Here is a 72,089-nt window from a genome sequence, read left to right as displayed (position 1 = left end):
CCAACTCCTTGATCACACAGCAACGACTCACAAGGAGGCTGAGAAACATCATGCTCTAGCCACACTGTTGACTCAATTAGATTTAGTGACCAAGAAGATTATGGAATTAGAAGCATCGGCTAAAAGAAAGGACCGATATGTTCCACTTCACGAGCATATGAAACCCAATGGAAGTGAGGACGGACAAATAGAGGAGATACTCTCACTCATGCTCAGTAAAGTCGAAGATCACGATAAAATGTTAAATGAGATCAAGGAGAATGTTATACTGCTAAATGAGATAACTGCCTCCCAATTCATTGGAGACTCAATTGGGTCATGTGATGTCTCATATGTTTCTCACAAATCAAAACTAAGCGAAGAAGTCGTGCCACGAATATAACTAAGGCGCTTCTTGGGAGGCAACCCAAGGTTCTAGTCGCTTTCAATTATTATGTAGAATAACGGTGTGTTGATTTTGTAGGTTAAAATGAGGGAAGTGTTAAAAAGTGCATATTGGCGAGCAACTGGTCCAATCAGCGAATCACCAAAAGGTTCGGCGACCCCGAACTAGACCATCGTTAAACTCAAGACCAATTTACATTGGAGTCTGTAAAACTTGGCGAAGCAAGTGGCTCCTTGGCGAAAGGCTAAGTGGTTCGGCGATCCTGAATAATTTCACCGAATGGGGGAAAACTCTTCGCAGGCAAAATGTTTAAAAGTTGAAGATCCACTCACTTTCCCCTCACTTTTTATCTGCCCAAACTCACACTTGCACTCTAGTTTGTATATATCTTGCATTTTTAGAGTATTATTAGTGTTGATTTGTGCTTGGGATTGGATAACATTGTTGCCTAGTGTTTCAATCTTCTCTTTGTCGACACCAAAGGTTGGTTTTCTATGCCCCGAGTTTATTTTATCAAAATCTATACTCATTTGCAATAGCATGATCTGGTTGAAGTGTTCTACTCCTTCCTGAGAGGATTAGATTGTTTACATGCATGATTTAATTTGATATCCTTGCTCGGGTAGCTGTGACTGTTTAATTCTCGTAATTGCATGCCTTAAACTAGATTAAAATTCGAGGGGTTGTGTTTGGGTGTTATGGGTCTTACCTTAATTGTACTAATGCATGTTTTGATTGTGTTTTTAGGAGTTGCTAGGTTGAATTCGATAAGTTGGGTTGAAAATAGGCACGTTGGGCCGTCTGGCGAACTGGGTTGAGCTCGCCAAACCGCTCGGTGGTTCGCCTAATATCCCCCTCTCGCTTTTGATTTCGTGCTATATTTGATGATTAATTTTACAACTTTCGGCGAGAAGCTTGATGTCACAGAAAGCATTTGACGACTCGCTGAAAGTCTTCTCTTTCGCCCTTTATCTGCACTCCTGAACCTTTATGCACTTAAACTTTCGGTGGTCCTGTCCTGGTTCGCCGAAAACTATCGGTGACCCGCCAAAGATGTTCCCCTTTCGCCTTCTTGCTAGAGTTTTAGAGTTAATTCCTTTGGCGAGTTTGATCTAGCTCGCCTAAGAAATTTGGCGATTCGCTATTTGGTTTGGCTAGTTTGTCTACATAAGTTCTGTTTTGCTTTTGTTTTAGTTTTTCTAACTTCTCTTCAAGACTTTGCAGACATGACTAAACCAAAAGTTGTGGAAAGAATAAAACCAGCCCAAGAGAAGTCAAAAGTGAGTGCGATAAATGAGGAGACAACTACGTCGAAAGGCAAAGCTACGAAACTGACCACAACTACTGGGAAAGGCAAGGGCAAAAGGCCCACTTCCGCCAAGAAGACCATTACCCTGGACCATAATATTCTATCATGGGCCAGGGGATTTTGAAGAGCGGTGCATATCTTTCTGGCAAACACACACTCAACAGACCGTGGTGAATTCGGTACCTTGTTCCCCCTGAGGTGACTTCGGGCACTGATGCCCATATTTAGAGTACTATATCGGGCACTGAGGCCCAGACAGATGGAGCGACTGCTTAGATAGGATCCCTTCTTTACCTCCCTCTTGGTCTTCCTTTAATTTACATTCTGGATATTTTCTTAATTGCATTTGAGGACAAATTTCTTTTATTTGTGGTAGGGTAAGGCCCACCTTTGTGTGTTATTTGATGTTTATATTTTGTTTATATTTGGGTTGTTCTGTTTAAAATTGTGTTAATTACTGTTTTTTTGTGGATGTTTGAGCTTATGCTCCTTTTATTTTAAATTGCAAAATGATTTGGACCGTTTTGAATTTTTTTTAATCTTTCACATATTTTCGCCACCCTCTATATGCTCTTGAATGTAGCTATTCTTTTGCAAAAATTTGAGTCTCGATTCCAATCAATACCGATGACTTGAATAGTGCTCTCAATCGAACGAACATAAATGTACGGCTACGATGAGGCCAAATGAAGTTGCATAGACAATATGTGAACTCTTTGCATCTCGTTGTGATTAGTTATTTATCAAATCGATTCTCTTGTGATAATCATTGCACACTAACGAAAGTGTGGAGTCTTGTTTGACTTATAGTATCAATGCTTAGTGTGATGAGCTTACATGTGAACCATGTATGATAGATCCTAGAATTTTTTCCGTTGGTCTGGTCAACCGAGTGATGCTATCTCTTGATATGATCTTAGACAACTTCTACGAGTGTGAGCCAATTTGACATATACCTCTTTTGTGACCTACCTTGTGAGCATATGATTCTCTCTTGAACACCCTTTGAGACTTACCCTTCTTTGGAAGAAACTTGATGAAAACTAGACATTTCTTAATTCATTACCTATTATCCTCTTGAATTGTGGTTAATTGAATAGCAAACTTAGGCCAAAAGCCTAAGTTAGGGGTGTGGTGAAAAAAAAAGGGAAAGTCAAGAAGTGCAAGGAAAGTCTCATTTAACCCATGGTGTTGAGAAAAATGAAACTCCTTCATATAAAAAAAAAGAAAGATAAAAAGAAAAGAAAAGAATGAAAAAGAAAGTTGTGGAATAAAGTACCAAAGAAATAGGATTTCGAACAATCCATGGGAAGCGAATAATATGATGACCTATGATGCACTAATGAAAATGATGAAGGAAAAAGAAAGGAAGAATTGAGAGCACCACATTTCATGAGGATAAAATTCACTGAACTTAAATGACCATACATTTGCACTCAGCCCCGTTACAAACCTTGTTAAGACCTTTGTGATCTTGACAAAGTCGAAACAAATGTTGATTGGAAAATACAGGCAAACCTATGGGTGAAAGCATGCAATGTGTTCATCTTTGTAAGTGTGAGTGTTGCATCTGATTCCTGAACTTTAAATTGATTATACCTTTGCGTGTGAAAATGGAATCATCATTTGTGTGAGGGCATTCGAAGGCTTTTGTTGAGCTTGAACTTGCATTTGAAGCAAATATTGCAAGCTTGAGAATCTTTGGTAATGGTGTGTCACAACTTGAATCTTTGAGTACACAATTGATCCTTGCATAAGTAAATTGAGTTTTGTTGTGTACATTCATAATTGAGTCTTGTGTAGCACTGTTTGAGACATCATATTTAAATGGCTAAACTTGAATTTGCTTGAGGACAAGCAAAAGTTTAAGTTGGGGGTATTGATGAGTCCACAAATTGGACTCATTTAGGGCTATATTTTAATAGAAATTGTGTCCTCAAATGCTTATTTTATCTCAATATCTGATGAAAACTCTTAAGTTTCAGGTATTTGAAGTTTAAAGGAAGGCATGGACACCACGTAGCAAAAAGGGACAAAAAGGTTGAAAAGAATGAAGAAATGAAGGGTTGAGGATCGCCGAGTCCACTTGGCGAATCGTCGAAGGGTCTCACTTCGCCTTTTGTTCCAGTGTGCTGAGCCCTGAAGGAAAAGATCAAGTCGGCGGAGATAGGGAGCAGTCGGCGCATCACCGAGAAGTTTCGCGAAGCAGTACCATGTCGCCCAATGACCCAGAGCACGACGATGTTAAAGGCTGGTGCAAGGCGGCGATGAATTACACCAAAAGGAGAATCGCCGAGTTGATCGGCGATTCCAACTAACGATGTCGAATGATCCGCTGCAGCACAAAAACTATAAATACTAGTTAGAGTTGTAATTTTAAGAGTCGAACAATTATTATAATTTTCATATAGAATAGTATTTTTTGATATTTTTACTCTGAGTTTGAGAGGGTTTTGAAAACTTGAAGAAAAAGAGAGTTTCATCTCCAAGGATTTGGATTGGGTCTTTTGGATTCTTCACTCTTGGCTTGTAACAAGACTTAAATCTTCATACTCATTTGAATGCAAGCTCATTTAGTTATAAATTTCTATCTCTTGATGTGTGGCTAAAACCCCCAATTCTTGGGGTGTGATTTAGCCAATATGGGTTAAGATAATTGATGGGTCTTGTTTGCTGATAGTTTAATCGTAGTTTAATTGTGATTTCGTTTAGTGGTTGTGGATAAATTTAATGAATTTGTAGTTGCAAATACAAGTTTATTTATGTGTTTTCGACTTGCTCGAGAGAGAGGTCGTAAAACTAAGATCACTAGATTGATGGCCAATGTGAGTGGGTCGACATGAAGTTCAACTCGAGAAAGTGAACCCTAGTCCCATATCCACACACTCAGCTCGAGAGAGTGAGTGAGTTAAGGCGTAAGATGGTCTTCATGCGGCAAGTGGGTGTCCGAGAGGAACGCATTTAAAATGGGGTAAGTTGCTTGAGAGAGAGCTTATCCCCTTTAAAGTCTAGCCTAGTCACAATTACTCTATGAATCTTCTATCAAAAGTATGTACCCAATAATCTAGCTTAACCCGTATTCCCGTCACATCCCAAGGATGCCCTCTCATTACTTAGAAACCCTTGTATATTTTGTTGTTTTTTACCTTACTTGTGACAAAACTCCCCATTGTTAATTGACACTCTTGTGTCCCCCTTTTAATTTACAATATTTTTAATTGTTAATGTCTTTAGCTACGACTAGTTAGAACTAAATTTTATTGTTCTATTAATTCTCAAAACTATTCCCTTGGGAACGATCCCAACCCTTGGTTGGGTTACTAAACTATTATACGATCATAGACACTTGCATCGGAAGTTGTGTCTTGATTACGCAAACATCAAGTCATACCCTTCAAAATGCATCTTTTTAAATTTGGGTAGTCATACCCTTCAAAATGACATCTTTTAAAAATTAATTTGTTATCTCAAATAAAATGATTCTTTTTCAAATTGGTTTGCCATGCCGTTCAATATGACACTTTTTATTTTATTATTATATTTCAAAATGACATTTTTTTATTCATGATGTTATTAAGTTTGAATTGTTGCATTGACTAATACCTTGTTAATATGTGGTCTTGTTTGCATAATTTATGTTGCATTTATGTTATATTTGTTGCTAACATGGTTATTGCAGATTTTGTGATACACCGTTCATATTAAGTTCAAGATTGGGTTGTCATCTCCCTTCAAATGGCACGTTAAGTTCAAGTTGGGCCGTGCGCCTTTCAAAGAGACACGTTGGGTTGTTACTTCGTTCAAAGTGACATGTTATATTTAAATTGGTCGTCCGCCTTTCAAAGAGACACGTTGGGTCGTCACATCACTTCAAATGACATATTAAGTTCAAGATTGGATTGTCACCTCGTTCAGAGTGACATGTTATATTCAAGTTAGGTCGTCCGCCTTTCAAGGAGACATGTTGGGTTGTCACCTTGTTCAAAGTGACATGTTATATTCAAGTTTGGTCGTCGCCTTTCAAAGAAATAGATTGGGTTGTCACCTCGTTTAAAGTGACATGTTATATTCAAGATTGGGTTGTCATCTCCCTCCAAATGGCACGTTAAGTTCAAGTTGGGTCGTCCATCTTTCAAAGAGACATGTTGGGTTGTCACCTCGTTCAAAGTGACAAGTTAAATTCAAATTGAGTCGTCTGCCTTTCAATAGATACGTTGGGTTGTTATCTCCCTTCAAATGGCATGTTAAGTTCAATTTTTTGTCGTCTACCTTTCAAGTGACATGTTGGGTCCTCATCTCCCTTCAAGTGGCACGTTAAGTTCAAGTTGGGTCGTCTTCCTTTCAAGAGACAGGTTGGGTCGTCATCTCCCTTCAAGTGGCACGTTAAGTTCAAGTTGGGTCGTCCGCCTTTCAAAGAGACACGTTGGGTTGTCACCTCGTTCAAAGTGACAAGTTATTCACATCCTCCTCCTTTCAAAGAGGTACACTACCTTCATTGTGCAATTTTGAAAGTAACATCGAAGGTATGTGAATGTTGTTCTGTTTACAATTAATCCTTGCCTTTTGTTTGTTATTTTCAGCCCATTGGCGGATGTAGAGTATTGCTCAAAAGCTCTACTAACGTCTCAATTTGTTTTGTTCAAAGTTTATCAAACCAAATTTGGGTTCGTCAACTTTGTTTGACCAAGATCTCTTTCATCGATCCTAATCAAACAAAGGGGCAAGTTGTTGACATCAAATTTTGGTCTGATATTTCTAAAGTTAATATACTTTTAAGTATTTTATTTTTTTAAATAGTTCAAAATACATGTTTTGTCATTTTAATGCAATTTGTTGATAATTATCCTTATTCTCAAAGTATTAGGATTTTTATCGGTTAATTCAATTTATATTATTTTGTCACAGCCGGTTGAATACGTTCAAATATTTGTTCATTTTTTATAAAATCATTATTTATGTTAAATTACAGTTTTACATGTCATTGGTTACATTCATTACATTTTTCATATTCATTTTCTCTGTTACATTTGTTAATATTTATTTTGATATTTTTGCACAGTCCAGAAATTCATTCTAATATAGATAATATTTCATACATAGATATTTTATTAACTGGTGGTTTTGGCCCATGGTTTTAAGATAGTGGTATTGTACTATTGGTAGTTTTCAATTCCCTATTTAAAGAATAGTTTGCGCATTAGGTTAAAGGGTGGTGAATAAGAATTTAGGGGTAATTTTTCAGATTTTTTAATCTATTTTTATTGTTCCTCATTTTTTTCGGCAAGTAACCGTAGTTCCACTGGAATCCGGCGAGTCCACCACCAAAACCCACTTTGTTTTCTTCCATTCTCTCCAGCAAAAAAAGCTCCATGAGATCTGACCAAACCCATCAGCCCAACACTGCCAGATCTCCACCGGTGACAACCAAAATCCACCTCAGTTTATCACCTTTTTTCCGGCCAAACAGCCCCCATAATTTCCTTCACTGTTTCAGCCACCAAATCAGTAGCAAACCAACGACCAAACCACCACCTTTCCCATCCCTTTTCACCATCGCCAGACCCAAAACAGCAGCACCAAACCACCCATTTTCCGACGAAAATCAACCAGAAAACTAGCCAAACGTAAAACAACAAAACCCCATCTCCATTCTCTATTTTTCCGACCAAACCACCCCGAAACCCCAGACAATCGCGAGCTCTAAGCCCCAAAATCAGCCAACCAAACAAATCCAAAACCCCAAACCCATTTGCTGCCCAGGTACAACCGCAAGCCACTAGAGCTCGCACTACTGCTTGACACCATCTCCGACGAACATAGAACTTCAACAACAACAACAGCTAAACAACACCAGACCCATTTCCCTTTCCCCCTTTTTGATTTTTTGTTTGTTTTGCAGGCCGCCAGAGAGCTCAAAGCTCACACCATCAGACACGCATCGTTGCAACGTCGATTCCAGCAATAACAACGCCAACTCCGACGAGTAGCAATGCCTTCTCTAGCAAAGCTCCACCAGTTGCGATGACCTCTCCTTCGTGGGTTTGTCATTTTATTTTCTTTGTTTTAAATGATTTTTGTTATTTTTCTGTTATACATATAGATTCATTTACTGTTTATTGATTTTGCTAGAAAAATTATGCTTATATTTATATTAGCTTTGTTTGGATTTATTGATTTATGTGATTGTTAAGCTCTTTTTTCTTCTTTACTCGTTCTTCTCTTTCTATTATGATTGTGAATTTATGTTTGTTTCTATTTTAAATGGATAGATTGTTGTTCCTTTTTGTTACTGTTTCTTTATGTTTTTCATGGATTTTGTGATTATTTTAGTTTATTATTTGTTTATTGTTATATTCTAACTTATTTAATTACGGTTAATGATGATTGTTTCCATTATCTTTTAGTTTATTATATTGTTAATATTTATGTGTTTGAGAAAAAATGTCTGTTAGTTTGAAATTTTTTGTTAAGAAATTAGTTTACATTATCTAGTAATACTTTTCATTGCAATTTGTTTGCCACTATATTGGAATGTTATTTATTTTATTCTTTTTGATTATATTATAAAACTTGTTTGAACATATATTTTAAATTGGCCGATGAAGAAATTATCGTCGATTTTCAAGGCTTCTCATGTTAATAAGGACATGAACCTCATCTGTGAGGTCCCAAGGCAGTCCAACAGGTATACCAAACCCTTTGATAGTGCCAACGATTTTATTCTCATTTTCAGGAACAACACTGGCATTGTCAATGTATGTTTTGAAAAAATAATTAGTAGTGGAATATCGATATTTAGAATGACTGTTACTTCGACTTCTTCCGCAAATAGTATAAAATGACATCCACATGCTACACAGATGCATAAACAAGTGTATTTATGTATCAATTTATTTGTATGTATTCATGTCTTAATCAAAAGATAAAATTGGGCATGGATTTACCTCATCAACCAACACTTATTGGGTTGAGACATTACATAGAACCAGTCCTTCTTCTTTGGAAATGCAACTACAAAATCAAGTTGTTTGAACTCAAGATTCGAGCAATTGGCTAAGTAGTGACCGTCCTTGTCTCTTCTGCAATTGTGTAATCATTATAAATAATTATTTAGTGGACAACAAGAAGAAATAGTAATAATAGTTGAACAACTTTACTTTTTTACATGATGCTTGTAAAAACCCTCGCTTATCCATTGCGAGAAGGATGACATTAGTTCAGTTGGACCCTCGCCGTCAATGTTAAAACATTCAAATGGATATTGTTGCTTTACATCACAACTGACGACTTTCTTCTCTTTCTCTTTCGCTTTTTTTTTCACTTTCTCCTCCTCCTTCTGCTTCTCCTTCTCCTTCTCCTCCTCCTCCTCCTTGCCTTTTGGGGTTGAGTGTGATACTGGAGCAGTAGTCATTGATTTTTTTCTTTTACTAATTATAGATAGTGATTGGATAATCGATTTTTTCAACCTCCTACACTTCAAAGGCTGTGAAATCTTCTTGGATGTATGTACATCAATATTATAAGTCATTTCATTAAAAATATTAGTGAGTTCTTTAACACGACTAATCAAATAATCATGTTGCTACTCACATTTTTTGTATAGACAAGAAGATCATTTGATGTTAGAAGAGGAAGCAACACCAACAAAAGATTGAGTTGTTGTCAGAGATGAAGCTTCTTGTATCAGTTGATCTACAAGGTAAATAAAAAAAGGTTGAGAGTTTACAATTGATTATAAAATAATAATAGGTAGCAATTTATACTATGGTGCCACAGATGGACATTATGTTGCCATAGATAAATCTTTGTTCCCACAGATGAATTTTCTATAGCCACAGATGAATCTTCTGTTACTACAGATGACCATTTTGTTGCCCTAACACATAGGTGATATGTTCCAACATATGACAACTCTGTTGGAATATGTACCAACATATCACTAAAATGTAGCAACATACGACACATCTTTCAACAAATGAAATATATGTTGGACAACTGAACAAGACTAATTTCTAAAATCATATGAACAAATTGGTCACAAAAAGAACAATAAAAAACGACTTTCCACTAAATGTTAACAATACATATACATTTCCTCAAAATTAGGGCTTTTTTGGATTTGTTGATTTTCTTTCAAAAACAATAAATAATAGGTGCCATTACACCATTGTTCAATTTTCACATCTATAGAACGATTTATTGTTCATTAACCCAAAAAAAAGACTTAGTATCAAGAATGTATGGTTCGAAAATTGTAAAATCTTTCAAAAAATGACTTACCCATTTTAAGTCGAACACGATCTTCAGTTCAGAAAGAGGAGAGAGTCACGATCGGAGATGAGGAGGAAGATAAGATAATGGGGAGAATATTTGTTTTAATAGTCGGATTTTCGGATTTTCTAAGGAAGAAGAAGAGAAGAGAGAACTTTGGGAGGAGAAGAGAAACTTCTATTTTCTTTTACTTTTTTTAAAAAAATGATTTAGATCGAATTATAAAAATTGAAAAATGAAGTGTTTTTTTTTGTATTTTATAAAAGATTAGAAATTTTTTAAAATATTACTTTGGTCCCAAATTTACTTAATTACATTTTAAAATGAATTTAACTATTTATTTGTCAAACTGTCACAAAAAACAAAACCCAAACTTAATTGACACATTTCATTTAATTTTCTCATTTCAGGGATAAAATTTTTTAGATGGTTTATTCACAAAAAAAAGAGGTTTTCATTGTTTATTATTTTTCCCGTGATCACCGGAGCTCCACCGGTCCACCACCAACAACCCCTTAATGTCTCCCTTACTTCCATTTCCCAGCAGTCAAACGATTCCCTTTTCCGGTGAAATCTAGCCAAAGACACAGACCCATTAGCCCAACACTGCCAGATCTCCACCGGTGACAACCAAAACTCCTTCTCCGGCGAATATCAACAAGAAAACCAGACCGCAACAACATCAGTTCCGTTCCACCCCCCCCCCCCCCCCCCCCAAAACCCTTTTCCCCTCCAGCAATCTAGACTCGCGACCCACCTGGAACCACCAGTAAACTCCTTCTTTTCCGACCAGTAACCAGAGCCACCATTGCTCCTCCCATCTTCTTCCTTCTCCACGCCACCAGACCTCCAAAACCCCACCGGAAAACAACCAACTCGACCCCACACAACCACCACCACCGGAATTCGACGAAACAGCAACCAAAACGAAGCTCCGACAGCGAGCAACCAACAAAACCCATTTCGAATTTGGCCGGAAAACTTATCTCCAGTGAGCCTCTTTTATTCTTTACATTTAATTAATATTTGTCTTGTACTTCGTTTGTTAAGTAATTTTATTCACTAAGTTTTGTTATTGATTCAAATGTTGAGTGGGTTGTTCTTGTTTTTTTTTTTTTTTGTTTAGAATATTAACTTTGATTGTTTTGTACGTCATTTTGGATGATTCACTGATTGATTTTACATAATTTCTTTCATAGTGTGGAGTAGTAATTGTTAATTGTTCATTTTTCATTATCTTAACTTGTGTTCATTTTGTGACTTGTTCATATTTTCATGAAGCTCTGTTTTTGTTTTTTTTTATGTTCATTTTGGTATCTTTCAGTTGATATCCATTTGTTTTATTTTTATTATATATTTTATTCGTTTTGCTTTATAGTGTATATTTGGCTGCTCCTAATTTACTGAAATGATTGTGTTTTAAGGATTTTTAGCAAGTTGGTGTGTTTCTGTTTTGGTTATTATATAGTTACTAGTAAAATTACCCGCGCTTCGCGTGAGAATTTAATATCACGGAATTTATAAAATAATACTTAAAACCTATCAGACATTAAAACTAAAACACTATATTATCTTACATACAAGATTACGTAGTAACAAACATTAATAATGAAAAGGAAAATGAAAATCATTACAGCTTATCATTTAGCCTTAATAACATAAGCATAAATTATAAATTAATGATTGTAAAAATACATACCAGGATCTGTAACATAAGCAATAGTGTCAGTGAGCCACTCAACATGAACAAAGTATACAAATATTTAATTGTGAAGAAGAAGAAGTAGAGGAGGAGGAGGTTCAGAATTTTCGTTGTGCTAAATGAGAGAAAATCCCTCTGTTTATAGACAACAAATGTTAGTGTAGACAAATGTTTATTGTGCCTTATTAGAAATGTTACAACTATTTGGAAAAGTTGCAACCCTTCGAAAATGTTACAACCTTTCATAAAAGTCATAACTTTTCATTAAAGTCGCAACTCTTCATTAAAGTCGCAACTCTTCATAAAAGTCGCAACTCTTCGTAAAAGTCGCAACTCTTCATTAAAGTCGTAACTCTTCATAAAAGTCGCAACTCTTCATGGAAAGGAAGGCTAATTTTGTAAATAAATAAATTAAAAGGAAATTCTGGTTTGTGGTGGCGCCACGTAGGCGGGCCTAATATGATTGATATTATGTTGTTATCCTACTTAGTTGTTTCAAGTTATTTTATTTTATCCTTTGTTAGTGTAATATTAATTTTATGTTTGGAAATATTATAAGTTTTAAATTGGTTAAATCTCTCCGTCGGTTTTTGAGGCCTCTCCATTTTAAAAGACGAAAATTTAGTTTGTGTTTTTATTCCTTATATGTTAAAATAGTCGATGAAGAAATTACCGTCGATTTCCAAGGCCTCTCATGTTAATAAGACGAGTTTTTATTTTTAAGTTATTATTTGATTTATTCATATTTATTCATTACTAACACTTTTACTGCAGTTATACTTTATATGTTAAAATGGTCGATGAAGAAATTACCGTTGATTTCCAAGGCCTCTCATGTTAATAAGACGATTTTTATTTTTAAGTTTTATTCTGAATGATAATTTTGTTCTAAGCATTTTTGCACCTTTTGACATAAAGCCGTGAATGAAGACTACTAAAGTATGATGGGACAAGTAATAAACTGCAGTTATACTTAATAAACCATACTCCAACATGTATAGTTTACTTTTTGCAATACTCATGTGCCTATAGCTCCCTCCCATTAGTTTCAAATTGCAAAACAAGGTCTTCTGCAGGTTCAATGGAGTTGTTGACTTATCATCTTGATCTGCTTTGTTTTTTTTTTTCTTGATGACCGTGGTGTCTGGGCCAGTTCTCACACACTTAGACTAATTCCACGGAATACCTATCACCTCCCACCAACAATAGGTACCAAGTAACTCTGTCCTCTAAGGCTAGGGTAGATGGGAAGAATCACCTAGTGTTTTTGTCTCTGTTGAGATTCAAACTTGAGACCTCATAGCTCTCAACGACTTCATCAACCACTAGGTCAAACTCTTGGATGCCTTGATATTCCTTGTTTTGATGGCTTAAGTTTAGCGTTTTGATAAGTTTTCATAACTGAAGATCGGGAATACTTTGGCCTGACTCAACTTTTATTTGGTTTGCTTATGTCATCTCATTTTTAGAATGGAAAGAAGACATCACGTTTTCTCTGTAGATCTTCTTGAAAGATATGCCACAAAAGGCCGTGGAGCCATTACATGCATGGCGACTGGCAATGATGTCATTGTTCTTGGAACCAACAAAGGCTGGGTGATCAGACACGACTTTGGAGTGGGTGATTCTTATGGTACGTTCGCATAAAAGACTCGATTCTAATGGAAATTTGTAACAAAGACACCATACTCTTACCTTGTATCTTAAAGATTCGTGATGTGCATATCTGTAATTGCTCTTTTAATTCCTTTTTGAGCTTAATAGTCTCATATCCCTGACACTTTTGTGTCTTTAGCATGATGTTTATTTCTTCCATTCTTTCTTTTTCTGGATAAAGGTTCAGCTAATGTTTCTTATGCTATACTTGATTAGCTGGAACAGTGTAGACTGGTAACATCCAATATTGTTGTCTCATTAAGGAGTTCAAGTAGCAGTCATAGAATAAAACCCAATGAAATACTAAAATGTGATGAACATGCTTGGAGTTGCACGCGCGCGCGAATGAATCTCACATAAATAATGCCTCCTCAGTAGATCACATTTAAACTTTGGTGCTCACATTTGGATGCTGATGGTGTCAAAGCTCATTTTCTACCACTTTCAGAATTTGATGTGATGGTCTTTTCATCTTTTTTCATACAATTTCATGACTCTCATTTTATGTCTTTTAGTTCAATTTTTTTCTTCTTTTTTACATTATGAAAGTGTTGAAACCTTTCTCGCAAACAAATTTAAAGTGTTGAAGATTTCAAGTCGAGCTTCATGACACAGATGATTGTCACAGAGTTTGATGTTGGCTGGGGTGATGGTCGATGGCTTCTGATGGTGTTCATTATGAACTATAATTTTACATAGGCAGGGGGAGTGAGATATAGAGAGCTGGTGTTCTTCACTTACTATAGTTCTATAGGCTAGAGAGACCTTCTGATTGCCCATTTAGCTCCTACCCTTTTTTCAAAACAACTAGTAGTTAGATTTTGTGACAAAAAAGATTGACCGTGTATGAAGGTCTTATAAACATGAAAGCCTTAAGTTTTTCTTAGAACACTTAGTGATAGTGAGTTCAAATAAAGAGTATACTAAGTACTTCCTTGCAGATGTGATGCTTATTCGTTTTTACGTTGCTTTTGGTAACACAAAACTTTTGCTATTTTCTTATACAACTTCATTCTCCTTCCTTTTGTGGAACATGTGCTTTGTGTTAGGTTGTTGGGTTCAAGGGAGAATTCACTATTTTAACTTATCAGGAAATAAAGGAGGAAGAATTCACTGTTTTTGCCTTTTGCATTTGGCAAGAGTTGATGCAAGAAAGTTCAGCAAGTAGCTTTGATGCACTTTTGTCTGGAATGGAGAGTGATTAGAATATAATTGCATCCTAACACAGAAGGAACATTTGAGACCTACTGATATGACCTAATGATCGAGAAAGTGGGATGAAAATCAAGAGAAACAAGGCCTTTCTCAAAAAAAATAAATTAAAAATCATGAGAAACAAGGGTTCAATTCCCTGTAGTGGTGGGGAAAACACTACATGATTTTCCCCCATCTAAGTGTTGATGGACATAGTCACCCGGTACTTGTGTTAGTGGATGGTAGCCAGTATACCTAGTAAAATAGTCAAGGGACGCACAATCTGGCCTATACACTACCTTTGTGCCCAAGAAAAAAAAGATGAAGAGAAAATAGGTAATAGTTCTTTGAAGTGTATATTCAAGGTTTTGGATGGCATGTTTTAAAGTTTTCTTATCATGCTTCCTTGTAATTTAAACATCTTGTGTGTTAATCTTTTATTCCTTGGCAAATATGATCTTTCTTATTTTTTTGAAATTTTCCTTGATCTAAGAAAGATCATTGGGATGCATTGCATACTGTGAACTTGGTTCTACTTTTCTTTGTGCGGAGAGAAATGGAACTTTCCTTTTCTTAAGGTTATTTGTTTATGAAGCAACTTTTTTTTTTTTTGATGAAGTAAGAAGAATGTCATTAACAAAGCATCAAGCAGATGCACAGATTACAAAAGAAAGAAATATCAGCTCCCAAAAAGGCAAAAAAAGCTATCTAAACAGCTAACAGCAGAGATCTATGGAGCTGATAAATTCTAGGAAAGAATCGACACCAAGTACAGGAGAGAGATTAACCCAACCAAAAAGAGTAATCAAACATCTTGCTTTAAAGGTAGAGATGGGAGTTGGGGTGCCATCAAAATTGTTTATGAAGCAACTTAAAAAGAGCTTCAATTGAAATTTATAAATGTTGTGCTATGTGACTTCTGAGTAATGCTTTCTTGAATCCAGTGTTGACTGTGATTAAGTTTTGGACCTCTACATAACGAAGCATATCTTGGTGGCACTTATTTTGCACTACTCGTGTCAGATTATTAGGGAAATAGGGTAATTGTATTGCATTATTTTTGCAGATATAGATCTCTCTGTTGGCAGGCCTGGGGAACAATCAATTCATAAGGTTTTTGTTGACCCTGGAGGGAGCCACTGTATTGCCACTGTTATTGGCAGCAGTGGTGCTGAGACATATTATACTCATGCTAAATGGACAAAGCCACGTATTTTGAGCAAACTAAAAGGTCTTGTTGTCAATGCTGTCGCCTGGAACAGACAACATATAACAGAAGGTAGGTCAGTGCTTTCTAATTTCTTGTGTTATAGTACAAGATTTTGACAATTTGGTGATTTACGGACACTCATAATAGTTATGCTTTCTTTCTCTTCATTTTAATTTTGGATAATGGTTTCAGCTTCAACTAGAGAAATCATTTTGGGTACGGACAATGGTCAACTTTACGAGATGGCTGTAGATGTAAAGGATAAAATGGAGAAGTACATTAAGTTACTATTTGAACTTAAAGAACTACCTGAGGCATTCACTGGTTTGCAGGTTGAGTGTTTTCTAGTTTCTTTCTTCCTTATTTTCCTTCTTTTAACTTCTTTCCCCAAAAAGGAGAAAGCATCCAAGTGGCTTACCTGTTTCCTTTTCACTCCCTTCTCAATTTAATCAAGTAGTTCATGTCATTTCATATCGAGATGATGTTAATGAAAGCCTTCCTTTCTTTCATCTTCTTGTAGATGGAAACAGCAAGTGTGCACAATGGTACCAGATTTTATGTGATGGCTGTTACACCTACTCGACTCTATTCTTTCACAGGGATTGGATCACTTGATGTAAGTTTTATTTAGAAGTAATCATTTCTGCAGTTTGACTGACTCCTTCCCCTCAACATCTTCATTCTTTTTCTTATGGATCATTAGGGTTTTTTGATTTCACTTTCATCTTCACTTTACTAGCACGTGGTGCTGCCAAATACTAAAAATAGCTTCTTTCTTAGTTAAGTTACAGGTTTTGTCTATGTTTCCTTTGTGCAATTTTCATTGTTATCATGTTGAACATCTTTATGTGTGATTGGAGTTTTGACTGATATGGGATCATCTTTGAAATCTATATCAAGATTGTTTTGCTTTCCATATTGATGAACTATGCTTCTTTAGTTTGGAAACTTGAAATTGTTGGGCACGTCTTGGTACACTTTGCTACTCCTGCTGCCTTGACTTCTTTTGACTTCGTTGAATTTCAACTTGGTACACTTACTTTCTTGTGGTCTTTCTTTTCCTCATTGACAGAGTACATAGAATCTTGTGTGTTGTTGAAGAGGTTTTGAACAGAGTGTAGGACCTAATTTTTATTTGTTCCCAACAGCTCAGCTGGATCAAGTTGTACAAAGCTGTTGATGTATTCCTTTGGCAGCTGTTCCTGTAGATTTTATGTGCTGTAATATCTTTGCTTGGCATCTTTCATTCTCTACTTAATTATCTCCATCAGAGCCTATATAGACCTGTCCATGAATTAAAAAATTGTTAATATTTCCCCTAACCCTTTGTGCCGTAACTCTTAATTGAGATTCTGTTTGTTGGACATCAATTCCTGTTATTATTGTAATAAAGTTCTGCTAGTTCATTGACATATTGTGATCTGATGATCAATACATTTCATTGAATTGATGCATTTTGGTTTGCGTAGGCGATTTTTGCAAGCTATGTGGACCGCACAGTTCATTTCATGGAGCTTCCTGGTGAAATACCTAACAGGCAAGATCCTTATTTATGTGATTGTCAAAAAAATTGGAAGGAAGTCGGTCTTTAAATTGAGTTTTTAGATGACCTAGAACCACATAATTCAACATTGCAGTAGATTATGTATTAGAAAAAAGATAATAAACACTTCCATGCGCTTGGGCTAAGTGACAAATCGGTCGCCACCAGAGGGGCCTGCTAAAGACATAATATAAATGAATAAATTTAGGGAGCACAAATTATCAGGCATTATTTTCATTAACTAGATGAAAAATGGATAACAATTTCAGACTCCCATGTGTCGCAAAGCTCCATCATCTCCTTACTGCAGGATGTGTTACTGTGGCAGAAACATTCATATGCTGTGTTCGATCCACTATCCTGAAAGTACAGCTAATGTAATTCATTTTTGGTGTAATGTCCTGCTCTGACAAATCCAAAATGTCTCTAACAATGATTTTGAAACTACAGCAAGTGTAACTCATATCCAGAGAATGTCGTGATAACCTCCACCACCTGAACAAATTAATATAGTTATGATATTGAAGGGAAACTAGCCTTTGGAAGAGAGAGAAAGATTTTCTTTTCTGTAGGTTATCTTCAAATGTAATAATCTCCTGCAAAAATTTGGGAAAGCTTGATAATGAACTTGATAAATAGATTGGTAGGAGATAAACTAAGAAGCTGACTTCCTGTTAGGCCTCCCACATGCTCATACTCACCTCCTCTTAGAAGGGAGATTTACGGGGGACTCAAGCGTGAACATACTTCCAGCAGCTTCCCAAGGAGGAACTTACTATTATAGGAGTTAACTTCTCCTGAATCTCCCCACCCATGTTTCTTCTCATTCTGGTCAACAGAACCATTGCAAACTAATCATTCGAATCTTCGTTCATTTGTGTCCTCCAGTGGGCTTTCCTGAATACTATAATAATCAAATATCAATTAAAATTACTAATTTGAACTTCAATATACAATAATGTCGGTACTAATATAACATGTCAAAGTTACAATAGAGCTTGTAACTCCCAAACTATTTTGTAGAAACAGAAAGTCTGCCTTGTCTTTGGCCTCTGAATATGGAGAATCTTTCTTCCCATCTCACTCATCCTCTCTTTTACTTGTTACCTGTTCACCTCTTTCCTTGTGATCTTTTCTGGATCATTCTTGATATTCTAGAAATTGCAAATATGGTGAGGAAGCTGCTTTTCATCATAGGTCACAAATCTTTCGAAGTCAGAATGATCCAAACTGAAAATAACTATTGGCTTGAATGAATTGAAAGAAAACAAAGATTTGTTAGTAGGATACACATGAGTGTAAAGAAAATGAAAATGCTCAAAGGCTAACTCAAGTATTAGAATATCTACAGTTTTGGGCACAAGATTTTGGAGCAGTTGGACAACTTTAGCATATCTACTGTCAGATTTTCCATCTCGGTGAATGGTTCTAACCATAAGACTGAATTACCTGGGATGCCTGTGCCCATATAAATCACGGAGCCACCATTAATGGTAATAGAACTCCCAAAGGGTGTTCTTCCTTCCAAATGTCAATTTAGACAAGGGGATCCCTGTCACGACCCAAATCCCCTTGGTTGTGATGGCACCTGCCTATCCCAAGCCGGGCGAACCACGGTATTCATCTATTCAAATTAAATAAGCGGAAGTAAATCACTTAGGTCTAACAGTCGATACTCGATAATGATTCTTTTCTAGTTCTCTTTCCCTCAACCATCAATCCCTGTGCTAGTGTTAGACCTGTTGTTACTAAGGTCTATAAACGCAGAAAGAAGGGTGAAAATAAGGCTTAAATATAGTTGTTTTATTTATTAATTATTATGTGAATGTAATTCTAGTAGTTATCTAGCAGTTAACTAGCAGTTTAGGTAGTTATTTGGGGATAAATAGTACTGGGAAAAGGAAAAAGACAGGATTTTGGTGGGTAAGGATTTCTCAGGCAGATTTGGAGGTAAAGGTTCCTCGAAATACCTTGAATGTTAGAAGTATTCTCTACTAACTATTTGTATAACATATTCTAATTATCTGTAGCAGTAAATATTAGTTGAAGTGTTGTTCCTACTTCTGTCTTGTGTTTGGAAGTTTACAGATTTATTATTAGAGAATTGTGGGTTCCTAACAATTTTGGTATCAGAGCCTTTATGGTTTCAACCAGAATGGAAGGGAGGATTGAAGGATTAGAGAAGACAATAGATGAAGTACAACATGAGATTGGTTCAATACGTGATTACATGGGGCAGTTACGAGACTGGATGCAAAAAAAAGATGAGCGTGACGCTGAAATTCTTCAACATATGAAAGGAAAATCAGTGATTCAGGAAGATCCAATTAAAGACACAGATGTAATGGCAGAGAACAGCCACAATCGCAGAGGTGACGGATTCCGGGAAGTTCAGCCACAATTTCGTGATGAAACACGTCCTAGAAGACTGGAACTACCCTTATTTTCTGGTGATAATCCTTATGGGTGGCTTAATAGAGCAGAGCGTTATTTTCATTTCAATGGCATTGATGACACGGATAAATTGGAGGCTGCTGATGTTTGCCTTGAAGGTAGAGCCCTGGATTGGTTCCAATGGTGGGAGACCAGAACGCCGGTTGTCACATGGGATGTGTTTCGAGTAGCCATACTCCAACGATTTACTCCATCACAGTTAGGGAACTTATATGAGGTTTTGATAGGATTGCAACAAACTGGAAGTGTGGCCCAATATAGAGAAGATTTTGGGTTACTTTCAGCACCATTGAAAGATGCTGATGATGAGGTTTTGGTAGGAATTTTTATAAATGGACTGAGAGGGGAAATCAAGGCAGAATTGCGTCTTAGCAAGTTGGGAACTCTAACCCAAATTATGGACCAAAGCCAACGTATTGAAGAAAAGAATTGGGCTCTCAGCCAAGCCCACTTGCAGAGATCTATGCCGATCACACTTCCTAAGGTGTCAACGCATTTTCCAGGGACTGATAATAGCCGGACAGGAAGTGCTACAAGTTCCCATGTGCGTGTAGCCACAACACCATATCATTCTGCCCGTACAACAGTTTCAGCAGTACCACGACATTTTCAAGAGCAAAAGCGAGGAGAGATCATGCAGCCAGGACTTGAAACTTCAGCAAGGCGTGGTGGAGCATACAAAAGGCTATCTGATGCAGAGTATCAGGATAAATTAAGAAGAGGACTTTGTTTTCGCTGCGATGAAAAATATGGCCCCAATCACCGGTGCAATTCAAGACAGTTAAATCTGCTTATTGTAGCATCAGAGGACAGCGAAGATGGAGACATAGAAGAGCATTCAAATGAAATAATAGATGCAAGGATGGATCAGTTAAATGTTCAAGAACAACCAGAGTCTCAAAAGTTAATGGAATTGTCTTTGTACTCTATTGCAGGATTTACCACAAAGAAGTCCTTGAAGGTAGGGGGAACAATATTGGGGAAAAAGGTTATTGTGTTGATTGATAGCGGAGCCTCAACAAATTTTATTTCTCGCAATGTGGCCGAAGAATTAGGGTTAAAGCAAACAGAAACTAAGTCAATTGTGGTGGAAGTAGGGAATGGACAACAAGTAAAGAGTAGGGGAAGTTGTAAAGCTGTGGAACTGTGGATTGATAAATTGTGCATAACACAAGATTATTTCCTCTTTAATTTGGGAAGTGCCGATGTTGTGTTGGGACTAGAGTGGCTGGAGACTTTGGGGGATATTCAAGCTAATTTCAAAACGTTGACGTTGAAATTTGAAATAGGAGGGCAAACACAAGTTGTTCGAGGAGACCCCTCATTGTCCAAATCAGTGGTTTCACTCAAAACTCTGTTTAAAGCCTTGCAAACAGATGGAGAAGGGTATTATCTTGACCTCAATGAGTTAACAGCAAGGGAAGAACAAGAGAATATGAATTTGCAGCAGTTACTAGAAGAATTTGGAACTTTATTTGAGGATCTGCAAGGGCTGCCACCAAATAGGAGTCATGATCATGCTATCCAACTTAAAGAGGGATCAAATCCACCTAACATTCGTCCATACCGTTACCCTCATTATCAAAAAATTGAGATTGAGCGAATCGTCCAGGAAATGCTTGTAGCTGGTATCATTCAACCAAGTACAAGTCCTTTCTCCAGTCCAGTGTTGCTAGTTCGAAAAAAAGATGGTAGTTGGAGATTTTGTGTGGATTATCGGGCCCTTAATAAGATCACTATTCCAGATAAATTTCCAATTCCAGCAATCGATGAATTACTGGATGAGCTTGGGGGTGCCACTGTTTTTTCAAAATTGGATCTAAGATCGGGGTGCCATCAAATTCGAGTTTGCAAGGAGGATGTAGCAAAGACAGCATTTCGCACACATGAAGGCCATTATGAGTTTTTGGTCATGCCATTTGGGTTGTCAAACGCTCCATCTACTTTTCAAGCCTTGATGAATGAGATATTTCGGCTTTACTTACGTAAGTTTGTATTGGTCTTTTTTGATGACATATTAGTTTATAGTGCAGATTTTTCTACCCACTTGGGTCATTTGCGGGAGGTGCTGCAAATTTTAAAACATCATAACCTGGTTGTCAATCGAAAAAAATGTCATTTTGGTCAACCACAACTAGAGTATTTGGGACATATTATTTCCGCAAGTGGAGTCTCAGCGGATCCTGCCAAAATAACAAGCATGGTTAATTGGCCAATCCCAAAGATGTTAAAGGTTTGCGGGGTTTTTTGGGACTTACTGGTTACTATAGGAAGTTTGTTCGTGACTATGGGAAAACAGCCCGGCCACTCACACAATTGCTCAAGAAAGATGCTTTTCATTGGAATAAAGAAGCTCAGTTAGCTTTTGAGTCTCTTAAGGAGGCTATGGTCACTTTGCCGGTTTTGGCACTACCAAATTTTAACAAAGTGTTTGTGGTTGAGACAGATGCTTCAGGATTAGGGATTGGAGCTGTCCTAATGCAAGAAGGACATCCCATCGCTTTTCTTAGTCAAGGATTTTCTATTCGTGCTCAATCCAAATCAGTATATGAGAGGGAGTTAATGGCCATTGTTTTTGCTGTACAAAAGTGGCGTCATTACCTGATGGGTAAGCATTTCATTATACGAACAGATCAACGAAGTCTCCAATTTCTCATGGGGCAACATGTTATGGCTGAGGAGCAACAAAAATGGGTTACTAAGTTGATGGGGTTTGATTTTGAGATTCAATATCGACCGGGTTGTGAAAATAAAGCAGCTGATGCCTTGTCTCACCAATTTCATTTCATGGCTTTTTCTGTTCTACACAGCAGTACATTAGATGATCTTTCCACAGAAATTCAACAGGATGATCAACTCCGTAAATTGACTCAAGAGTTGCTGCAAAATCTGGCTTCACGACCAAATTATGTTCTAAAGAATGGCTGCCTATTTTTCAAAAGTCGGCTGGTGATTCCCCGTTCGTCATTACACATTCCCACACTCCTTAGGGAATTTCACTCTTCACCTACTGGAGGACACTCAGGTTTTTTCCGTACATACAAACGCATTTCACAAGTGTTGTATTGGAATGGAATCAAAAGGGATGTACAAAACTATGTGGCTAGTTGTGAAGTTTGCAAGCAAAACAAGTATGAAGCCCTAAGTCCCGCTGGCTTGCTGCAACCATTACCTATTCCTACTCAAGTTTGGAATGATATTGCTATGGATTTCATCAGTGGGTTACCAAAAGCAATGGGACATGATACCATACTTGTGGTGGTGGACCGTTTCACTAAATATTGTCATTTCCTCCTCTTATGTCATCCCTATACAGCAAAGAGTGTTGCTGAGTTATTTGTTCGTGAGATTGTACGTTTGCATGGTTTTCCCAAAACAATTGTGTCTGATCGCGATCGGATTTTTGTCAGCCAATTTTGGCAAGAATTATTCAAGTTGTCCGGTACTAGCCTCAAATTAAGCTCAGGTTATCACCCTCAAACAGATGGTCAAGCTGAGGTTGTCAACCGTTCTTTGGAAACTTATTTGCGTTGCTTTTCAGGAGCACATCCAAAACAATGGCCAAGATGGATTCCTTGGTCTGAATTTTGGTTCAATACCACTTACCATGGTTCCGCCAAGATGACCCCTTTCAGAGCTTTATATGGGCGAGATCCTCCCTCTTTGTTGCGGTTTACTGATGAAATTTCTGCTGTTGAAGAGGTCAACCAGCAGCTTATGGCTCGCAACAATATTTTAGATGAACTCAAAGCTAATCTAATTCATGCTCAAGCTCAAATGAAAGTCTATGCTGATGCTAAGCGTCGTGAAGTTGTGTTTCAGCCTGGTGATTTGGTCTATCTTCGTGTGCAACCTTTCAAGCTTCGCTCACTTGCTAAAAAGGTTAATCAGAAGTTAAGTCCTCGTTACTATGGGCCATATACCATATTGAATAAAATTGGTGAAGTTGCTTATCGCCTTGATTTACCCCCTCATTCACGGGTGCACCCTGTATTTCATGTTTCTTGGTTAAAGCGCGCAGTTAAGGATTCTATTCTAGTTCAGCAGCTCCCTCCTTTCTTATCTGATGAGCTTGAACTACAAGTGCAACCTGAAGGTGTAGTGGACTGTCATACACTCTTGAATGGTTCCAAAGAGGTGTTGATTAAATGGGAGGGCTTACCAGACTTTGAAAACAATTGGGAATCCTATGAGATCATTGATGCACAGTTTCCTCATTTTCACCTTGAGGACAAGGTGAAACTCGTTGGGGCGGGTATTGTTAGACCTGTTGTTACTAAGGTCTATAAACGCAGAAAGAAGGGTGAAAATAAGGCTTAAATATAGTTGTTTTATTTATTAATTATTATGTGAATGTAATTCTAGTAGTTATCTAGCAGTTAACTAGCAGTTTAGGTAGTTATTTGGGGATAAATAGTACTGGGAAAAGGAAAAAGACAGGATTTTGGTGGGTAAGGATTTCTCAGGCAGATTTGGAGGTAAAGGTTCCTCGAAATACCTTGAATGTTAGAAGTATTCTCTACTAACTATTTGTATAACATATTCTAATTATCTGTAGCAGTAAATATTAGTTGAAGTGTTGTTCCTACTTCTGTCTTGTGTTTGGAAGTTTACAGATTTATTATTAGAGAATTGTGGGTTCCTAACAGCTAGTTACTGCACATAAGTTCGATCAGCCCTGGAATATGTTGTTAGAAAGAACTGCAATGGGTAGGATCTCGAAAAAGTCCTCCTATTACTCCAGCGCTGGAAATTAATGATTGAAAGTTCAGTGTAAAATCATGCTACTCCCTGATAACTTCTCCTCTTAATGTGCCACTGTGGTTGACTACAAAAATATAAATTCAACTATTATCATATAAAAGTTTTTAAGTGTTCTTTTAATCCTTATGTAAGTAGTAAGGTGCATTAAGAAAAAAGGCAGCCCAATGCACTTAAGCTCCCGCTATTCATGGGGTCCGGGGAAGGGCTGGACCACAAGGGTGTATTTTACACAACCTTACCCTGCCTTTCTACAAGAGTTTGTTTCTATCGCTCGAACCCATGACCTCCTGGTCACATGAAAACAACTTTACACGTTATGCCAAGGCTCCCTTTCAAAGTAGTAAGGTGCATGACTAACAAAAATTTCATTAAACAACACAATTGAATATATAGAAGCAAGTATGTTCTTAACATCTCCTGCGAACTCTGTGTGTTCTGTAATTTGCATGTCATGCATCTAAAAACACATCTTTGGAGGTAATAGTACTTATAACTGTATTTTTGTTTGACAAGGTTGGTAATTTGTTGAAATGATTGAGAAAACTCTGCATACAAGACATATACCCTTGTAGAGAATCTTACGGAATGACTTGGTTCTCCATAAACACTAACTCATCAGTATTAACCGAAATGTCAATGATGCTTTAAAATGTGCATAAAAAAAAATCAAACAGAAATATTTCTTCAATATGCTCACATAAATTTTCCATCCCTTGAAAAGCCCTCCTATTCGTGTGTCTATATTTTCCACATGATTGCCAGGAGAACAACTTGTCACTCTTTCCTTTATCCAATTTTCCTTCTAATTTTGCATCCCAGTATTTATAACTTATTCACCCAAACTTAAAATCAAATGTCATTTCTGATGCATAAAATTTGAGGTTTATTCTTGTGCTAATTTTCTTGTTAATCTTGTTGGAAATAGCTAATTGTTAGAAGTGATTTCCTGCATTGAAAGTATCTGGATGTTGTTTGGCAAAGCACACAGTTTAGGAAGAGACATTTGTGGCTTCTCAACATGTGCAAAGTGTTATATTTACCCAATCAGTTGAGCAAACTGTTGCAAAGTTTAGGAGGAAAATGAAAAACAGGCACCTTTCAGTCGGGGAATATAGAGCCTTTCAAAAACTTCATTTACTGTTCATACTAGGACAGGTTTCATATGTTTACCAAAACCACTTTGGTGAACAATCATGTTTTAATGAAATACTTTTCCTTTGCATTCAATTATGCCACTTCAAGGGAATGATAGACTGAACCTTGCAAGTGATTTATGAAGTTTGGATTTGGTTGATCAGACATTTGACAAGAGCTTGGTTCTTTATTGTGGCATGTGCAGTGACTGACAAAATACACCCTCCTGTTTTCCACCTACCCTTACTCCAGTTCACAGCAAGTGATGTTCCTTTTTCATCATTGAATATAGCTGTCACAACTTCCATTGTCTGTGAAGACACTTTTGAGCTTGCACCATAACAGATTGTCTATCATTTCATATAATTGTTAATTTTTTTTTGAGAACTGGTAATTGTATTCCTTTGCATTAAGGGTTATGCTGGCAACCTCCAAAAAGATATCAAAATGGTCAAAACTAAACAGCAGAAAAAAGAAGAAGCTAATTACAGAATCCTAAAAAATCTACCAACTGGACAACATCCTCTATGTTTTCTTCTTTGCACTAGAAATGGAGATTAGCAATGCAGTTCCCCTTAATTTTCTGTAGAGAGGTAAATCTATCCTCAAAACACCTTGCATTCTTTTCTTTCCACACTGTCCATCAAATACATGCAGGGATCCTCCCCACCATCTCTTCTGTGACTTGCTACCACCTCTCCTAATCCAACAACTAAGCAGGTCTGCAGTGTGTTTTGGCATAGTCCACTTGATACCACAAAGACTAAAAAAGTGACCACAAGTGGCTAGTCACCTTGCAGTGCATAAATAAGTGGCTATTTGTCTCTGCATACTCATTACGAAGAAAACACTGTGATGCTATTTGGAATCCTCTCTTCTGAAGGGCATCATGTGTTAGGTAAGCTTTTCTGACTACCAGCCAAGTGAAGAATTTGATTTTAGTAGGGACCAGACAATCCTACACCTTTGAGCATGGACCTATACTGCCTTCAGGTTGCCCCAAGATTTCCATCTTATACAATCTGTTCATAGTGAACAACCTGCTAGAATATGAATAGGAATAAGAATAGTAAATATAACCCTACTTAGAATAGGAATAGGAATATGAATATTATATAGAATCCCACTTGGAAAAGAATTATAATGTAGTGTCCTAGCTGGAAAAGGAGTCTAATGTAGTGTCTATAAATAGGGCCTCAATGTAATAAAATAGGTACACAATTAAATAATATTCTTCTCCTATATTTCTCACATGGTATCAAAGAAAAGTTAAAAACAGGTGTTCATCTTGGCGGGTTCATTTCTAACGGCAACCTATTTGACAGTGATGGATATTTTTGTTTGAGAAATTTTATCAAAGAAACTCTCTGTTTCGAAACATGGATCTGTTGGAGGAGATTTTGAAGATGGAGATGCAACCTATTGAAGATTATGTGAAAAAGGTGGAACAAATTTATTTTGTCAGAAATTCCGGCCAAGAGGAGATTTGTTGGGTGTTTCCCCTAAGCTTCTTACCATAATTGAGTTTTCTTTTAGGAAAAGGAAAACAGAGTCCCCATATAAGGCTAGTCTTTTCTCTTGTAGGAAAAAAATTATGACTCTATAATGGAGGCTCATTCCTTTTAACTTGGTAACATTCATAATGTAGTCCTAGGGGCTTCAGGAGTTTTGTGTATGGGAGAAATGGTGACAGACACGTGATATGTGGACCTCTTTTTATTTTGAGTGAATTTGTGAGGTTATTTCTCTCGATATTATGTACTCTCTTTTATATAATGGATTGCTTATCTCCTCTTGTGGATGTAGGTCAATTGATTGAACTACGTTAAAGAGCTTCTACAATCCTGGTAGAGAATCGAGAGTTCCCGCTGGCGGCTATAACCCATATATGCCGCTCGTCTGGCCAATGGTTATGTTAACAAAAGTAGGGCCAAGGATATATGCATGAACCCCATATCTAGGGAAAGAAAACTCGGTCAGACATGTGACCATGTCAATTTTCGGTGACTTTGAAGGACTATTTTGTGTAAACTCCGTATCCGTTAGTATTTGTGTAGCACCGTGCCATGCCATCTTTCCAGTGACTTCTTTCTCATATCTAATTTGTGTAGCACCGTGCCATTTCTCTGGAGATTACTTCTCATATCTAATTTGTGTAGCACTGTGCACCTTTTCAATGACTACTTTCTCATATTTGATTTGCATAGCACCGTGCATCTTTTCGGTGACTACTTTTTGTATATAATTTGTGTAGCACATGCCATTTTTTCGATGACTACTTTCTCATATTCAATTTGCGTAGCACCGTGCCATCTTTTCGGTGACTACTTTCTCCTATCTAATTTGTGTAGCATCGTGCCATCTCTCCGGTGACTACTTTCTCATATTCGATTTGCGTAGCACCATACATCTTTCGGAGACTACTTTGTACTATCTGATTTCTGTAGCACTGTGCATTATTCTGGTGATTACTTGCTCATATATAATTTGGTAGCACCGTGCATCATTTTGGAGACTACTTTCTCATAATTGATTTGTGTAGCACCGTGCATCTTTTTGGTGACTACTTGTAGCTATCTTCGTTTCGGTTGGTGTTGTGCGAAATCTAACACCAACGACCATGTCAATACCACACATCGGTGTGTGAGCTTGTTCGGCCAGTTTTCCAGTGACTTTCTTGTGCAATATCGACCAGTCTCTTGATTTTGAAACGATTCATATCTTTTATACCAGATTTTGAGCACTTTCCATTGACCATTGCATTATTTCTAGCAAATCTGAGTTCTCCAATAGTATTTTCTCTCTGTGTCGGATTTACTTTTGTCAAAATAAAGGGTATACGTAGATATTTGGACTTGACAATGATACTTCTATCCCCCTGGCTAAAATAACATCTATCCACCTTTTTCTATCTATAGTCTTCGTTCGCCATTGGCCTTTTAAACAGTTGGACATTAAAAAATATTTTTCTATGATCTCGAGAAAGAAGTCTATATGAAGCAATCACTTGATTTTGTTGTTGCTTATGGGGAGTTTAGTTGCCTTGTATGTTGATTGTGCAAGTCATTTTATTGTTTGAAATAGTCTTCTCAAGCTTGGTTTGTGAAGTCAACACAGTATTTCAAGAGTTTAGCACGACTCGTAGTTGACTTGATCACTCTGTGTTTTATCGACATTCTGCATCAAATCCAGTATGTTATGAGAAGACTAAGCACATTGAGATTGACTGTCAATTTTGTGAAGTCGAGTGATCAACTTGCAAATATCTTCATCAATCCCTTCAATGGTCCTTGTATTAATTACATCTATAACATACTAGGTACATATGACTTGTATGCACCAGCTTGAGGGGGAGTGTTAGAACATGAATAGGAACAAGAATAGTATATACAACCCTACTTAGAAAGGAATAGTATATAGAATCCTACTTGGAAAAAAATTATAATGTAGTGTCCTAGTTGGAAAAGGAGTCTAATGTAGTGTCTATAATAGGTTTTCAATTTAATAATGTAGATGCATAATTCAATAATATTCTTCTCCTATATTCTCACACACCCCATCAGTAGTATGTCTCCACCTAGTAGTATCGGGATCTGGAGAGGGGCCTTTGAATTTGTCGATTTCCTTCAACAAACTAACTTGTTAATTTCCAAGTACGTACAAAACATACTGTTTGTTCATTTGCCAATGATGTTAGGAGTTATTGGATTCTCTTCTTTCAGTGAACTGCACTTCTTTATCCAGCAAAGGAGGGCTGTACACTTCGCATGGCTTTCTGGAGCAGGAATCTACCATGGTGACCTAAAATTTGGAGCACAACATAGGTAGATTTACCACCTGTTGCTTATTTCCTTACTTCTTTGGCTTGTTTCAATCCCAAGTTTTTTCATATCATGGCCTTAATGCTCAAATTTTATTTAAACTTTAGAGTTCTATACATTTTTTTTTTCTTTTTTTTTGATATTTTCTACAATTGTTGAAAACCTCACTGTAGTTCACCAAATGGGGATGAAAACTTTGTGGAAAACAAAGCTCTTCTGGACTACTCTAAATTCTCTGAAGGAGTTGAAGGTGTCAAACCTAGCTCTCTGGCTATATCCGAGTTTCATTTCCTACTTCTCATTGGTAACAAGGTTAAGGTGTGTTAGTGGTACTTCCATGACTTTGTTTCCATGTCTTTTAACCTTTTAATGGATCAATTAGTTGTAGCAGTTTCTAAAGTTTGAATTATTGTTCATGCATGCCTATGTCTATATGCAATATATGGCTTGGGGTTTTGCTATGCTCAAACCAAAGACTGGAGTTGTATGAAATTTTTTGTTTGGTTGTATATTGTATAATTACGTACCCAAAAATGAACTTGTAGGTTAGATGACATGGAAGCAATAATTATGAGGTATAAATATATTCTTCCATTTTTGAGTTTTTATCACTTTGGCAATTCTTAAGTGTGTCTACCAAATACCAATCATATATGCATTAGCCATAATGTTCTGACGTAAATTTTAGCTGCTTTTTCACTAAGCTTCATGATTTCCTGATATTAAATAAATATTGGTTTGTTGCACATGAAGAAATTAGGATATAGTTTCCTTTTTCTTTCAACAGAAGGGCAGCTGATGATTCTTAGCTTTAAACATGATTGTGTGGAAGGTTTAGACCTAATAAGGCTAACGATGATATCCTTAAATTTCTCATCTGCACACCTCTATTTTGTCAGTGTTAATATTGATGACTAAGTTTGCTTCAACTTTTAGGTTCATGTAGTGTACAACACTTGGTATTTTCGATACCAGTATTTGTATTCTCAAAAAAAGAAAGAAAAAGAAGTGTACATCAATCCTAAGTTGACTTGAAAGACTCCATTTGCTTTTTTGTTTTTTTGATGAAGTGAGATAATATCATTGATAAGGCATCAGGAAGATTCCAAAATTACAAAAGACAAAAAGTCTGTTAGGTCCAAATCAGAAGACCAAAAACAATGTTTGCCCCAATATATGAGTGCCTATGCTAGAACCAGGGAATTAACAAAGTCCAAAATATTGTCAACACTACTAACAGGGATAAGAAAAATTCCAACTGAATGAACTAACTAGACATCTAGCCTTCAGTGAGTGTGTTGGAGTTGATATTCCATCAATACAGAAAAACTCCATTTGTCATAATATCTTCTTTTGTCTGCTATTATCCACTTGAATTTTATATATCTTAGGAGAAATACTTTTCATGGTTAATTTGTTCTGCAAGACCACTGAGTATATTGTTTTCTATTGGGTAGTAGGTAGTCTATAACAATATTGCTTTTCAGCATTAATCCAATCTCTTGCAATATTAATCTTGTTCTACATTGTTAAATATATGGATGCTAGAGGTCTTCCTTTACCACATGACAGATCACAGAAGACAGTTAGAAGAACAACAATTTAGGACAAGGGCAACCTGACCACCCAATTATTGAGCAAATCACTTGATTCTGAAGAATGGATATTTCACCTTTGAATACCTTGTATAGTTATGCTTTAGTTGATGTCTTGTAGGTGGTGAACAGGATAAGTGAACAGATAGTAGAAGAACTTTATTTTGATCAGACATCTGATGCAGTTTCAAGAGGTATTATTGGCTTATGTAGTGATGCCTCAGCTGGGTTGTTTTATGCATACGACCAAAATTCTATCTTCCAGGTGCGGTAATAGTCATGTCCTAAAGCTTATGTGATGTGGTAATACCATTATATTTCTGCTTCAGTTTCTGAATCGACAATCTGAATTTAGGTGTCCGTAAATGATGAAGGTCGTGATATGTGGAAAGTGTACTTGGACTTAAAAGAATATGCTGCAGCTTTGGCTAGTTGTCGTGATGCCCTGCAGAGAGACCAAGTTTATCTGGTTCAGGTCGTGGCTGATTGAACTTCTATTCTGCTGGGATATATGATACTTTTTTTGAATATTTTGCCTCATTTATAACTGTCCCTAATCATAAACAGAAGAAACTCTTATTGCTTGTGAGGCTAAATATTTTCTTTTGGTTTTTCATCATAGACCTCATGTTATGCAGGCTGAAGCTGCTTTTGTTGCCAAGGAGTTCCTCAGAGCTGCATCATTCTATGCAAAAGTATTTAATCTACTTATTTATTTATTTACTTCCATTTTGTGGTTTCCATTTAGTTGTTGTTTCTTTGTACCTTCGTAAACTTGATCCTTGTCAACCAGCCACATGCCCTTAAGAAAATCTGATCCTTGTTTGCTAATTTCAAATTTCATTATGACCAAAATTTCCACAAACTTCTGTAGCAATAAATGTCTATGTCTACTCTATTTTACAAAGACCACTAGAATTTTGTTTTCTGATAAATGAAAATACTTTCATCTATCATACCCCAAGGGAAACCCCTGATAATCCGCCTTAAAAGGTCCTCTTAAGATAATCCCTTACATTTTCAGTAGTATCAAATTGATTACCATCTTGAATATTTCCTGTAAAAACTACGTCTTTGCATTAAAATTCTGCAATTCTTCATTCATGTCCCTTTTGTTTTCTTTTATGTTTGACATAGGAGGCTTACTAAGTAATCCATATTTATTCCTGGAACTGGAGACCTTTCTAATGCAAGGAAATGAATATTGCAGATTAACTATGTATTATCTTTTGAAGAAATCTCATTGAAGTTCATCAGCATAGGCGAACAGGTATGAGCTTTTCAATTCTAGAACACTGATTTATGGTTATGCAAGAAAAGATTTCTTTTTTCACTCATTGCAAATAAAAAAGGTCAAATTCATTTAATTTTATTCCATCTTGCTGTTGAAAAAAAAATCCATCTTGCTCATTCGAGGCAATGATCTGTAGTAGTAACTAATTCATATCTAAAAAGGAACATTACTTTTTCCGTTGTTCCGTTTTAAAGAGACAAGGTTTATTAGTCTGTAAGAACTAAGAAGCTTGTTAGAACTTAAATATTTCACATTTGGAGTCCGTTGCAGGCGACTCACTATAGGTTATTGTATTTAGCTTTGAGTTAATGAAATTACTGCTTATGAAATCCAGGTATATCATACTGAGGATTTATAATACTAAGCATCATTGGTAAACATGTTTATTTGGTAGATCCTGACTGCAAATTTTGATAACTTAGTATCTCCTCTTAATTACAAAGCAAATGTTCTTGAATTCCAATTATCTTTACAGTTTAGCATATGTTTCCATTTTCTGTACACAGTCTTCACCAGGACTTGAGGGATGCTGCTGCTTTTGTTTGCTGATGTAGTATTATTCCAGTGTTGTTTTTAGAACTTCATTGTACTGCTGTGCAGTGCCATCTCATTGCCGGTTATTATTAAAGTTCTTTCATTGCTTATTGATTTAAAAAATTGTATTAGTTCAGAACCACAGGAAGTTTAATTTCTCGTGATTATCTTCTTGCTTAGTAGTCCTATCATTGTCATAATATGAAGCAATGATTCTTTAGGAAGATAATGAACCTATCTTTGTGTAGATATCCCATTCCTTTTTACAACAGATCTCTAGTGTTATCTTGCTGCCTTTGCACATGTTATAATGAGAGGTATTCCTTGGTCTGCTGTTGAAAGTTAATTTTGTTAGTTTTCTGACACGTGACATCTGAAAACCTCGAATAGAAAAACAGCCACAAATAATAGAATCAGTAGAAAAAAGAACTAGTTGAAAATTTCTTCCTGGATATAACACTTCTTTGCTTGCAGGATGCACTGAGAACATTTCTCCTGCGGAAGCTTGATAATCTTTCAAAGGATGAAAAATGTCAAATAACAATGATTTCGACATGGGCTACTGAATTATATCTTGATAAGGTTCATCTCTTTTTGAACTGAGCTTGGTTGATTAAAAGTTTGGTTGCTTTTCTTTTCCTTGGTTTCATAAACTGTAAATTTGTTCTGATGCTACCGTTGGAAATATCTCTGTTTCCAGTTCCTATTATGTATAGGTCGAACTTGGATTATCCGACTTACAACATGTCTTTGTCACCTGTACTGGTGTCTAGTACAGAGGTTGGAAAAAGTACTAAGCAATATTCTATAGGACAGTGGATGGTGAAAAAGTACCATCTTATTTATTAGGAAACAATGCCATTCCTAGTAAGGGAGGTGTAATTGTTAGGAACTTGAGGGTATTTAGTAGAGCCATTCTGAGAACATGGCTTTGGAAATTAGTTGTGAAGGATCATGGGTTGTGGTCATTATCTAAAAGATAGAGCTCAAATTGGGGATAGAGAACCAATCAAATTATGCAACCATATGGAGATCTATGAAGGGAGTATGATGAAAGGAAATGGTGTTGTTCACTCCTAGAAGCAGAAATGGTCCTATGTGGTCTTCTCTTCCCCAAACCCTGTGTATACTGGAAGTTTTAGCGTACAATGCTGTCCTGTTTTAGCCTTACTAGGACCCACCAAATTCAAGTTCTGGATCTGCCCTTGCTAATCCACTTGCTAGCTTCCGACTCATGTTAATAAGTTGTCACTTTTTTTATTTTTGATGAAGTAAAGGATTTCATTAAAGAGCATCAGGGTGATGCTAAAGGCAAAAATGTACAAAGAAAGAGAGTTAGTTCCCTTACATGAGTACTAAGTTAGGATCAAAGAGCTAACAAAATCCAAAAAACTGTCAGCACTATTAACAGGAGACAAAAAGTACCAACTAGACAGATTGGCTAGGCATCTAGCTTTTAGAGTATGGCTTGGAGTTGAGATTCCATCAAAGCATCTGTGATATCTTTCATTCCAAACACACCAAAAAAATTACTGCTGGAATCAGTTTCCAGATCTTCTTGATTTTCTTATCAATTTTCCAAAAAATCCAACTAGAGTAGGCTTCCTTGATGTTCTGGGGAAAGACCCAGTGTAGACAAACATAGTGAGGAAGCAGTTCCAGATGTCTGCTATGAAAGGAAGCCTACTCTAGTTGGATTGTCACTTAACCAATCTTTTAGATCGAATAGAGTACAACTAGTTAGTAGAGTTAGAGTTCTAGGCAGAATGATTAAGAGTGGAAAAGTAACGGGGGTGCTGATGGATCACCATTGACAAACTTAAAAGAGAATAAAGGGTCGTTTGGTAGGATGCATTAGAAAAAAATAATGCATGCATTAACTTCGTGTATTATTAATACCCTGTTTGATACACTTTTTCAACCTATGTATATAACCAATGCAAGCATAACATGACAAATTATGGTATTAGCAATGCAAGGGTTTTTAATGCATGCATGAGCATGGTCAAAGACACATTTGCCCCTCAAAACCTTTTCCACATGCTTTCCACTGTATTTTATGGAAGGTATTTTTGTGAACAATTATTTTTTTTAGAAATTATGTAATGCATCTTTTAATACATCAGACCAAATAGTGCATAAGAAATAATCTTAGCACGACTGATGTCCATAACTAATACCAACATTACTAAGTCACCCTATTCAACACTGTTCTTATACGTCCTACCAAATGACCCCAAAGTGTTCTACATGGCAAACACATATGGGAGTTGAAGCTTTTAATCTATTTGCATGTCTTTTCCAAGTTCTCTTCTTTCCACCGTTCTTGTAGCCATTCTCATATGTCCTTCCAGCTCGTCGCACTTAAGAATTTTTGGAAGTGGACTATCTTCTCCCTAAGAGGTGAAAATAGAGTTCATGAAGGGTTCAGGTGTCAAAATTTTCTGGGTCTTCATCAAAAGAGTAGTGATAGGAGTAGGGGCTGTTATAAGAGATAAAGGCCCTAAAGGGTTATTTAAATGAAAAGGCCCAATATCTTTATGCGGATGTGGGTCTGGAGACTCACTGCTGCTGGCCACATGGTCCTTTAGGGGCCCCACATTGTCTATTGCTTTAAGGTTAAAGACCGGAGGATAATCCTCTTCTCCCCTCAGTCGGTAACCTCCTTTCCTCTGTCGATCAAGATGAGAAGTCCCTATCCCCCAAATGAAGTACTAGGAAGGTTGCTTTATCCCCCAACCCTAGGATTGACATCTTGATTATCGGGTAAACCCAATTTTGAATGTCTGTATCTCATCGGAGGCATGCACCAGATTAGAAGCGTGAAAATTAGATCTCCATCTGTGATCTCAATCAAAGGAGGTATCTTCTCTGCTGGCCTCTTAACCCTGAGACGAGCCCAACACAAGTGATTTTTAAGGGAGGTTTCTTCCTCACTCTCTAGCCATCCCTACATTTATCTCCAATTTCTTTCATAACTTCCACTGACCATAGATGGACGGGTAGACCAAAAACACGAACCCAAAACTAGTTGAAATTAGTCTAGGATGGATAAGCTCCAGCAGTAGGAGTCTACCGTTCAGGCTTCTATCGTTTGCCTTGCTTCTTTCGGTCACCTTACATGATGTGTTCCACATCTCTGCTTGATTGGAATTTGAAGGAATAGAATTTCGTTCATGTCGAAGATGCCCTTTCCGAAGATGCCCTTTCAAGCAAGTCATTACGTTTGTGGATCTCGTCGCACCCTGGGAAACTTCAAACCAAATATCTGGGGAGGTCTTTTTCATTTGGAGAAGAAGAAGCTTGAAGATTCTGAACTGGCATAACTTCTGGTTCTCGTTGAGTCCATCTGCTCTTGTTGATAGCACCTATGTAACTCCCACACTCTATATTACGTTGGAAATTTGTTCCCTTGAATCTTGTGCCCCAGAATTGCTGTTTTGCAATAAGCCCCTTATTAATGAAGCTTTCAATGCGATGTACAATCCCCAACCACCCATCATCAAAATTGTTCTCAGGTAATATACCACTGAACTGTGATGATAGAAATGTATATTCCATATGTATTGAACTTGAGGGAGCAACAATTGTTGGTTGAAATTTCTCTGCCTCGCTCAGTCTTAAATCTCTTCCCCTTGACATCTGAAGCCTCCTTGAGTCTTATGTAGAACCACCATAATGCCCTTTAGATAGCACCATTTTCCTTATGTAAAGTCTGGAATTTTCAACTAATTCGAACCAAGTCTCTGAGGTAGACTTAGTTTCAGTGAGATCAGAATATTTCCCCCCTAATCTAAAGTATCCCCTAACCTATAGTAGATATGATTCTCCATAGATAAGAAAAGGTTGAGTAAGAAAAGAGGAGAGAGAAGAAGGATTTCGGTTGCCAGAAACCACGGAGGGATGAGAATAAAGGACCAAAAGAGTCTTTAGAGGAGTCTTGGGATATGTGCCTGGGAGCATTTTTTTCATGGGTTAATAATCTTACCCACCCTCATAGTTGCCATTTTTTCTTCATTGCCATATTTCACTATTTCCTCGTTAATAATTATTTTGATGTGATGCACTTGAGCCGTGTGTCACGGACTTAGAGTGATGGCTAAGATTCCGTGCGGCCCTTGACGGTTTACTCACTATTCTTTCAAGATCTTGTAAACTCAAGGAAGCCTTTTGGGCTTGGAAAGCTAAGAGAATGCTTAAGGAAAGTTTTGGAAAGAACAAAGAGAGCTTTTTGAAGAAGGCTTTGTATTGAGCTTTGGAAGATTGCTTACAACTTGCTTGGTGCCTTTGCAAATGGTGGCACCTCTATTTATACTACTCTCAAGGACTAAAGTGTAATTAATATTTACATGAGAAGTCCCTCAAATATTTACACTTTGACCCCTATCTAGAGAATTCTACATTTCTCTAAAGTTCTCTTGAAATGTCTAAGGTTTTCTAGCCTATTCTAGAAACCTCCATGCCTTCTTTGCAAAGTTCCTATGTCGGTGGCGGGACGTCACATGCTCCCCCACCTGATGATGCGACGACGCGGCACTGCTGCAAGAATCCCGACTTGGTCTTTGAATTGCCACAAGTCTTCATATCTCTCCCATGTGGCCTCCTCTGGGAGATTGTCCCTTCCAATGCACAAGGAACATGGCGTTGGCTTGCTGGCCCCGCTTCCGTTTGGCTTGATAATCTATGATAGCTTCAATCTCCGGTCGTGCGAGGCGGTGACAGTAATGGGGGCCCGGCAGGGGTTGGTTCCGGCTAGTGTCTTCCTTGTCCTCATGGTAAGGTTTGAGGACGCTTGCATGAAATACCGGATGGATTTTGAAGTGTGGAGGCAACTCCACCTTGTATGAGATCTTGCCTACTTTGGCAACGATCTTGAACGGACCCTCATATTTTCGCACTAAGTTTTGATGAACGCCTCTTAGTGCCTTGAACTGTCTGGATTGAACTTTACCAGGACCATGTCGCCTTCCTTATAGTCCGTGGGACGTCGTCTGCGGTCGGCAAATTCTTCATCTTGCTTGCTGCCTTGTCCAAGTAAGACTTGGCAGTGTCAAGCTGTTCTTCCCATCCTTTGGCAAGATGGTAAGCTCCCAAACTCTTCCCTTCAAAAGCGGCTGGTAAGGAATGTGGAGTTTGGGGCTGTTGGCCCGTCGCTAATTCGAACGGTGTGCGCCCGGTGGACTCACTCCTTTGCAAATTATATGAAAATTGCGCCATGTCTAGGAGTCTGGCCCAATCCTTTTGCGCACTGACATAGTGCCTTAAGTAGCACTCCAGCAGGGCGTTAACACGTTCTGTCTGGCCGTCTGTCTGCGGGTGGAAACTTGTGGAGAAGTGAAGTTTAGTGCCAAGTATCTCGAACAGCTCCTTCCAAAAGTTCCCAGTAAAGCGGGGGTCTCTGTCGCTAATGATGTGTCTTGGCAGCCCCCAGTACTTTACTACGTTCTTGAAGAATAATCGAGCGGCCTCCTTAGCGGTGCATCCGGCTGTGGCGGGTATAAAGGTGGCATACTTTGAGAACCTGTCTACCACGACCATGATAGTTCCATACCCGTCGGACTTAGGTAGCGAAGTGATGAAGTCCATAGTTACGCTCTCCCATGGACGTTCCGCTACGGGTAGTGGCTCCAATAGTCCTCCCGGATGCTTTTGTTCTACTTTGTCTTGCTGGCACACAAGACAAGTCTGCACATAGCACTCGATATCGTCCCGCATGCGTGGCCAGAAATAGATGGCTTCGATCAGCGCCCTAGTTCTTCGCTGCCCTGGATGCCCGGCCCACGGTGTGTTGTGGCTTTCCTTGATTATTCGCCGCCTGATGGTCCCGAACTTCGGCACGTAGACCCTGCGACCGGTTGTGAGCAAGAGGCCTTCTTCTACCCAAAAGCGCCTAGTCTTGCCTTGGGCGGCTAACTCCAGCAGCTTCTTGGCTTCGGGGTCATGTTGCATGCCATCCCTGATTGCGTCTTGAATATCACAATGGGCTGTAGTGATGGCAGCTAGCTCGGCTTCCTGCTTAGCGCGTCGGCCACAACATTGCCTCTTCCTGGTTTATACTCCAAGACGTAGTCGAACTCGGCTAGAAAGTCCTGCCATCTAGCTTGTTTTGGGGTGATCTTTTTCTGTGATTGAAAGTAGCTAGTGGCTACGTTGTCTGTCTTGACCACGAACTTGGAGCCTAACAAGTAATGCCTCCATGTGCGCAGGCAATGCACTATGGCCGTCATTTCCTTTTCCTGCACCGTGTAGCGTCGCTCGGTCTCGTTCAGCTTGCGGCTCTCGAAAGCTATGGGGTGTCTTTCTTGCATTAAGACCCCTCCAATGGCGAAGTCTGAGGCATCCGTGTGTACTTCGAAGGCCTTTGAGAAGTTGGGCAGCGTCAAGACCGGTTCTTCTGCTATCGCGGTCTTGAGACCTTCGAACGCCTGCTTGCATTCCGCGCTCCACACCCACGGCTTATTTTTCTTTAATAGCTCAGTCAGCGGAGCGGCCTTTGCAGAGTATCCTCTTATGAACCTGCGATAATAATTCGCAAGTCCTAGAAACGATCGTAGCTCGGTCACGTTGGTGGGCACCTCCCATTCTTGGATTGCCCGTACTTTGGTGTCGTCCATCCTTAGTTCGCCCTGGCTGATGATATGCCCCAAGAAATGTACTTCATGCTGGGCGAACTCGCATTTCTCCCGCTTAACATAAAGCTGGTTTTCTCTTAAGACTTGGAAGACTTTCCTTAAATGCTCTACGTGTTCCTCCAAAGTGTTGCTGTAGATGACTATGTCGTCCAAGTATACTACCACGAACTGATCCAGGTAGGGCTGAAAAATCCTGTTCATCAGCGTGCAGAACGTGGCGGGTGCATTGGTTAGGCCAAAAGGCATCACCAACCACTCGTATGCTCCATATCTGGTTACGCACGCTGTCTTTGGCTCGTCCCTTCTGCGATGCGTACTTGGTAGTACCCTTTTCGGAGGTCCATCTTTGTGAAGTACTTGGCCTGTCCAAGTCTATCAAATAAATCTGCGATAAGCGGGATAGGATATTTATTCTTAATCGTTACCTTATTAAGCGCCCGATAGTCGATGCATAAGCGCAAGGATCCGTCCTTCTTCTTCTGGAATAACACCGGCGCGCCATAAGGTGCTTTAGACGGACGAATGTGACCGGCTTCGAGGAGCTCTTTCAGCTGTTTCCTTAGCTCCTCTAACTCGGGTGGAGCCATGCGGTAAGGGGCATGTGCAGGTGGCTTAGCTCCAACCTCCAGCTCTATCTTGTGGTCTACCTCGCGTCTCGGAGGTAGGGTCTTTGGCAGCTCGGTCGGCATCACGTCTTTGTTTTCTTCAAGGACCTTCTCCACGATCGGTGGCAAGGATTCTTTATCACCATTGTCTTCTTTCGAACTTGCAATGGTGGCTAAGAACGTCGGGTCTCCTTTCTTTAGGCCTTTTACAATCTGCATGGCAGACAGAAGGGCGTGTCCTTCCCTCTTTGGCACCTTTACTAGAGGTACCATGCACGACCCTCCCGCTCCAGGACCATTAGTCGTTGGAGTTGGGGGTCGATCATCGTGTGGCAACGTTGGAAGAACTCTTGCCCTAGAATAATATCAAAGATATCCAAAGGAGCGACGGTAAAGTTTGTCTTACCTTCCCAGCTTCCTAACGTGATGCTTACTCCCTGGGCGATTCCACACACGGGGGTTGGTGGTGCATTGACCGTCTTGAGGCGGGTGTTGCTTGGAACATATTTCAGCCCTAACCTTTCTGCTGCCGCCTTGGTCATGATATTAGCTTCTGCCCCGGTGTCCACCATGGCACGAGCTGCACGTCCATTTATGGAGATGCCTACATATTGCGTACTGAAGTCTCCTGGCTTTTCCGTCTGCTTGGCTATCGCCCCGCATAGTCCTACCATGCCCAACTGCGTCGTGCCCGCGTCTTGCCCTTGTTCTTGCGCGTCCTTCTCCTTCCGCTCGCGTAGGATGGCGCCAAGGTTCTTCATCTCCGGGCACCTGGCGTAGCCGTGTGGTCCTCCGCATATGTAGCACCCATCTCCCTTGGTGGTTTGCGCCTTTTCTCCGTGTAGTTTTGGCGCACAATCGTCTACTGTCCGACCTGTGGGGGTCGTGTGCTTGGGGTGTGCCTGCTGCTCCTTGCCTCGGCCACGGTCTCCCCCACCTTTGGCATGACTGCTCCTTGCATCCTTGCCCTTTGTCTTGTCATGCCGATCGTGCTTGAAGTCTGTTAAGGACTCAGCCTGGGTGATGGCCTCATCTATGGTTTTGACTTGACGCCGTTCCAACTCGGTCTTGGCCCAATTCTGTAATCCGTCCATAAAGTGGAACAGCATGTCCTCGTCTGTGAGGTTGGGAATCTGAAGTGTTAGAGTAGTGAACTCTTTAACGTATGCCCGAATGCTTCCTGTCTGCTTCAGCTCCCTGAACTTACGCTTAACCTCGTATATGACGTTGGTAGGGAAGAAAGCTTTCTTGAATTCTTCGCGAAATTGCTCCCACGTGTCGATAGCGCACGTGCCCTTCCCTATTTCAGCTTCCTTTCGTCTCCACCATAGCATGGCCATCTCAGAGAGATACAACACAGCAGTGTTGATCTTATTTTCATCGTTTCTCACCCGACTACACTTGAAGTAATTCTCCAAGTGCCACAAGAAATTCTCCACCTCTTGCGCGTCACGGACGCCTTTGAACATAGGTGGCTTGGGAGCCTCGACCCTGGCCTCCCTATCATAGTCGGGTGACGCCGATCCTCCAGCTTCTTTGCCTTCCTTAAGTGTCTTCATTTCGGCTTTCATGGTTTCAATTGTGTTCAACGCCTCCATGAGCCGGCACTCCAAGGAAGTGATGGCCTCCTTCATCTCAAATTCAGCCCGCTGGCGTGCCTCCAATTCCTTGCGGATGTTTTCTGTCTCCTCAAGGGTGAAGTCTTCAAGAGTTTTGAATTTGCCGTCGGCCACATTCATGCGTCGGCCTAATATCTCCACGGCCTGTCTTGCCACTTCAACCCTTGAGACCCACTCTTCGCCAGCGGTGACGTCGATGGCCTCCTCGCCAAGTTCATCGTCACTTGCTTCGGTGGTCGAGGGTGGATGAGATGTTAGAGCCTCGCTAGGTGTGGGATCCGGCAGCATTTCTTCAGGACTCTTTTGGTGCTTCTTGCCCTTTCGGGACTTCTTTCCACCATCCGGACGGATGTTGGTGGTGCTAGCAGCGTTTATCTCCCCTTGGTTGCCATTCCCTTAGTATCGAACCTTCGCTCTGATACCACTTTGTCACGGACTTAGAGTGATGGCTAAGATTCCGTGCGGCCCTTGACGGTTTACTCACTAATCTTTCAAGATCTTGTAAACTCAAGGAAGCCTTTTGGGCTTGGAAAGCTAAGAGAATGCTTAAGGAAAGTTTTGGAAAGAACAAAGAGAGCTTTTTGAAGAAGGCTTTATATTGAGCTTTGGAAGATTGCTTACAAACTTGCTTGGTGCCTTTGCAAATGGTGGCACCTCTATTTATACTACTCTCCAAGGACTAAAGTGTAATTAATATTTACATGAGAGGTCCCTCAAATATTTACACTTTGACCCCTATCTAGAGAATTCTACATTTCTCTAAAGTTCTCTTGAAATGTCTAAGGTTTTCTAGCCTATTCTAGAAACCTCCATGCCTTCTTCTTTGCAAAAGTTGCCTATGTCGGTGGCGGGACGTCACACGTGGGTCTTTCGGAAACAGCCTCTCTGAGGTAGGGGTAAGGTCCGTGTACACTCTAACCTCCTCAAATCCCACTTTTGGAATAACACTCTACCACTTATATCTTTTGGTGTCTTTTCCAATGACACCACTGTTATACCTGGGTGATTATTCTGACGGTAATGCTTCTACCCATGCTATTCGGAGTGTTGTGCTTAATTTTAGTGGCCTTTCTTCCTGCACTCCCTGATTCTACGCCTATTTTCATTACCGTTTTGGGAGAGGAACGCCTTGAGTTTTTAGTGATGAGATATTTTGACAAAGCCAAGTCAACTGGGAAGCAAACCATGTAATTGATGGGAATGTCTTTTAGAACAAAGGGATGGGTGTATGTTGTTGCATTGCTTGCCTTCAAGAAGTTCCTAGATAATTGGCCAGATGCAGCACTGTGACAATTAAGGAGTGGATTCTCCATTGAAAGGGTATAGGAGAAGGCTTGGGTGATCATTCCTCGCATCTCTTTGCGGTGATTAGTCATTTGAGTGGTTACTTTCAAGGACCTTAGTTGAATTTTTAACAAGATTTTGGAGAACTGAATATTTTTTTATAGACTGTTCAATTTTAATCGAATATCAAAATCTTGAATGCTTAAAATATTTAAAATTTAGGTTTGATGTTACTTGTACTGTGTTTGGCACCTTACTTATCAATATATCTCTTCTCTTCTCTTAAGCTATCTTAATGCAATACGAGGAAGCTGAATATTAATGGAATGATTCTACTTATCCATCTTCGGACCAAAGTGTGTTCTTTAAGTGATAACATGGTGGCTGTAATTTGAACATAGATGATTGGCCTTTTTAGGTTTTTGATTTCATACATCTTGCTTGCAGATCAACCGGCTGCTTCTGGAAGATGACGGTGCATTGGACAGTAATAATACCGAGTACCAATCACTCATTAAAGAGTTTTGTGCTTTCCTAAGTGACTGCAAGGATGTATTGGATGAGGCAACCACCATGAAACTACTAGAAAGGTAGCTTATCTGGCAACTGATCTCTCGCTTGGTTTTAAATCCAATTCTTGTAAAAAAAATTTTTTGTCAGCCCAATTACTTATCTTTTCTATCTCTGCTTCCCTCAAGAAACAGATTTTTCATGTCATTCTAATTGCTGACTGTACAGATGCACATGTCAGAGACTCACCTGGTAGAACATGTTTGACATTTAGGTGCTGTAACCTGCAATGTTTTTCAAGCTGAAATCTCATGAAAAAAAAAGAAATTTATGGTCATCTAGGGAAAAAATGAACTCTTCCTTTGTAAAAGTTCATTCATCTTCGCTTCATATATTTATGATTTATTCCTTCCCTAATATGTTCTAATAGTTTGTCTCTGGCTTTATTGTCCTTTATGTTGTTATTTGTTCTGTTGCAGCTACGGTAGAGTTGATGAGCTAGTGTTCTTTGCTAGTCTAAAGGAGCAATACGAAATTGTGCTTCACCACTATATTCAGGTTTGTTCTTTTTATGTATCTTTTGACATGCTGGTATTTCATTGGCTTGTCTTTTTTCTTTGTCAATGTTTTATTTCCACTTTCATGCTGTTCTTTATTTTTGTTAGGGGTTACCAGAGGCATCTTTATGATTTTGGATACTTGTCTTGTTTTTCCTTTTGTTTGGAGAAAACTGCTTCCTCCACATTCAAAGGTGGATTGTTGTCTTTCAAGCTAGAGTTTCTTCCTAGATCTGGTGTATAATAAAATTCTCTCATATATTCCTTTTGAATGTCATTAGATTGCAAAAACCGACAATCTTATTAATGGGGTTTTCCAGCCAGGTAGTCCTTCAAATTTTCTTAGCTTGGACTTTTCTTACCCCATCCCATCCCTTCCCTTCTCCTCCTACGTTCCTTCTTTCCCTACACCTCCCCATTAGCATTTAACACTTTTGACTCATATTTTTGAGCAAGTCATAACCTGTAACCATGTTCCCTAGCCTCCACCAGTGTGGATAGTCTCCCTTTCTTTGCAAAAGTTTACTCAGGACATATCTTTCATGCTTCACAGGATATCCACAAACCCTTCACATATTACCCCCACCCTTCTAAACAAGTCCACACACCACAAGTGCACCGTATGTTGGAAATATTCACCGCAATAATATCTTTGTTTGCCCTTTTCTCTATAACCTACACCTTCTGACCATCTCTCTAGCATCAGCCTTCAGACTCCCAGTTCATCCATCTTTGGCCTTCTTGGAAAGCACTTTGGCTTCCCTTTCTAATACAAATCTAAAAAGGAAAGTAAAGTTCCAAAGCTTTGATACCTTTAACTTCGTTTCCAATCTCCAACCTCTAATGGTGGTGGGGGTACCCCACAAGCTTAGGAGATGCTGGGAAGATATTAAATGAGACCATGGTAGGGAGATTCGTAAATTGCTGGATTTTTTGACGTTCCTTATTTATGTCGCTTCTGATCGATATTTGGTCAAAACAGTGCTAAAATTTTGGGATCTAGAAAGAGTGGTCTTCAAATTTAAAGATTTTGAGTTAGCACCCACCATAGATGAAATTGGTGGGTTTACTAATTTGCATTATCATGGGAGGATCATCATTGTATCTCACATGCAATCGAGGAAGTTCTTGCATTTTCTTTGATTGAAAGACAATCTCAAATTGGCATGCTTGGACTATGAATGGATCTCGCTGGACTTTCTGTATGAATGCTTTGGTTGTAAGGACGGTTACAAGATATTTGATGGAGAGTTTTCTTGCTCGAACGAAAAGTGAGAGAAGAAGCATTTGAGCACTTTTGCCATTGCATTGCTGGGTACTTTGGTATATTAGAAGAAAATGGAAAAATAGATACATGCCTTGGTTCCGTGGTTCGAGCGGTGGCTCGAAAGGTGGGTAGCATTGAGGTAACTCTTGTGCCAATGATAGTAGCAGAAATGTTGAGGGCTCTATCCAAATGTACTAAAGGTAGGAGATCTTTCGAGAGATGCAACTATTTGCTTCAATTGTGGGCCCTAGAACACTTCTACAAGCGCTCCAACATGATAGACATTCTTACTGGGGTTGGCAACAAAATTGACACTCATTGCTAGAGTGCACAAATCAACCTTTAGAATCTCTAGCCCAAACTCGTACTCAGACTTGCCGAGCAAGAAAACTCCCTATCGAATATCTTGTAACCATCCTTACGACCAAAGCGTTCATATAGGAAGTCTAGAGAGATCCATTCATAGTCCAAGCATGCCAATTTGAGATTGTTTTTCAATCCAAGAAAATGCAAGAACTTCTTCCTGGATTGTCTATAAGGTACAATCATGCTCCTCCCATGGTAATGCAAATTGGTGAACCCACCAATTCCTCTATGGGTGGGTGTTAACTAAAAATCTTTGAATTTAAAGACCACTCTTTCTGGATCCCAAAATTTTAGCAATGCTTTGACCAAATATCGATCAGGAGCGGCATAAATAAGGAACATAAGGAAACCCAACAATTTACGAATCTCCTTACTATGGTCTTGTTTAATATCTTCCACCATCTCCTAAGCTTGTGGGTGTACTCCCACCACCATTCGAGGCTTCCCTTGCTAATACAAATCTAAAAAGGGAAGTATATATACCATGTGGGTATCATAGAGTCCTGCACCTCACATGGGCGTTCTCTTTTATTGTTTTAGAGAAACAAGACAGGGAACAAAAATAAAGGAGCCAAAAGGTGTGTAGAATTAGATTAATAAAATACAGGAAATTAGGAAAAAATGATCTGAAATAAATAAATAAAAGAAATTAGAAAAAGGAGAATAAAAATGAAAACAAGTATAATATATAAGTTATTGTGGTTACTGATTTTGAGAAAAAGTAAGACAGTTATATTAAAAAAAAAGAAACGAATGAATATTTACTATATTAATTATCTTTCTTTATTGTATAGAAATTAATGAACAATAAAGATAGGGAGCGAAAAAAGTGAAGGAAATTATATTATGGAGCAAAAAAAGAAAAAGGAAAAGAAAAAAAGAGTTAAATGAAATTAGAAAAGAAAAATAAAATTAAGAAAATGACAAAAAGGAAAGAAAAAGGAAAAAGATGAAAATAAGGAAAGCTCAATATGAGTATGAAATCAGATTATGATGAAAAAAGAAAATAAAGAATAATATGATTTGAAAAATAAAATGAATAGAAAAGGAGAAAAAAGTAAAAAATAAAGAATAAGCAGGAAAATAGAAAAGGAAAAGAGAAATAAGAGGAAAAAAAAGAAAAGAAGTGAAGAAATAAAAAAGAAACGGAGAAAAAGAGGTAATTACCTACTAAAGCTACAAAGGGTAGGTAGGGTAATTAGTTTGATGGGTAGAAGATAAATGGGTAGGCAAGAGTAATTGCTTTACTTTTAATGGGAAGTTCTGCATTCTTACTATTTTCTCTGTTAATATTTTTCTTCTCTTTGCTATTTTCATCTCAGCTTCTTCAAACCTGTTTTGTGAAAAAATTTTCTTGTAAGGTTGCGTACATCCCACCCATCCCGGACCCCGCTTGTGGAGTCACACTGTGTATGTTGTCGTCGTTGTATGGAATGCTTGAGTGGATGCTAAATAAGGTCATGGATGTTAGTGGTTAAAAGGCATAAGAGTTGGTGCAGATTTAGAATAGTCATGGAAATTATACATTTTTTTTTTTATGATATGATGGCATACTGATAGGTAGAACATTAAGATATGTGAGTTGCAGTTTTTGAGCTGGAGCTTCAGAGCTATTGTTCTTCTAGTGCGTCTTTACTTCCGGAAAGTGAACCTTGTTGTGCTGTTAGAGGTGCAATCTGCCATGGTGTTCTCTTGGGTCCCTTTATGCTCTTAAAATATGCAGTTGAAATGGAATGATGTTTGCATTTTGCTTGGACATCCCAGTCTACAGACTACACTCATCTTCAATGGATTCCTCTGGAGAGTGGCTTGATGCATATAACACATATTTTGTTTACTGATTCCACTACCCTTCCCTATCTTTGGAGATATCTGTCCAACCCCACTGCACCCCCATATAGACTTTTACATTTCTTTCTTTGAGATTGTACTTGGCATATAACATGAACTTCTGTTAACTTGCATGCTTCTGTTTTTTGGATACTTATGAATAAGACCAAGGGAAGAAATATTATCTTTAGATCTATTTTCATATGTTCTGCATTTTGTACTCATAGTAACTCGGTGCATTAATTGATTGTTGGTATGAACAGTAATTTGTCTTTCTTTTTCCATGCAAATACACAGCAAGGAGAAGCAAAGAAGGCGTTACAAGTTCTTCAGAAGCCTAATGTTGCAACAGAACTTCAGGTATGGGTAAAAACTATTTAGTTGGTGTTTGGATTGGCTAAATTTTGAAATGTTTGGCAAACACAAAATGTGCTTTATGCACTATATCTTAGGCTTGAAAGTACAAAAAAAGCCAAATGCCAAAAGTTGGGTACCCAACTTATGACTTTTAGCTTTTAAATAAGCCACTTAAAAAAAGCCAATCCAAACACCCCCTAAGTAGGGATTGTGCTTTGAATCTACTGTAATCACACCATGCTCTACTTGGATTCTTTTGTTCTATTGCAGTACAAGTTTGCACCAGATCTCATCATGCTTGATGCATATGAAACTGTTGAGTCATGGATGACCACTAAGAGTTTGAACCCGAGAAAGCTCATTCCTGCAATGATGCGTTATTCAAGTGAACCACATGCAAAGTAATGTCAATCTCTACCTTGCATTGAGTTCTGTGATTTTCTTATTGACACGTTCTTCATGACCTTTCAGTTTTATGTGCCAATTCTATTTCATTTAGTTGTATCTTAGTTTGTGGATAGTAGGGGGTAGTTGAACGGGATTCTTTTTAATGTGTGATCTATTTTAGTCCTTAATGTAGCAATGTGCATCCAAGCGTGTCTTAGTTTACTGATGCTTCACCTTTGGTTATCTTTTCTTTTAGGAGACTTTTTGAGTAAAGGTAACTTTGTATTCACAAAAAACTCATCAACAAAAGGATGATGAGGATCATTTTACAACCCACAAACAGTGTGTGCACTTTCGTCAATGAGAACTACACAAAAAACTTTACTAGTTACCTATGAAGTCAACTATATCTACTATGTCCCCCACCATTTCCTGTTTACACCAATAATAAAGTAAGCTAAGGCATTGGATTTTAATCTTCTGGCTGTTGGTCCCTTTCCCTTCAAAACATCTGGTATTTTTCTCCTTCCACATGTCCACCAGACAAAAGCTGTGATGGACCTCCACCAGTCTTCATTGGTTCCTCTTCTTCCAATACCTTTCTAGCTATTGAGTATTTCCATAGTGGACTTACGCATTACCCAACCGACTCCTAGGATACATAGGAACATGTTCCACAGATTTGTAGCTGCTTTGCAATGAAGAAATAGATGGTTGTTTACCTCTGCTTCTTGATTGCACATAAAACACCTTGAGCAAATCTGGAAACATCTTCCGTGTAACACTTCATGTGTTAGACATGCTTTTCTTACCACCAACCACGTAAACCAAGATATTTTTAATGGGCTTTTAACCTTCCAAATTAGCTTCCAGGGCCATACTTCTGTGTTGACTTGGTTATTGTTCCTTTCCCAGTAGCATGACTTCACTGTGAAGACCCCTTTGCTGTGTAGTGAGCTTGTCTGCATTAGTGGCAATACCTGAGAAACTATTCAACACTTGAAGAAGCCTGGCAATCTCTATCACTTCCCAATCACTTAGTGCTCTTCTAAAGATCAAATTCCAACCATGGGAGCTCCACACCCGTGAGATGAGGCATTTCTTTGTGAGCTCAGAATGTAAAGTTTGGGGAAAAGACTTCTCAAGTTTTCATTCCCAACCCAATGCTCACTCCAGAAATCAACTTCCACTCCACTATCCACTTGGAAGGAAATGTTGATGTAAACCTGAGTCCACAACCTCCTGATGGTCTTCCAAACACTGCATCTAAAGGTGACCATGACCTCCTTAGTGGCCCACTGACTTAGCATACCATATTTATCTGCAATAAACCTTCTTCCCAAAGCCATATGGAATTCCAGATGTTTTGTGAGCTTAGAGAATGATGTGTAGAAGATCAAGTTGAACTTCATCTTACTGCTATGTTTTGGGTGTAATCAGATTTACTCTAGTGATGCTGTGTCTATCATAGATGTTCTAGATTCTTTATAGCTAGAGAGGAAAGACACTAGAGCTCTGTTGTAAATATGGTTTCGGTGCTACCCAAGTACTTTCTGAGCTTGTGATTTAAACCTTCCATGGCTAGGATAAATAGGAATGGTGACATGGGGTCACCCCATCTAAGCCCCCTTTGTGATTGAAAAAATCTTTCAATGTTTCCATTAATAATGAGGGAGAATTTTACATTAGAGGTACAAATCTTATCCAACTAATCCATTTGGTGCCAAACCCAATATCTTCTAGGATTTATAATAAATAGGACCATTTGACATGGTCATAGGCCTTCTTAATGTCCAGCTTGCACAGGATTCTAGGGGTCTTCTGTCTCACCTAGAGTCTACCAACTCATTGGCCAGAAGGCTGCATCCATTATCTGCCTACCCTTCCAGAAAGCCATCTGATCTTCCTCAACAAGCTTCCCCATAACAATTTTCATTATCTCAGTGATCAATTTAGAGATTATTTTATACACTCCACCTATCAAACTGATAGGTCTGAAATCCCTCGACTCATTTAGGATTCTACAGAAATTGAAGACTTTTGTGTTCTCTAGCAATATACTGGAATAGTATTATGTCCTGATATGCCGCATGAGTTTCTTCCACGTTGAAGGCTCTCCTGTTTCATTGTTTTCTGCATTCAGGATATCCTTTATCTGGATAGTCCTTGTATTTTTTGGTTAATACCATTTCTACCATATGCCACCTGCAGGAATGAAACTCATGAAGTAATCAAGTACCTGGAGTATTGTGTTCATCGTCTACAGAATGAGGATCCTGGAGTTCACAATCTGTTACTTTCCTTATATGCCAAAAAGGTTCAAGTTATTTAGCTTTTGGAATGCTCATCTGGTCTCATATTTGCTATGCAGGATTTCTCCATCTTTCTATTTTTATTGAGATTTTTTAAATCTGTGAATAGTTACCCATCCATGATATCTTCGAGTACTCCGTCTGCATCTCATTTTACCCATTTACAGAAAATAATCTCGCACATCTGATTCTTGCACATTTTCTGTTGCAAATGTGCAGAAGCCACGGCAATATTTAAGCATTATGTTGATTTCCCTATTGAAAGCTATTCATTTTGATAAATTGTGATTTCATTTTGTTACTGTTTTATAGTTTAGTCAAATTCATAGAAGGTAGCTTACATTTCACCGTAACAAGATATACAAATGTTACTTGCACGAACGGGGAGAAATCAGGATTGCTTTGTGTATATGCTCTACTTTATAATGTGATACTGCCTATTTTTCTGTTCGTCACATTGTACAAATTATACTTGCAAGAATTGGTAGAAATCAGTACTTCGTTGTTATGGTCCCCTGTTATGGATCTAGTTATGGGATGCTGCAAGACAAAATCTGAAGTTTTCTTTTTTCTACCTATGGTGCTGGTTCGTTAATAGAGAACCTGCAATCTCTTGAGTTTGAAGTACTCAAAAACTTGACTAATTTTCTACTTATCATTTCACTGAATGCAAATAACACTAAATACAACACTAGTGGATTAACCACCCATCTAAAAACAAGGAAGTAACTTCCTACTACCACTGAAATGAGAAAGTGGAGGAATAACCTCCTTACTGCAACTACTGGTACATAGAAATAGGAAAATAAATAACTAAAAACCTATAATAATCTACTGCAAACACTGCTACATAGAAATAAAAAATAAATAACTTATAAGCTGAAGTAATCTACTTTCTAATTTCCTCTTATCTTCCATGTGTAAACCATTGGTAGACTAAAAGGGTGCTAACATTCTTGATGTGCCCTTTTTTTTCTATGCACCCAAGGCTTTCACCTAGTGGTCAATAAAGTAGGATGAGAACCATGAGGTCTCAAGTTCAAATCCTAGCTGAGGCAAAAGTACTTGGTGATTTCTTCTTATCTGCCCAAGCCTTGGTGGGCAGAGTTATCTGGTACCTGGTACCTGGGCAGCTGTGCTTGTTGGAGGTAGCAAGGTACCTGATGTAGTTGTTCAGGTGCACGCAAGGTGTCTCGGACACCACCGTCATAAAAAAACACACTACTATGTGTAATTATTTTATAAGTTATTGTTTCTTTGTCAGAGGAGTGTTGGATATTTGGATTATCTTAGTCCCTGAAGCAAATTAATTACACTAAAGAAGTTGTCCAAGGGAGAATTGACATTGGGCAATTGCTAGTTAGAATCAGGACTGCCTCAATTTCTACAATTCTACAAAAGGGGCGCAAGGTCTATTTTTCTTTGGAGAATATTTGGATGCAAATTTAGTGATGTGTTGGATGAAGTGGACACAGACTATTCCCAAGAGAGAGTTTTAAGTATCTTGGGTTCGTAATCCAAAGTAGCGGGGACTTCGACGATGATGTCAAGACATTAGATGAAATGGAGGCCTGCCTTTGGAGTCTTGTGTGATAAGAAGGTACTACCTAAACTTAACGGTAAGTTCTATAGAGTGGTGGTTAGACTGTCCTTGTTGTATGGGGTGTCTAGCTAGTCAAGAACTCTCATGTTCAAAAAATGCATGTTGCGGAGATGAGGATGTTGCGCTGGATGTGTGGGCACACTAGGAGTGACAAGATTAGGAATGAGGTTATCCGAGAAAAGGTGAGTGGCCTTTGTGGCAAACAAGATGAGGGAAACGAGATTGAGATGGTTTGGGCATGTGCAAAGGAGATGTGCTGCGCCCCAGTGAGGCGGTGCGAGAGGTTGGCTGTAGGGGATATGCGGAGGGGTAGAGGTAGGCCAAAAAAGTATTGAGTAGGAGTGATTTGATAGGACATGACGTAGCTTCAGATTACCAAGGACATGACTCTAGATAAGAAGGAATGGAGGTCGAATATTAGGGTAGCAGGTTAGTAGGGGTGGAGTGTTGGGTTGCCTTGTGAAGGTTTAGGCTTGTTAGTGTCTGTCGTAGTACTAGTCGTACCCTTGTAGTTTATGTCATATGTTGTTTATTGTGTTTTGACTATCACACTATTTTGCTATTGTTATTTTCTCTTTCTTGTAGACTTTACACTGCTTTTTCTTATTAACGATTAACGATTATGCTTCCTTCATTGTTTTCTTCTCCCTTTACTTAAGTTTGATGCACTTGAGCCGAGGGTGTTTTGGAAACAACCTCTCTACCTCCACGAGGTAGTGGTAAGGTCTGCATATACTCTACCCTCCCCAGACTTCACTTAGTTGGATTTTATTGGGTATGTTTTCATGTAAATGTGATGATAAAGTCATTAATCATAGCTGCAGGGAGATCTTGGAATGTCTTTGTACACTCAACAATTTGCTAGTTGTTATTTTCATGCTTGTCAATTATAAATATGCTTAGTTGCACCTAATGTCTCTCTCTTTCCCTTTTTTTCAAAGTAGGAAGATGAGAGTGCTCTTCTGCGTTTCCTAGAATGCAAGTTTGGTAAAGGGCAACCAGGTGGACCTGAATTCTTTTATGATCCCAAATATGCGCTACGCCTTTGCCTCAAGGAAAAGAGAATGCGAGCTTGTGTTCATATATACAGCATGATGTCTATGCATGAAGAAGCAGTTGCCCTAGCATTACAGGTTCTGTTTTAATACTGATTGCCCTCTGTGTGTTCCTGGAAGCCTGTTGGTTCTTTTAATCTTACTGCTTATATTTAGCAATTCATGACTACATTAACTATTAAGTTGGCTGATTTGTCATGTTAACAATTCTCATGCATCATCTAGGCTTCATTTGTTTGCACTTAATGAGTGTCTTAATCTTAATCATGTCAGTCATTAAGTCTGTTTGTTTTCAAGATCCAATTTTCCCATGTTTGGAAAATATTTTCCAAATCAACTCATTTTCCTCAAATTTAAGGAAAATGACTTCCCTTCAAAAAATTAAGGAAAACACTTTCCAAAACCCTCCCCATTCAAAAAAAATTAAAATTTTTAAATTTCAAATATATTTTTATCCCTAGCCCCAAAAAAAAAATTTAAAAATTTTAAATTTCAAATATATTTTTATCCCTAGCCCCAAACCAACCCCTCCCCGCCCCCCCCCCCCAAACTCAAACAAAAAACAAATTAAAAATTATTTTTGAAAAATGTTTCAAATATTAAATTTTTTTTACCTCACCCAACCCCTACCCCCTTCCCGAAAATAAATTGCTTTTGAAAAATATTTCAAATTTAATTATTTTTCTTTTATTTTTACACCACCCCCCCAACCCCCATCCAAAAGGCCACGCCTCTCCCCCACGTTAATTTTTTTTTAAAAAAAATATTTTTGGGATATATTTCAAATTAAAAAAAAAATTTCATTTTTTGTGCCAGCCCCTACCCCCCCATCCCCCACCCAAGCCATCCCCGCCATTTTAAAAAAAAAAATTGTTTTTGGAAAATATTTCAAATTTAAATTTTTTTCATATTTACGCCACCACCCCCTACCCCTACTCCCCTCCTACCTTGCCACCCCGCACCCAGGCCATTCCGTCAAAAAAAAATTTAAGTAAAAATTGTTTTTTGTAGATTTTTCAAATTTAAAAAGTTTTCATTTTTTACGCCACCCCCACCCCTACCCCTAGGCCAACGCCATCTTTTTTGAAAAATATTTCAAATTTTGAAAGATTCCATTTTTTATTTCAAATTCAAATAAAAGTGAAATACAATTACATAAACACTCAACTTTCAAAATTATTATGTTTTCCCATTAATGCTCTACTAATGCATTACGGAGTTCAAAAGAATCAATTTTTTCCTTAATTTTTTTTGTATCTAGCTAAATATTGTTCAAACCGGAGATTTTCATCTACCACTATTTATGGCGTTAGAGTTGGAGCCTCTACGACATCTTAAATTGGTGCATTAAGATCACGTTCAACCTCAATTATCATGTTGTGCAGTATAATACATGTAGTCATTATATCATGTAGCACTTTCTTTCTCCAAAAAACGTTATGGTCCTGCAATATTTGCAAAACGTGATTGCAGAACTCCGAATGCACGTTCAAAAATTAATAATAAAATTAAATTATATTACTGATGAAAATTGGAAAATAATTGAAATATTATTAATTCGGGATGAAAGTAGTATATATTAAATTATATATTTTAAAAAAATATTATATTACATTTGAAAAGAATTATGAATATTAGATACTTAATTAATGACATTATATGTAAAATAATATGTTAATTAGAAAATAATAGAAATAATAATAAAATATTGAAAAAGTGGAAAGAGAGTGTGAATAGTAGTTCTCCAAATTTGGAGAACTTCTATTCAACTCTCTAAAAATAAAGAATAGAGTCTAAAATAAAGAGGGGCTGGAGTGCCCATTCTCTATTTTACTCTCCAAATATAGAGAATGGAGAGTAAAATAGAGGTGGGTTGGAGATGGTCTTAACCATCATTTGCAATTATTACCACCAACCATTATTAATTCCACTAATCACTACTGATAATTATCACCATTATATATTGCTAATCGACATCATTATTCACCACCACTATTTGTTATCAGTATCATTTCACTACTAATTATCAGCCGCCACCACTAACAACCACAGTCAATAACTATTGTCAACCACTATACCATAATTTACTTCCCACAACCACCATCATTAGTCACTCCATCCAAATCGACACACACAATAACCATCATTAGTCATCACCACCACTAGTTGTCATATAAAAATTTTACAATATTTTATTCATATAATATTAGATCAATTTAGTATTTTTTTTGAATTTTATATGTATTATTTTTGAAACAAAGACAAATGTTATACATTTAGATATTGAGAAAACAAAGAGTCTTAACTATTTAGTATTCATATATTAATGCAACATCTTAATATTCAGATGTGTATTAAGATTCAGACCTCTAAATTTCAATGCACATCTTAACATTCAAACATCTTAATCTTAATGAAAACAAATGACATCTTATTGTCCTTTGGAATAAGCTGAAATCTGAAGTGCAAGGCATGAGGTTGGTCTATTGATTGTGGCTTGTCACGTGTAGGAAATCAAGACCGAGAGCCAGTTGTCAAGCACAAGCTGTTCTTGTTACTTACACTAAATAAAGAGAAAAAAGGTGTAAAATCCAACAAAAAAACTTATCTGAATTACGTCTTCCTAATTTATTTATATTCAAGTCTTTTCTCTAAAAAAACAAGGTCATTGGTGGTGTGTAGAAGCTTCTACTATTTGATAAATTGATTGTTCCTTGTCACGTGTAGGAAAACAAGACTAAGAGCCAGTTGTCAAGCACAAGCTGTTCTTGTTACTTGCACTAAATAAAGAGAAAAAGGAAAGTGTAAAATCTAACAAAACTTATCTGTATTAGGTCTTTCCTAATTTATTTATAATTAAGTTTTTCCTCTAAAAATCAAGGTCATTTGTGGTGTGTAGCAGCTGCTACTATTTGATAAATAAGGAATTATAAGGATAAAAAGGAATATTTCATCTCAGCTCATATACACTGCAATTCTATTTATACTCATCTGGACAGCTGTCCTACACAGGTAATTCCCTAACAAACTCCATAATAAAAGCAACTTGTGTAACCTAATCGCCGTATAGACGTTTGGGATTTAATTGAAAGACAAACAAAATGGACTAAAAGTAAGGAATTAAGCACCCAAGGGTGTGACCTAGTGGTTAATGAAGTGCATTAAGCACCTAGGTCTCATATTCAAAAGTTCAAATCCCAGTAGAGAAAACATTAGGTGAATTCTTCCATCTGTTCTAGCATTGGCGGATAGAGTTACTTGGTATATGATGCTGGTGGGAGGTGACAGGTGTCCCGTGGAATCAGTCAAGGTTCACACAAGCTAACCCGGACACCATGGTTATAAAAAAAAAGTAACTATGGAATTAAAAATAGCAACTGACTTTAGCTAATCTCAGCCCAACTAATCATATAGTCATAAAATGTCCACACTTTGATTGCTTGGATCACATCTAAAAATTCGTTTCTGCTATTTTCGATTCTATCGTCTTTTTGATCCCAAGGCTTGAGGTGGACCAATCTTCTTTTTTTCCTTCTAATTTTGGCCTTGACTCTTAATATAACTAGGCTTATCTTGCCTTATTTGATTACAAAAATTTAGAATAATCCTCCGGAAGTTGTATTTATTGTTGAATGTAAGAACATGCTTTCAAGAGTTTAAAGTCAATGTTGTCAAAGGTGAATATTGCACGATTAACCAACATGTTCTAGGTTTTAAGCACCGTACACACTTAAGTGGAATAAACTGCAGGAGAAGGAAAAAACTAAAAAAAATGTATGTGTTATGCAGGAAAAAATAGCTATAAATGCTTACAGTAATTATAGAGATCATTATCAAAAAAATAATTATATAGATGAATGAATTAAAAAATTGCAATAACTTCCTATGAATTCGACAGACGAGGCATGGAAGTTTCATTTAGCGTGGTAGGAGACCATCACGTCTCATAAGGGATTGCAATTAAAGATTTAAGGGTGTTCAGTAAGCATTATTAGGAAAATAATTATGGAGATTAGGGATTGAAGGTAAATGCTTTTAGGAAGAGCTTGATAGTAGAAAATTAAGGGATATAGGAAGGAGGTTGGAGAACTAAAAATGTCACCATGCCCTGAGGGTGCGTATTGAGGAGGAACATTGTGAGGCGTTGGGAAGAGTTTATGGTTAATGTGTCATTCAAGACAGATATGAGGAGATCATTTTTTGGGAGCTCATGTGGTACATGAAATATCACTTTGAGGATTACCTTCCCAAATATTTATTGAACTTCATACCAGGATGAGATGGCAGTCTAACTCCAACCATAGTCCGGAGACTGATAGAATAGAGAAGATTTTTCGGGTATGTGGTTTTGGAAGGTGACAGTTTCAAGGCATGGTCATTTGCTCTATAAACAAAGCACTTCATAAGACAAACGATATATTGAGGGAGGGGGGGGGGGGTAATGGTGTGCTTTATGTTAAAGTCTTATTATGAAAAGCTTTTGAATAAGGGAAGGTTGCCTTTTCATATAGCTCGATTTGGGTACCTAAAGTACCTCGAGATGTGTTTTTTCACTTGGTTGCTAGCAAGAGGGATAGCTCCATCCCAATTTATGTGATGATGTTTGATTGGACACGGAATTTAAGAAATAAAGGAAGGCTTTTGAATCTTGTGGTCTAAAATAAGCTTTAGATATTTGTTTGGTTATAGATCATGTCATCAAGGATCAAATGAGTATTTAAAGTTAAATTGCTACTAAATATTGAAAGGTGTCATTCTTTTTGGGACAAACTAAAAAGTAGAGAGTGTCACTAAAAATGTAATTTTAATTGTCTAATCCAAATTTGGTTATGACTTCCTTACTCCTATATTCTATTTTTAATCACGTGCATATCTATCATAACGTCTTTTTTAATAATTAAGTCATTCTTTTGCCTGGGATTTTTTTTGTTTATTGCCCTCCTCTACTTGATAGTGCTCTGGAATTTATTTTTGATGGAGTTGATTGAGCTAAGGTGTGTGCTGTTAATGCATGCAATGAAGCCTCACCTAAGTGAGGCGAATCGTTCAGCTGCATAGCACCTAGATTCAATGTTTATGTGCGCCTATAACCAAATTAAGTTGTGTTTACCTCTCTTCTCATATGTAGACAGGTCATTTTGTTTACCACCATATCTGCTCTCTTTCGTGACTTCTAGCTTAATAGAACTAGGACTAAGTCGATTAAACTTTGTTCACCCTATAAGGACATGTCTGTGCATGGTTCAACGTTTTATGTGGCTTGCTTATGCAGCACATTTTGCTGCTTGCGTTTCTGAATTGATGGAACACTAGTAGACTTGGTGATAGTCTGTTTTAAGGCTTCTCTGTCTTGCACTCTTGTTTTCTCTTTCTTTTAATTTTTGTTTTAATATTGGTACTATGATTACACCTTATTAATTTTGTGACTGGAGTATGTGCTAACTTTGATTCTTGAAACTGATATTATATCCTCAATTTAACTTTGCGGTCTCGCTCCTTTCACTTCCTCTTCAACAAGATATGACCCTTTTAGTGGCTATAGTGGCGTACTTAGGTAATGAAATTCTCGACCAAACCTATCCCCTAACCCTCAGAGTCTCCGTCCGCTTCTTCTCCTAATTTCTGTTGCTAAAAATTAATCATAAACTAACGTTATATGGTGGAGTTAATTTGCAACTGAAGTTATTTGCTTCCTATTCTTTTTTGATGGACATGATTATTTGTTAAGCCTATGGAATCAATTTTGTAAAGAACTGTTTTGGATATTTTAATGATTTTTGGCATGTTCTTGTAATTTTGTGCTTCACCTATAGATCCTGTCGGGTTTTTGCACTTTTCACATTCAAATATATATTTCCATAAGTTTCTTAAAGAGAATACACCATTCACTACTTCCCTTTGTTTCAATAGGTTGATCCAGAGCTTGCTATGGCTGAAGCAGACAAGGTAGAAGATGATGAGGACTTGAGAAAGAAGCTTTGGCTTATGATTGCTAAGCATGTCATTGAGCAGGAAAAAGGAACCAAAAGGGAGAATATACGGAAGGCAATTGCTTTTCTCAAGGAAACTGATGGTCTGTTAAAGATTGAGGACATTTTGCCCTTCTTCCCAGACTTTGCTTTAATTGATGACTTCAAGGTAGGTTCCACTGGCGTAATACTTAAATGCTTCAAATATTTATTGGTTTTAAACCTTTAAATTTATTCGCTAGAAAGCTGTAATATAGCTTACCAAATAAAACCTTACCTTGAATATATCTTTCTTTTGTCAGAGGTCAAATAACACAAAAAGCTGTTTCTGATCAATGAGTAGAAGTTTATAAGGGTAAAATCAAAGAAAATAATTAGAAAGAAAGAGATGTGGAATTTAAGAGCAACTGGTAGGTCTCAATGAGAAGTTCAATGGTCCTGCATGTGCCACTTGACAACACATACTGTATAAAAAGCAGAAGGAGTTTGAGATTTTGATAGTACCTTGCCTACCATTCTTTGACCTCTCTTTGACAAACTTGATCACGACTTTGTTACTAAATTTATGATTGGTTCAGAAGGATTCTGGAAAATACATTTTTCTTCCATTTTCTTCAGAGTATAGTACGTTTCATCAAACAAATACTTCTGTTTGGACAAACAATTTCAGATTCATGATAATAACAAAGAACATCAAGGTGTCTGATTTCCTACTCCTAGTGAAGAGTTATTTGAGCTTCAGGCTTTTCTGGTCTCGTTGCCTGTCACAGTAAGTTACAGATTGATGATTTATTTTGTTTTGGTACTAAGATCAATCGAGTGATTTTAGCATTAGTATGTCAACCAACAGTGTACATTGGGTCACCTTAAATCTTGATATAATGCTACTTTTATTGCTTATCTAAACTAAGCTTTTAGTCCTTGTTGTTAGAATCTCATAGATATTCTAGAATATTCGAGGATCTTGTAAATATAGTATAGCTCAATATACACCTGTAATTATGTGTTTTGATTCTTTTTCCCTTCTTTGAATATGTACACCTTATCTATTTTAACCCAAATGGTTTTGAGGGAATAATGAAGCTGTGTTATCTTTCAAGCTTTCTTCTTTCTCACATGAAAAGGGTCTTGGTAAGATATCCTTGCTGTGCAGTAATCAGTGGATCCAAGACAGTCACCGTGCCTTCTTTCCACTGATTTATTTCAGGCTGATTGCATCACTTTTTTCTCCAGTAGGTGTTCTGCTAAAACTGATACCACCACGAAGTTGAGGAAGCTCCTACAAGAAAACTCTAGAAAACCACTTCGCAGACTTGCCATCACGCGCCGGCTGATCCTACTGCTCCGGCTCATCTGACACACGTGCCAGGCGTGTGAGACCATTTTCAGCCATCTTTTGGAGCAGATCTCTTTCCGTGGGAGTTGTCCAGCCTTTTTGAGTCGTGCTTGCTATTCTTTTGCAGATTTCGATCAATGGAGCCCTAACCTTCCCCACCTCAGACTTGTTTCCCGGCCATGTTTGATTTATTTGGCGATTTTCCTGCCAACCCTTGTTAACTAGTAACTCTCCAGCAATTGTCCAGCCTACTTTGTGCATATTTTTCAGCAACTTGAAGATCGACCTACCAGTTTTCAAATTTGGTTTTGTTTGGCTGATCTCTCTTTACTCGATTATAGTGTCACTGGGATCAGATGCTTTTGGCTCCAAATCCGTTGGATTTAATACTTTGAATATACGGATTTAACACTTTGAATATCGGATTATATGAGTTCCTTCCGTACAAAACATGTAAATAGACATCCTCTGAGAGAGTTTTTTGTCGTTTAGACAAGTCACAGCATTACTTGTTTCTCTCAACATTCTTCTCCCAGTAGTTGGGTTATTGTTTCAGGAGTGTCTAACTATATTTCTGGTGATACATCTATTGTCGCTACTATTTCTTACTCTCATTCTCTTCCAAAAGTCACAAATGGCCAATGAGTCTCAAACCATGGCAACTGGAATAGGTCAATCTAGTCCATCATGTTCCTGGTAGTCCTTTTAATCTCATATCCATTAGTCGCTTAGCCAAAGCACTTAGCTGCTCTGTTTCATTGTTTGATGACTGTTTTGATACTGGAACACTGTACCTCACGGATCATTGGTACCGGGCATGAATTAAATGAACTTTATCACCTTATCCTTCTTAAATAACTCGAGTTTTTTTAATAGGACTCCAAATTAGAAAATAGAAATCATAGAACTCTATATGGAAATTATCTTCAAATTAGTCACTCGGAAAAGAAACAACTGGAAGAAATCATTGGACAGATCTGTCTCACCAGAAAACCAGGTCACAATTGTCACCGGCAACTTGTGGTGGTGTTGGATTTTAAAAAAACTTACTTAAACCGAGTTTTAGTTGCCAACAACATGAAAAAGCAACCCTGATGCTGCAAGGGATAAAAACTCTCATCAAACGACAACAATGTCTCTGATACAACAACAACAACACACCCTATGAGATCCCACAAGTGGAGTTCGGGAGGGTGGTTGTACGGTGTATGCAAACCTTACCCCTACCTTTGTAGTTTGTGGGGTAGAGAGACTGGTTCAGATTGACCCTCGGCTCAGGAAAAAGTCCATGATAAAAGTACCATGGAAAGGAAATACTGACAACACAATCAGTAAAAATAACCAAAGTAATAATCAACAACATTAATAATAAAATTGAAGAAATAGATAATGGCATCATAACAATAATAATACCGGTAGGAGAGCAAGTAGGTTCTCCAACCTAGAACTGTGCTCTACCACGGGGTAAAGATAAGTTGCTCGACTGCTCACTAATTGTCTACCCTATTCCTCAACCTCCATGGTCCCTTATCTAGGTTCAAGTCCTCGGTGGGTTGAAAATCTGCCATATCCTTTCTAATCACCTTTCCCCAATTTTTTCTTGGTCTACCTCCACCTCTTCTTAGACCTATCACTGCCAATCTCTCTCACCTCCTCACTGGGGCATCTGTGCTCCTCTTCTGTACATGCTTGAACCATCTCAGTCTTGCTTCCCACATCTTGTGCACCACTAAGCCATTCCTATCTTGCCTCGTATATCTTTGTTCCTAATCTTGTCTCTCCTAGCATGCCCACACATCCACCTAAGCTTCCTCACTTCTACTACCTTCATCTTTGGAAGGTGAGAGTTCTTGATTAACCAACATTAAACTCCATACAACAAAGTCGGTCTAACCATGACTCTATAGAGCTTAGCTTTAAGTTTCAGTGACACATTCTTATCACATAAGACACCATGCGAGCTTCCACGACTCTGATACCATGTAGAATATGAGAAATAAAAAATGCTTCTTTGTATTTCCGTATGTCTTTACATCCCATGAGAAAGGGTATTTATACAAATGAATCTTAATTGATTAAGGAAACATAATGTATTGCAATAAAAAGAAATATCTATGCCTATAGTTATGCTAGAAGAAGGAAAAATAAGTTATCCTAAAATCATGCTATTTAATTAACAAAAACAACTTACATATCCAGTTAACTTTCTCAAAAAAAAAACAACTTACATATTAACCAATATGGGACACTAAGAATAGTATTATATAAAATAACTATATAACAATATACTCTTAGCTATTCAAACCCCAATGACTTGAGGGAATAATCAAGCTGAGTTATCTCACAAACTCTCTTCTTTCTTACACTTATGTTATCTTTTCATTCTGCAATAGTCATTTCTATGTTCAGCTGCTTCTATATTAATCTTTTTCAACAATTTTTGTAGGAAGCAATTTGTTCATCCTTAGAAGATTACAATGAGCAAATTGAAAAACTAAAGCAGGAGATGAATGATGCAACCCGTGGTGCAGATAACATAAGAAATGACATCAGCGCTCTTGCTCAGCGATATACTGTAATTGATCGGGATGAGGAATGTGGGGTAATGTTTTCCTGATGTTTGTTCTTTTGCATTTCTTTAGCATTACCTCCATCATATGCTTGTATATGTATTGCTTTTGCATATGATCTGATTCTGTCGCAGACTTGAGGATACTATGTGTATCCTGCAATATTGTATTGTTCATCATATCTGCAATATATTTTGTTTCCAGACTGCTGTACATGCATTGCTGTGGTTTTCTTTCTTCTTTTCTTTTTTCTTTTACTAAGCTTCACTCCTATATTTTCTTTTAGGTTTGCCGGCGGAAAATATTAAATGTGGGTGGTGACTATCGAATGACTACAGGTTATATGGCTGTTGGACCAATGGCTCCTTTCTATGTCTTTCCATGTGGGCATGCATTTCATGCACAATGCCTGATTGCTCATGTTACAAGGTGTACTAATCAAGCTCAAGTAAGTAACAGAAGAGTGTCCTTTCCTTCCCAGCTTCTGCTTATCATTTGAATACTGGTTGTACTGCTTTGTATTCTCGTTTCTTCATATATCATATATGTACGAGCACATGTTTATTTATTGGCACATCTGTTTTTTCAATTTTGCATTATTGATATTGACAAACCATGAAAATGATCTTGTCACTTTTGCTTAGTGCAATTCTGACAACCAGAAGAATTAGGTTCTTTGCTTGAATATTCTTTTTCACTCTTTAGGAATTGTTAGATTCGACTTGTGGGGATGAAGTTGGTATTTGGTTTTACAACCTCCTGGTTATGGCCAAAGTCTTTACTCTTTACCACTAAACCAACACATCCAGATAGTTAATTTTCAGGTTGCCAGGTTTTTGGAGAAAGTAATAGTGTTTCTGATGATAGTGCCTTTTTCTTTCCGGTGTTATGCTGGTCTTCTCAATATTCATCTGTCTAGGAATTTTGAAGAGACCTTGGTTTATCAAGTTTTCATGGATACGACTGGGGGCTTTTAGGCATTGACCTAAGTTGCTTGGACTTGGGTGTGGGTTTCCGATTCGGGTGTGGATCTAGAGGTCGGATCCTTCATGATCTTATTCGGGGATATGGGTCCATGTATGGATACGGGTGAGGGGATTCTCCTAAAAATAATTAAAATATCTAAAGTTAGAGTTATTAAACCTAAATTATGAGATATTATGTGAAGAACTTGAGGAGAATCATGGAAGGAGATTAAAGGAAGAGGAGTGACATAGAAATTTCTATATAAAAGGTATTCAATTTTCTTCAATTTCACCTTAGCTTTGTATTGATTATAGGAATCATTAAAATTGTCCAAGACTTTCCCCATTGATTTTGGTCAAAGTACCCAAAATCCGTTGGCCAAATCAAACACGGATCCCACACCCACATCCATGTCGTGTCGACACGGGTGCGGCACCAAAAGTGAAGAGTCCGAGCAACTTAGGCATTTACTATGAGTTTCTTAATTGGCGTAGTTTTGGAAAATGTTCTCCGAACCTGGGTGAGTAAACACCGATTCAATCCCTTGGCTTTCATTTATAAATTGCAGTTGTTAGGAAGGAGATGAGAGAATTAAGGGTAATTTTCTGTGGACTGCAGTGGACAGTGGGATTATAGTTCCATGGTGGAAGTTCTCTTCATTTTTTGTTCTTTCGGGATGGTGCAGGAAAAGGTTGGTGTTATATTTAGGTGATGCAAGTTAGAGTTTCAAAGTGAAAATTTCTCCCTTTTATTTGGGTTTTCCAGTGTGCGGTAGAATTGGGTTGGCATTGCCTTTTGGTAACTTTGTCACTAGAAAAAGGGAAGTAGCATAAAGTGGTATTTTTAAGAAGCTAAACATTCATGGAACAATTGATAAGTAGCTTAATTGATTTAAATAGAGTGAATTGCAAGAGTTGATCTCAAGTCCCAAATCTTTATGTCACAGTATATACTCACTGTGTTTATCAGACATTTTCATGTTGGAACGGAAATCATCATCTTGGCATTGCTGTTGCAATTTAAATTTTTTTGGCCTAGTGGTCAGTGAGGTGGATTGATTCCTCAGTCAAACTAATTGAATCCCGAAGCAAATCAGAAAATGCAATGACCCATAATATATGAGTTCAATATATGCTCAAGTTTCAATTTTTTGTTGCCAATTGATGGGTCAAATCTCATTTTCCCTCATTTTCAAGGTAATGTTAAATTTCTACATTTTAAACCTCAAATACCATGTTTGAAAGGTGAAAATATATCCCAATATCACCATTCAAATGTATTAGTGAATATCATGTCCAATATATTAATACTCTTGTCCCAAAATAATACTCCTAACAAGCATACAAATTGAAGTAAATCTGGTACCATAATCAAACAAGAAGCCAAAATAGTGGCACTCAAGTAGAACCAATACATTAACTTGTGTTTCTAACTGTCTAAAATGATTAATCTGATGATTTCATAATAATTATTCTATACCGAATCATAGTCATCAACTCATCGTTACTTTCAATCATGCCATGAAATTAGTTTCCATCTTCCGTTCTTGTCACTTTCCAAGATCAATTTAATAATGATATTCTTCCTAGTCAATTTAATAGGGTAATATTATCCCTGAGCACTACTTTTGAATGCAAGAACTTCCAACTCTCCTAGCTCTCAATTCACGCCACCAGTGAGTTAAAGAAAAGTTCATTTACTGCCACCACCAGCGCCCCCAATACCTCATATTTCTGTGTTCCTTTCCATGAAGAAAACAAGAAACGTTCTAATCCCCAGCTAAAATGTGAGCAACAATTGGGTCTCTTGGCCTGTTCCTTACTTCTATATCATTACTGAAAGCCTTTGATTTGGCCCACATTCTGACTCCTTCAACAAATTGTTTTCTAAGGTTATGTTTAATGTTTTTGGCCCAATAGACCCAAACTAAATTAATTCTTGTTGAAAATTGCTTTCAGTTACTGCAATAATTTTCTTTTTGGAAAAATAAGTTGCAAGTTTGGATTTTATAGGCACTTTGTAATCTATTAGCCTTTTTGTTTTCTTCTCTTGGTGGAAACCATTTTTTGGAGGTCTCCAGCATATCCTTAATGCTGATGAATACAACATTACCTTTATCAAAAAAAAAAAGTTTTAGGTTGATTTGAGTTTTAAATTTCTATTAGGTTTTGGTTAGATGTTGAGATATTTTAGGGTTTTTTTGAATTTTGAATTATGCAATTATTTTGTTGTAAGTTGACTATTTAAAGCCCTCCTTTGCATAAGAAAAATATTGTGAGACATTTTCAATCAATACTTCTAACTATTTGCTGCACTATCTTTTAAAAAAAACAACAGTGGTATCAAGAGCCTCATTGATCTTATGGGATTTTTGAGTTCTTTGAAAGAAATGACTTCAACTCATTTGTAACTCGTTAGGGCTATTTTCAATTAAATTTCGAACCATACTTATTTTTAGTGCATGGATATTTTCAATCCATTTCAACCCATGCTTATTTTTTACGTGCAATCTATTTTTAACCTACCTTTTCGACATGGCAAGTAACAGTCCCTCTTTCAATGCCCACAAATTTTTCATCGACGAAAACTATCAAATTTGATCAGTGAAAATGAAATCTCATTTTGAGACCTATGTTTTATGAGATATTGTGATGGAAGAGAAATCCTTGCAAGAACTCCCTGCAAATGCTATCATTTTCCAGATGAAGCATTTTCAAACAAGACAAGATTATTGAGCGTGCTCTTTAAGCACAAAACCAAAACAAGAAAAAGATCAATATAAAAAAAATGTGAAAATTCAAAAGAAAATAAAAAAAATCCTGGTGCACAAACAACAGAAGCAGAAATTGAGGAACAATTTTTTTAATATTGCACCAATTGAAGGAAAGGAGGATTGTTGAAAATTGTTTTCAGTTCCACAATAATTTTCATTTTAGCAAAATAAGTTGCAAGTTTTAGGATGATTTGAATTTTAAATTTCTATTAGGTGAGTGGCTTGGTGAAGATATCTACAAGTTGATCACTCGACTTCACTAAATTGACAGTCAATATTGACGTGCTTAGTCTTCTCACGAAATACTGAATTTGATGCATAATGTCAATAAAACACGAAGTGACCAGCTCCACTACTAGTCATGCCAAATTCCTTAATTATTGAGTTGTACTTCCCAAACCAAGCTTGAGAAGACTGTTTCAGACCATAAAGTGACTTGAACAATCGACATACAAGGCTACTAGTCTCCCCTCCAGAAACTAAACCAGATGGTTGCTCCATATAGACTTCTTCCTCGAGATCAGTGTGGAGAAAAACATTCTTAATGTGCAACTGATTAAAAATCTAATGGCGAACAACAACCATAAATTGAACAAGGCCGACATATGCTATTTTAGCCACAGGAGAGAGAGTATCATTGTCACCAGAAAGACACACAGAACTAAGCAAATTAGATCCGACATTCACCTTTTGAAATTTTTTGAAGAGTCCAAACAACATAGGTTCTACAGATTTGTTACTGTTCTCATTTCCAGCAATGAGCAAATTTCTTTTCTTTAATTAATGGGAAATATCATATATGCAAAAATCTTAGCATTGATAAGTTGTCCATGATGGTTCCAAATATAAGTGCTCAAATATTATCTGTTACTTTTTTTAAAATTTTTATATCCTTGTTTCTAATAATTGTTAACGAAAAGGAGATCTATTGCAGTTCTGCTTTTCGGCGCTGGCGAATTTAATTCTTCTTTTACTAACAGGACTACTATGCATATGCCTAATCTTGTAGTCGATACTTGCAATTATACATATTCCTGATAGGTCCACATCTGTGTCCTCCGATACCATCTGTTGCGTCTTTGGAAGAAATGTCTTTGCTTCTGGTGGTTACTTTGGTTGACAGTCTCTTTAACATTTTCCTTAAATGATATTGCAGGCTGAATACATTCTGGATCTGCAGAAGCAACTTACTTTACTTGGGGCTGAACCTAAGAATGTGTCAAATGGTGGCTTGTCTGAAGAACCGCTTGCTAGCGTGACACCCATGCATAAGGTTTGTCTTATGCTTGTAAAATATCACTTCCTTTAAGTGGCCAAGTAATTATAAAATAAGGTTTCTTCCAGTCGATTCGTATGAGCTCACTCCATGTGGATTCATCTAGAAAATGTTGCCCTAGTTTTCTGGCATTCCGTATTTGATAGTTTGCCAAACTGGATTCTTCAGATCCGGTCGCAGCTGGATGATGCTGTAGCTAGTGATTGCCCATTTTGTGGCGACCTTATGATCCGAGAGATTTCCTTGCCTTTCATCTTACCAGAAGAAGCAGAAGAATCCGAATCATGGGAGATAAAGCCGCATAATCATCCTAGTCAGAGAAGCCTTTCTTTGGCTGTGTGATTTTATCATCTATTAGTGCAGGTTTCTCCCTGCAGTTCTTAGTTTGATGTTTCCCCAGAAAAGGTAAAAAAACATGTTTGAGGTGTCAAAAGAATTGCTTGTTTGCTGTGCTAATTTATCAGGTTTGGTAGTAATTATTGCAAAATGAAGCTAATGCAAGCAACAGAGACATGTTGATTGTAGGGGCAAGCCCGACGATATTTCACGAATCATTGTGCATGTCAAGCATCATCTTGGAAAAAGCTGCTTATTTTTTTTCTTTTGCATCCTATGTCCATTTTATCATCTTCTGATAACCTATGTTCTTCCAATTGTTGTATTATGGATGAAATATAAACTTGTCTTGAGAAAAATATGATCACTTTCTTACAGATTTAAAACACTTGTGTCAAGTTTTCAATGTTGGTGTTAAGTTGATGCAAACAGGAAAAGGATGTTATTTGTCTTCTAATTTCTTGGTATCTTTCTGCTAATGTTTTGATCTGAAATTCACAGGATGTCGAAATGTCCATTTTGGGTGTTTTCGTTGGGAAGAAAATATTTTCTATTTTTTCCCATCATCAGTTGACTAATCTTTTTTGGGAAAAAAAAAAAACGAAAATACGTTCCGGAAATTGATTTTCCTTATGGAAGTAGGAAAAACAAGTTCCACAAATGACATTTTATATGGATTGTGGCCTCTCCATCCTCCAACACCTCATCTTCACTCCACCCCCTTGCCTACTCTCACCTCATATTATTTGTTTCGATTACTTTTAGAACAAAATATTTTTTACTTGCTTACCAAATGCAACAAAATCAGTAAAAATCTATTTTTCCTGGAAAATATTTTTAAGAAATCATATTCCTTTATACTGTACGTACACCTTTTACTGCTGCTGCTTTTCCAGAGCAAGTATTTTCCTTCTATCTGTCTCTCTTTCTATTTCTCCTCTCAAAACAGTCTAAAATATGATGAGCAAAGGCTGGAACTATGCATTTTGGTCCTCTTATATTTGCTTCAAATGAGTTCACCTGTCGAACTGCTGCAGTTGCTCCATTTTGAACTGATTTCTCCTTTCTTTCAGCAGGCTACGGGGAACTGACTTCTCGAAGAATGCTAGAGTAAATTGCTCCCAAGACAAAGGAATAGCCCCGATTCGTCTATAGTTTAGATATATGGTTTCCACCATTGCTTGATTGAGCTAATCATCTGAAAAGCAGTGTAATTAACTCCATGGGACTCAAGTTCCTAATCATGCAACCTTTCATGAGAACTAATATGCATCCTCTCCCATGACCACCTAAACTGGGAGGATCTATCCTCTTGATTCAATCAAACATCTTCCTTCTACTCCTCCATAGGCATAGTAGCCCTAGAAACTAGGGGTGGAACAATGTCTGGCAAAGGCATACTCCCATTTCTAGGAGCTACTGCCTCAGTTGGCTAACCTTCTTTAGACTAAAGTTTTGGAGTTATTAGATGATTGGGAGTTTGACCTCCTACTCTAATACAAGAACCATTTGTTGTGTAAGGTAGAACACCATCATGTCTCATCTCATCTCATCCAATCAACTATCACTATAGACATGAGTGTATTGAAGTAGCAACAAATTCAGGTGGTACCTAATCTAAGCTCATCCCTTCAGTATGAATCTGATCATTTCAGTGAGACTTATCTCTAATATATGAGCCTGAGCAGCTGCCAATGCTCTAGCTCTAGTCCGCGTCCCAACTCCTTCCTTGCCCTACCTTATCTTCTACCTCTATCGCTTTTTATGGCTCTTGCAGCAGGTGTAGGTGCCGGCTCTTGGTTTCTAGTCATCGTAAAATGACTTCTCAATATTTTTGAGTGAATGAAATAAAAAGACTTAGTATTTGATAAGATCAAATACACATCATAAAGGAAGAAATAATAGAAGTTCCATAATATATCGTAGCCTCTCGATGATAAGTAACAAATATCTTTGCATCGATCCCCAAGACTTTATCAGACTTGTACTTATGGGACCAATAAATATTCTCTGATATCAAATTGTCACAATTCAAAATCTAATCATCATTGGCCACATGGACAAAAACTCTTATTTTAGTTAAAGATGATGCCATGGATATGTACTTGGTTTAATGGAAATGATATAGATGGGTCAAACTTTTAACGGAAGACATAGATGCGTCTTTTCTCAAAGTTTGATGACGTATTTGAGCTTTTTCTCTTTAAAAATATGATTTAATTAATGACGTGACCGTATAATAATTGACCACGTGTAAAAATTGATTTTATAAAATCGGAATTGTTTTCAGTTAACAAATAATGGCATAGACTCAAATGAAAATGACATAGATGAGTCATACTTTTAACAAATGACATTGATAAGCATTCTCTCAGAGTTCAATCGTATGTTTGAGCTTTTTCCCTTGAAAGCTTTGATGGAGCTTTTGCCATAACTAGATTTACGACACATGCGTTGCACGTGAGTATTAATTCAGAAAATTTAAGTGAAGATTTGAATAATAAGTGTTGCACAAAATAATATTGCAGATTCTTTTGTGAGTGTTCAATGTGGATCGGCACATATATCTCATATTCACACGAACCTATGAAGATGGTGAATGAAAAATTTTATTAGTTAAATGCAGTAATCTATATATTTATTTCAATTTGATAAGGTTCAATTATGTGATTAGTCGTATCTCACTAATATTACCTTATAGACGATATTTATTGTGTATTTTTCTTGTCATCTAACCAGATGTGCTTTGCATGTGTATTCCACTTAAATCTGTTTAGATGTCATATGAACATGCGGAGAACAACTACATTTTTTTTATAACTATTTTTGTATATTAATTTTTATTTTATAAGTTATAACATAATATATGTTCTTTTTGTTGGATCTCATATTTGACTTTTCAAGTGTCTGTGTACATAAATCAAAGATAGTTATCTGACTGTCCAAAGTTAATTGAGAAAAAAAATCCTTTTTTTACCGAAAAAACTAAAAATTAAAATTAAAGAATATATTCTATTTATGAAATCATATATATAATCACATGTTTATCTTACACCCAACAAAGATATAGTTCATATACTTGTAAGCAATTTTCAATTTATTCAACCAAGCATGATTCCTCCAAAGAAAAATAACAACACCATGTTATCACATATATAGGGGGGTATAATAATATGAAAACTTATAAGCCAAAAGTTAATATAAGGAAAGATGAAAGATAAAAATAATTAATGTAATAACTATGAAAATGCATAATATTATAACTAAAAAATGTAAAAGAGTGAATAAAATTTGTAATAAATAGTAACAACTAAGATAATTTATATGTTATAACTAAAGAATTAATGTGCCATTGATGAATCTCTAATGAATTTTGCACTTACATAAATGAATAGGACTTTTAATTAATGTTACTTTTTTTTTATAGTTATTAGATTTTAATTCAGTGTAGGGACAAAATGAAAATGTTTATTCCATATTACTGAATATAAATTTATTTTGTTAATGATAAATTTTAAATGATTCAAATATATTTACATGTTTTCACATTTCTTGTGAGTTTTTTTTATATATAAAAAAAAGAACTCAGAAAATTTTAAAATAATAAATTTTG

The 72,089-nt window shown here is 37.4% G+C and overlaps 1 protein-coding gene across 1 annotated transcript; it reads left to right on the top strand.

Annotated features, from left to right (window-relative positions):
* Nucleotides 1-13,130: 13,130 nt before the first annotated feature.
* LOC125832995 (vacuolar sorting protein 18-like) lies at nucleotides 13,131-68,862 on the top strand. The gene is made up of 23 exons (XM_049512164.1): nucleotides 13,131-13,300; nucleotides 15,584-15,796; nucleotides 15,920-16,059; nucleotides 16,248-16,343; nucleotides 17,197-17,264; nucleotides 29,345-29,446; nucleotides 29,617-29,761; nucleotides 31,160-31,303; nucleotides 31,394-31,513; nucleotides 31,677-31,733; nucleotides 32,249-32,308; nucleotides 33,341-33,448; nucleotides 43,454-43,596; nucleotides 43,996-44,074; nucleotides 47,834-47,896; nucleotides 48,164-48,294; nucleotides 50,492-50,597; nucleotides 53,140-53,328; nucleotides 59,161-59,388; nucleotides 63,002-63,157; nucleotides 63,412-63,573; nucleotides 68,021-68,137; nucleotides 68,309-68,862. The coding sequence occupies exons 1-23, from the start codon at nucleotides 13,138-13,140 to the stop codon at nucleotides 68,480-68,482; spliced, it is 2,964 nt and encodes a 987-aa protein (XP_049368121.1). The 5' UTR covers nucleotides 13,131-13,137; the 3' UTR covers nucleotides 68,483-68,862.
* The last annotated feature ends 3,227 nt before the right edge of the window (nucleotides 68,863-72,089 follow it).

The sequence above is a fragment of the Solanum verrucosum genome, unplaced genomic scaffold (genome assembly GCF_900185275.1).
Source record: "Solanum verrucosum unplaced genomic scaffold, falcon-dt-bn FXZP01000288.1, whole genome shotgun sequence".
Classification (NCBI taxonomy): domain Eukaryota; kingdom Viridiplantae; phylum Streptophyta; class Magnoliopsida; order Solanales; family Solanaceae; genus Solanum; species Solanum verrucosum.
This window is presented reverse-complemented; position numbering and strand designations above follow the sequence as displayed.

Bases quoted from the DNA above. Each gene is read 5' to 3' on its own strand.
- LOC125832995 (XM_049512164.1), top strand. From the start codon at position 13,138: ATGGAAAGAAGACATCACGTTTTCTCTGTAGATCTTCTTGAAAGATAT. The intron at 17,265-29,344 runs GCAAGATCCTTA...CTCTTCTTTCAG, and splicing joins CCTGGTGAAATACCTAACAG to TGAACTGCACTTCTTTATCC. The intron at 63,158-63,411 runs GTAATGTTTTCC...ATTTTCTTTTAG, and splicing joins ATCGGGATGAGGAATGTGGG to GTTTGCCGGCGGAAAATATT.